Genomic DNA, 72,089 nt, shown 5'->3' with positions numbered 1-72,089 from the left:
TTTTCCCCTGCACATTTTCGGTGTCATTCATTAATCAGCTGAGTATACAGCAGGCTGGTTGGTTTACACAGGTGGTGCTTAATCCCTTGTCTTCTTCTTCTTCTTCTTCTGGGAATGAAATAATTGCCATTGTTTATTATCATCCATCCTCCAGCTGTTGTTTTTATCAACTTTTTGTTTGTGAATCTTGCAAAAGTCTCGTTAGTGAACTGTGTTGTCCTTATTTCTTGTTTGAAAAACAACACGCACAATGCTTACTGTTATACTTATTTGAATTACCGTATTTTCCGCACTATAGGGCGCACCGGGTTATAGGACGCACCCCCAAAAAATAGTTTTTGGTCCTATATCTTCCATAGATAAGGCGCACCGGATTATAAGGCGCTACAATGGGAACGTCGACAAAATAGTCAGATAGTTCAGTCAAACTTATTACCCCCTTAACATTCCCAAAGTTTGCAAAGAAGCAAATACGTGTCGTAGACACGTGCGGATGCGGTGTCTGTACGATGTCACTCAAATGCATTGTTTCAAATATCATTCAGAAGGTTAAAGTCTTGGGATTCAAGAAATGCCAACCATTCCTTAGTTTCTATTTTCTTTTTCGCTCGCAACTTTACTGTGCATATGACAATAAACACTTGGAATTGAGTTTAATTCACTCAACTCATCACAGCAACATCAAGATCGTTCTAAAACAAGATACCGGGAAAATATAAAGCCGCATAGCTCACCTAAGTTCTCACGTTCAATAATGATACGCAACCATGGTCTTCTTACAACCGTGAGTGAAGTAAATCCAGGAGAGTAAAATATTTACAAATACAGACTAATGAAACATGTTTCTTTATGGCGTACTTTAGCACGCTTGCTATTCACAGTAATCTTTTTCGGCCAATTGCAGGGTTTGTTTTGGCCCTCTAGCCTATCCGAGGCTCCGAAAAACTTCAGCCAATAGCGATCGATTTAACTGATGATTGACACATCTTTGTCGGCCAATTGCAGGGTTTGTTTTGGCCCTCTAGCCTATCCGAGGCTCCGAATAACTTCAGCCAATAGCGATCGATTCAAATGATGATTGACACATTGGTTAGCCAATGAAACGCCAGTATATAAATCCCAGCATACACCGCGGACTACTCCACGTTCGGGGGGAAATCAAGTCGGCGGCTGTTGCGTAAGTTGCGAGACCTTGCGACCTAATATTAAGCCATATATAAGGCGCACTGTACTATAAGGCGCATGGTCAGCTTTTGAAAAAAATTAAGACTTTTAGGTGCGCCTTATAGTGCGGAAAATACGGTATAACTTTGAGATTCCAAAACCAGCGACAGATAAGTCATTACTGTGCCAATTTTACATAACCATATTTAATTATGCAAAAGTTGCAGGAAATATGTTTTCCATGGCATTGTATTGTTAGTTAACAACTTTTTGTTACGAAATTCAGTCCCTCTTGGAAATTCCTGTTCGATGTTAGGATGGAATGAGATGAAGTGACGCTGGAGATTTGAAGCTTTGAAATGTGCAGATAGGCTTGCCATTACATTCAATAAAAATGATAAACTCTCCCACTCTGGCAAAAACGTCCTGAGATCTTCTTCATATTTTTGTTTGGCTGTGCTTTTTTTAACCTGCCATTTCAATAGGTTATTTCACGTAAATTGTCTACAATACGTTTTGTCAAGCAAATATTCTCTCGTTTGACATCACTCAAACAGGTTTACATTGTCGGTGTGTCATCCAGCTGTAGGGAAGGCAAATGACAGCGCTGGCTAAACATTTTTTATGCATGTCATGTTACAGCTCCCTAAGAGCCGCATTAAACTAGTTTATTACAGCCTCTAAAGAGCCGCATGAAACTAGTTTAAGAGCCGCATGCAGCTCGCGAGCCACGGGTTGGCCATCCCTGTAATAAATGAAGCGAATGATCAGATATTACTTGTGGCGTGTTTGAGTAAATGACCCGTGCATCCAACGGCAGTGGATGAGGGCGAGCTTAGCTCTCTTTCTTTTTTGTCTGGTCTTTGGCGCTTTCTGGACGAGCCAGGGGAGCGAGAGAAAGTCGATGGCTCACTCGCCCAGCTTAAGGCTACGGGCAAGTTTGAGAGCGAGTAATGGGCGAGCAAGCCTTGGGGCTTCCTTGGGCTCCTAGCCCAGGGAAAAGAGAGCAAGGTGGACGTGGCTGTATGCTTTTAAATGCCCCGTGACGTCATAGACCACCAGAAATGGGTCGTTTGACCCTCTCACGTGAGTTCCTCTTTAAGGACTGAGTCTTTAACAAAATAAAGTTTTCTAGGCGCCAAATATGGCCAAATTCATCAAAACACAACATAAAATACTATGTTATAATGACGCGAGACATAAAGACAAATCAATAACCTTTTGATTACTATGTGACAATTTAATGATTAGAACCTTTATTATTCATCTGTAGAAGCTAGTCATCTCCTGGAACATAAAAACGTGGTTGTCTGTGAGCACATTTGCAGTGTGCACTTATGTGCACTGGTGTGCAGTTTTCGAAGGTGTCCGTCACAGCTGTAGCGACACAGACATCGGGAGACAGGCGTAGATACGGCATTGGTAGGCAGGTGTAAAAATGAGCGTGGAGACTGGCGTGGAGACTGGCATGGAGACAGCGCCGGTAGGCGGGGGTGGTTGTTTACATCTCGGGCGTAGGTCAGTTTTTCAGGCGGCTTGGGTAATCCAATAATCCAAGAGGAAACAAAAGAAAGAAAAGGGAAAAAGAAAAGGTCTTGCGGGGCAAATGGTGAGTCTTTCGAAGTTCCCTCTTTTTGAGTCAAAGGCTGGAAACGGGGTTGGTTTCTATGTAGTAAGGGATTCAGCCCTACAACGCTGGGATGGTCTTCTCAACAGTGACGGCTCCTAAACACAGAAGATGTGATGCAATAAAAACATTTGAAAGACAAAAGCGCGGGATCTCAAGAAATGTACCGTCTGACTAAAATGAGCTGAAACTGGTGGTGAGTGGTCTCAAGTGGTCTATAGTGAAATGTGGACATCCACGTAATTTGAGTAATCTCTCATATGATGGGCAGGATTTCTGCCCAAAGATGTTTCGTATCTTCATTTTTTCATATCTCAACTAGCTCCAAAGTAAAGGGGCCACTGCAAACTGAATTGTATGCACTAGGTTACTTTTACTGAGCATTAGATAATTATTGACAATGATCATTATAGCAAGAAACTGTTAAACTGTTCAAATTCTTGATCCTTCCCAAAGGCCAAAGAAACCTATAAACTGAAACGGGTGACGTTAAGCAAAAAAACCTAAAGTCTTCTTCGTCAGGGGCAAGTCATTTACCAAGAACTTTTTAACTATGGTGTCCGTTGCCATGGAATGAAAGGTAACCACGGGCATCTCTGTCATGTAGCATCATCCAAAAATCCCTCGTTTTAATTGGGGTTTATTTGCGCACATTCCATTGAGAGCTCATCACAGTGGAAGAACTGAAATTTGCCAAAAATAGATCACCAACCTGACCATCATTACCATCGGAAACCTACGATAGCTTTTGTGTGTTAAGTCGTTGTGCACTCGATGTATTTTTTTTCTTCACCCCTAATTTTACAACTAATAATGATGAGATTTGATATACCAATGTCGACTGCAGTTTTAGTGTCCGTTTTACAATGATGATCTACATCTGAAAATAAGTGAAATATTTTTGGGGGATTAAAATACACTTCATAAAAAGAATGTTGTGTATTATTTAAAACGAGATAATTTTATATATAATACATATATAATCGTGAGAAAAAATACCCAAATATCATATAAATGTGCATTTAATAATACCAATAGGTCATTGTGCTGATATGATTTTCCGTCATCTTGCTGCTATGAGAATCACCAAAAAACTAAAACCTTGTGAAAGGCTGGGCAAAAATTGAGAATTTAAAATGGAGTGGTTTTGAGTCTCTAGTGTTTGAATTTTTCCTTGAGTTTTATATAAGCTCGTGTTCTGTTGCACTTAGCAATACAGTGGCATCTAGTGGTTAAGTATTATGTAGTCTCCCTTTAAAAGTAGAGATAATTTTTGGTGGGAAGGAAGGGAACTGCTATCGATATCAGGTATCAAATATTACTAAAAAAGTCGAGTAGCAATTTAAAGAAAATCTTAATTAAGTTTGGTTATCTTTATATACTGTATATGCAGAAGATGATGAGCCACACCCTCATAATGCATCAGCATCATGTACATTGAGAATTCCTGAACCATCTGATCATACAAACAATTTTGCATGGATTATATAATAATAATAATAATTTCCTTGTATTGTCATTCTGTGTAACAATGTACACAGAACGAAATGTCGATTGCACCTGACCCGTTGTAGCGAGCCGATGCAGCCGCAGCCAACAGAGGGCGCCGCCGATCACTTTTTAAGTCTTAGGAATGACTCAGCCGGGGCGCGAACCACCGACCTCCCAGTCTCAAAGCGGGCGCCTTACCATCTAGGCTACTGAGCTGGTAATGTCTTTATACACACGTTTTAGCCTTTTAAACAAAGTATCTACTGAAGAAAACAAGGACATTGTAACTCCAAGGTTGCTGCTAATTCAAGAAATACACAAACCAACTTTCAGTTTCATGAACATAGCATATTTTCCAGGACTGCAAACCAAATGGGACTTGTAAACGTCGAAATGATAAGAAAACCACAAAACACGCAAATACCAATTCCTCTGTTAACAATGACTAAAAAGGTATTGCCATTTGGTCTCTGTCGCTACCAAAGAATAGTCAAACCTTCAATATCTGCAACGATGATAGTGATCCAATGTGCAGCCTTCCAATTCAGAGGCCGATTTACAAACACCTGAGCCAAGCTGCATTCTGATTATCCATTGCGGTTGGAAAAAATACAATGTTCAGTCTTCCGTGCCTGAGCCAAGTTGTGTTTAAACAGAGCAATTATCCTGTGCTAACATTTCCACATTTCTACGTGTAATTAAAATCGCTGTTGCACTGCGAACCTTTTTGGCTTGATGCCACTACGCCTGATGTGCCTCTTCTCTGAGGTCACAGGGAAATGCTCTGACGTCATATACACGTCTTTTAAAAAAGAAAAAACATCACTTTTGCCGACTTTTGAGGGCAGCCATTTTGAGACTTTTTGCAGAGTGAATATGATGTTATGATTGCTCAGGTTTTAGCTAATAATCAATGCTCTGCTACAGAAAGCATCTAAACTATGATTGGCTGTTTACTGAGCCCTGTACAGTTTTACTCACCATCAGTTTCAGTGATAGATTTAAAAAGGTAGATTTTGTTTTTTAAATATTTTGTACAAAATAATATCAATCAGACAACATATTACTGTTGGGAAATGTTTAAATGCAAGTCCAAATTTATTTTTGTAAAGGATATTTTATCATGGGTTGATTAAGAAGAGGGAAGCTTAATTATGTAAAAGATCAAACCGAACGTATTTAAGACAAGTCAAGTCATGCTTATTGGTATAAGCCCTCAAAAGGCTTTACAGACCACAGACTATTACAGACTACAGACTATTCTTACACCATCCCTTGATCTAAAACCTGTATGAGGGCAAGGAAAATCTCAAAACCTAGTGCATGAGGCAAATGAAGAAAAAGCTTTCCTTAGTTTTTTGGGATAATGTGTTTTACAAAGACAAGTAAAGTTTATTTTTGTATTTCATAGTTAATTTTTGTTGCACTGAAATGTGAATATTTTTTATAAATATTTTTTGTGTTTTTTTTAGATATTCTGAGTTGCTGGACATTAAAGATGCTAAATAAATAAAAAGTTCAAAGTTTAAAAGTTCACTGAAAAGTGAATTAAATAAATGCTATTGTAATTTGATAAAATTATATACTTCAACTTTCGGTTTATTACGGCCCCTTAGCTGCCGTTTCCTTATGCCTGAAGGAAGGCCTTAATATCGCCCAAATGACATCCTATTGGTTAAACCAACAGCCTTATCCAATAATGCCTCACAACCTTCAGAAATCACTTTGAAGATCCTGGCAAAAACTTACATCTGAAATGTGATTGGTTAAATGCTTAAATATGAAAGTGCAGAACTAGAAGCAGCACAGCCAGGAGGGAAAGCAATAATAGGAAACTGACAGACAATGTAGAAATGTTTAAGAAGTATTTATTGACAAAATATAATTACATCACATGATCCAGATATTTTTTAGGGCAGGACACAAGGCCTTGCAGGCCCTGGCACCCCATAGAAGAAAATGTCTTTGTTTTTTCGTATTCTTCGGTCAAATGGTCAAATGTCATTAATTGCAATAGAGTAGTTAGGGTGAACAAGCTATCTGAAATGAAATCAGAAGCACTCTACTGACTCTTGCTTGTACCACAGAGAACAGCCAAGTGTGTCGCTCTGTGGGGCAAACCTGGTAAATAATGGATGGCCTGTCCAGGACTGCCTGCTACAAAGAAGTCCCCCTAATGGAAAACTTTTTAAGCAACACTGCCGGTGGATAAAGGAGCAAAGACAAACTGAATGAATCTCAGCAGAGTGAGGTTGCTGTTGAATAAATATTTCAATCATGTCTGTGCACTGCTGCTTTCACACTATTCTGTTCCAGATCATACTTTTCTTTGCTGAGGTGTTTTCTTCCAAGCAATGTTTACGTTATATTATAAGCCACAGAGGCCCCGTTTTGCATGTTATTGTTGTTTACTAGACACTTGACAGCAGATTACATGATGTTAACATTTTCTTATGTTTTCATTTTCTTATAAAACTATCCCCTTCAAAATATCATCCTGCGAGGTCAAATTTACATAAGACATAAGAATTCTACACACCCGCTTAGAAATGTCAATTTTTAGTGAAAAATGAAAGCAAGATGAATCTTTTCAATGATTGTGTTTTACCATTACCAGAGCTTTAATCTGCTCCCAAGGGCCACGCACGTTTTGATTCAGAGAGTCACCTGACTGTCAAAATGTTATGTGTGCCATGGCAGGATAGAATCATAACGGCCATAATGACCGAACACAAAGTCTCCATTTGTCTTTTCGGGTCGATACAGACCTTAGACAGCTTTTGTGCTCAGGGGCAATATTGGGCTTTTGAAAAAAAGGCGTTTCTGGGTTAAGTCATTCAAATTGAATGTATTTGCGATTTATAATCTGCTATGGGTCACACTGTGTAAATAGATATAGGTTTGTAACTGCAGTGGTTACTAAGTAGGGTGTTTTGAAGACACCCTAAGGCAGTAACGGGCAAACTACAGCCCGCAGGCCAGATCCGGCTCACCAATGGATTTAATCTAAAATCTAAAGTTAAGAGAAAGACAAGATAAAAATGAGCTGCAGTCACGTCGATTAATTACCCGAAGTTTTAAATATGTCCACTGGAAGTTGCCAGAGCTTGCTATATATCAACCAGAGAACATTTAAGGAAACACTCGTCCTGGTGTTATCACAGAGGCACACTCTAAAGGTGCGACTTATAAAAATGTGTTGTTATTTTGCTGTCTTTCAAGTTATACCCTTGTTGGGCCTCCATAAAAACAATACTTTTCATTTGCCAACATTCAAAGAGCTGGCCCGAGTTTTTTGTGATTGTTTTCTTAAATTCAATTGTATTTATTAAGATATTAAAGTTATTGGAATAAAGCACTTCTATTGCATTAAGATTTCAATTCAAATGATCATAGTTAGTCCTTAAATAAATTGAGATATTAATTTGCGATTAATTCCAATTACTTGTATATTTCGAGTGTTTCAAAAGCAATGTGATAAAAAAATTTTGAGGGCGGAATGGCACAGTTCTCAGGCCATGGGTTCAAATCCATCTACCAGCCTTCCTGTGCGGAGTTTGCATGTTCTCCCCTTGGGTTTTCTCGAGTTTCCTCCCACATCACAAAAACATGTTAGGTTAATTGGCCGGTCCAAATTGTCCCTAAGTGTGAATGAGCAAGTGAGTGCAAGTGTGCCTTTCAACTGGCTGGCAACCAGTTCAGGGTGTCCCCTGGCCACTGCCCGAAGATAGCTCGGATGGGCACCAGCGCCCCCGCGACCCTACTGAGGATAAGCAGTGAGGATAATGAATGAACAGATGGTCTCTTCTTTTATCAAAGGGTAATCAAGATACACCTTGAGGGTAAATGCATACAAGAAAAAAATTGGCTTATCATATCTTCTATCCTCACGTATTGCCGATGTATATGACTCTCTGAGTCTATCCGCATGTTTTATTTTAATCAGCTACATTTTTTCTCTGGCCTGGCCCCCATGTAATTATTTCAAACCAATGCAGCCTGCGACTCATTAAGTTTGCTTATACCTGCTCTAAATAGAATAACATAGAACCTGGATTTCAAAAGAAGTGTCCAAAAAAACATCTATATGTAACCATTAGGAAGTTTCAAAATTTGTGGATTATTTAAAAAAAAAAAAATCCATGATATCAAGAAGGTTACTCTCTAAAAAATGTGTTTCAGGAGCGGACCATTCCACTCTTTGGGTAGTTATCTTCAAAAATCAGTTCATTAGCTAAAAAGCATTTCCAAAACCTAGATCAATTTGTTTGATATAGACTAGTGATTTTTTTGTTTTGTTTTTGGAATGCTACATTTATTTTATTTTTTCCAACCCAAAGTTCTCCTCAGCTGTACTTGTCCAAAACTATCACTAAAGCAAGGCTGAGAAACATATCTTTACATAAGTATAGTTGGGAAACTTTTGTTCTCTAATTTAAAAGAAAATTAATTCATCACTTTGTTCAATCCCCAAAAAATTGAAATACTGTGCAAATCTTTATTATGAATTTGTGTCAGTTTAATGTCTCCCGTCAACACGTCTTGCACTCTAGTTCAAATAAGTATAGCTGTTTTCGTAAATATTTAATAATTCTGGCCCTCCCCATGAATGTTTTGCCATGTTGGCTGCTATGTATGTAACTATTTAACCAAACTGCTCATACATTAAATTAAATTATTCGAAAAAGTCTTTATTGCTGAATAAAATTGTTAAAAAAAAATTGTGTTCAATATATATGTTTTCTGCCTCCGATTTTTTATAGATGATAAGCTCTCTTTTCACCCCCTTCATCCATCCCTCTCTTTTTTTCAGGTTTAAATGGAGCAGAATTTATTCCTCTGACATTTGACAAAAGCTGCAATGCTCAGCAGTCAGTCAGACCACACGTACTAACAGAAAACCATTCATCGTCACATCCAGAGTCGGTGACCCTATATTGCACCCACTACTCTCTCTAGTAAGTTGATTGCTGTATGATTATTCTTTCTGGGATCGTGCATTTAAATCCAGCATCTCTGGTGAATGTATTTGATGACATGAATAATGAATAAGCGCTCACGGCATTCTTAAAATAGTATGCTGTCGACATGGTGGCTGCGATATTGGCTATCGGATCGCATCTCATATTCCTTAAAATCTATACCTGACAGACATTCATCCGTTACTGCAGGAAGCGCCAAAATTAAATTGCGATCAAATATAAGCTGCAGCGCAGGTAACAATAGCTTCTGGACATTGCAAGAGCAGCAGCTGGTGTATCTTGTACTACTTTTGAAAAGGGCAAGGAAAAAAAGATGCGTTTTTTGAGTTCCAGCCCAGAAATTGGGGTCTTGTTGAACCACATACTGATTATAATATTCCCACTTTGAACACTTTCCCCTGAGGCACCATTCTAAACTTTGTAGAATGGACCGACTTCTAACACACGAAGTGAGGAGACGCCATGGATTTGTTTCATCGTGCAAAATGAACTTTTGAAGTCCAAGCTCCTCTTTTTTATTTTCATTGGAAAGCACTTCTAAAACAAAAAATCCCCCAAGGAGCTCAACATATGTCGCAAACAAGCTGGTATGTTATTTCCAGCGTATCAGTAATGCAATTATGCCACTCTGACCTGGGTCGTGTTCATTTAACAATCACTAATCATGCCAATCAATGTTGGCATCTGTTGCTGGACAATAATAGATAATTCAATCATTTGCATGGTTAAACATAATGTACAATGATGTGAAAATAACTATTCTCATCACATTTGCTGATTTGTTTTGCTATGGTTAATTGTATTGGAACTGTAGGGCGTTTTTAGGATGGTTTTTAGGATGGTTTCAAAACGAATTATCCATATTACACTCATTTGAAAATTCCAAAGGGCAGCACAGCGGCGCAGTGTTTAGCGCGTGTGGGGCACAGTTCTGAGGTCGCGAGATTGAACCTTCCTGTGTGGAGTTTGCATGTTCTCCCCGTGCTTGCGTGGGTTTCCTCCGGGCACTCCGGTTTCCTCCCACATTCCAAAAACATGCATTTCAGGTTAATTGACCAGTCCAAATTCTGCCTAGGTGCGAATAAGCGAGTGAGTTTTTATGTCCCTGTGTGCCCTGCGACTGGCTGGCAACCAGTTCAGGGTGTCCCTTGCCCACTGCCCGAAGAGAGCTGGGATGGGTTCCAGCACCCCCGCAACCCTACTTAGGATAAGCGGTGCAGATAATGGATTGATGGATGAAAAATCCAATTAGTTAACACAATCATTGCATCACACACATATTCTTTATTCAGAAGTATATACTAAAAAACAGTGAGATGAAAATACATGAACTAATTTGGGTCAAGAGTGAACCTTTCCACAACAATATAATATGTAATTTTTCTTCAAACCCTAAGCATTGGTGCATTTATTTAAAATAATCCATCCAAAAAGGCACAGTTCTGAGGTCATGGATCCAATCCAGCTACCAGCCTTCCTGTGAGAAGTTTGCATGTTCTCTCCGTGCTTGCGTGGGTTTCATCCGGGCACTCCGGTTTCCTCCCACATTCCAAAAACATGCATGTTAGGTTAATTGGTCTGATCAAATTGTCCCTAGGTGTGAATGAGCAAGTGAGTTGTCTTTGTGTGCCCTGTGACTGGCAGTGGGTTCCATATATATATATATATATATATATATATATATATATATATATATATATATATATATATATATATATATATATATACAGTAGTTTCCTACCTGCCACTCACTTCTTGATGGACTTTAAAATTTGAACGCCAGCAATTTCCTACTGCAGGCTCACTGTTTCACAATGCTAATTGCTGGAGCACTTTGGGATGATTGAAATTGTGGCCTGCCACATGGAGAGGGAATGAGGCACTATCAACTGGAATCCTCTTGGTCTTTTTCCTACACGCGTTTCAGGGAGCAGCACTGGGGAAATGCATGTGGCTAATTGTCTGAAGAGGACTTAGCGCAGATGACATCCTGGTTGTCTCTCTGCAGGGATTTCGAACTCCACATTCGTAACCGCTGGACTCAAAATGAGCTCTAAGAAGCTGTCAGTGCCACCGGTTTTTAGCTGAGTGCCTCCATAAACTATAAAAGGCTGTAGAAGTTTTGAACTTAATTTTAAGGTTTTTTTTCCACATATAAATGTTCACCCCCCTCTGTAAACTAAGCTTCCGAATAATCCATTTTTAGAATCAAGTTGTCTAAAAATATTGTGAGCCTGGAAAGATCAAAAGGTTCACAAATTTGGGTACTGGGACAGACTCCTCTTCTCAAATTGTTGCTCTCAAATACATTGCTTTTAAGCACTTACTAAGCTGCATAAAAGCAATATTTCATTTCATTTTGTTATCACTGACTAAGTTTACATTTAGGCAATAAAACGATTAGGAAAAATAATTTCGGATTGCTGGAACAATTCGAATGAGTCAGTAACATGCCTAGGGACAAAGGAATAATCCCGTCTACATGCCTACGAGCATAATCCGCTTTTAAGGGGGCGACACAACGCGTAACCTACATCCGGGCAACTCAAGTAAGGCGGCCATACTGGTTGGGTATACGTTTACCTTATTATTATATGAATGATATTCAAAATATGTCTATCAAAGCTTGAGATAGGCTGTTGTTCAATGTTTCAGGCTAAATTGGAACAAATAAAAGTTCACTGGCGTACAAACAAGACCCCTTCGCGCTAGAGAAAAGCGTGTGGTGTTAGGGTTAGGGTTCAAATCAGGAGATCTCTGGGACTTGTTTCAGCTAGCCAATAGCCCACTGTCATCAGCAAGGCGTTATAGAGTGTCCGGGCTATCCGGGGTCGAATTACATTAATTCGGAGACTTCTATATCTCTGCCCTCCACTCACCGGATAAAGCTGCACTTTTTGGCCAGGATTTCAGGGACACTAGGAATTTTCTTTGGAGATCATTTCAGCCAGGAAACTGCACGATATTTCCGACTAGGGTCAATGGCGCACGTATACTATGTCCAAAGGGTGCACTGCAAGTAAGGTGCTTACTCTGGCCTCCACTTTCCAGGTAACAATAAATGGAAATAAACGACAAAGTTACAAATAATGCTTTACCCCTTCCTCTTTCATTTGAACAGCAAACAAAAAAACGTGACAACATCAAACCGCGTCTGGTGGACCATCCAATATGGCTCGCTGTTTACATTCAGGGATGCACATGACATCACGTAAAAAAAAACGCCAGTAGACGTAATTTTTGCATTTCCCTTTTACCATAAAATAAATCATGATATAATTATGTCACTCACCAAATTCAACTAATTACAGTGATTTTTTTTCTTCCGGTCTCCATTGCTGTGTTTCGTCTGTTTACAAAAATAATACATACAGTATGAGACCTGGAGTTTGCATGTATCATTTGTCTCTGTAGTCCAAGTTCCACAGTGCTTTGGGAAATAAAAACATGCTAGATGAGAGAAACTGCATGTGCACAGATGTAATGGGATTACGTGAATGCGTATACAATGCTCGAGTAGTCGAAAAATGAAAAGGCTAACCCAATCATTGCAATCAGAAATCTCGCAGTCGGACTAAGACTTTAATCAGATTGTTGTGTGGGGTTACACAGTCATAATACTGGCAATGTCCCCAGTGTTTATTTTGTATTTCTCTTCTTGCTCCTTCATATCATGATATTTTTCCTTGTGTCTCTGTCTCAAGTTATATCAAGTCCATCTGTGTCTTGGTAATTATCTTCCCATATGGGGGCCAATAAGGTCCCTTTGCTTCATATCTGATGTCTATCGTTGCCCCTTAGAGGAGTGTCACTCAGTTTCCCAATTTGCTTTTTATCTTTGTAATACTATATTTAGTTATACTATTGTATAATAACAATAAATGACATTCAGTCATTCATTCTTGATCATGTGGTTGGCACTATCACTGTTGGTGTGGTTTTGTTTGCTTATTTGTTACATTGTTCCTTGTTTAAGTTGCTTAAACCATTTTTTTACAACACCCCTTCTTGTTTTCCTTCCTTTCCCGTATCTGTGTCCTCATTCCCCACTGGTAGGAAATGAGGCTGATTTTTTTGTCACGTCTTTTCCCGATGTCCCCAGCTGTCTCATTAATTTTGGATTTTAGCTTTCTGTCGTTGTCAGCTTGATTTCCCACTTTTGTCCTTCCTATTACATTACCTAAGTCCTGTTCCCTACTTTAGTAATGGCTGAGTTTGTTTGCCAGTTTTTTTAACTTTTATTCTAAAGTCCTTTGTCTGACTGACAAGTACGGTGTAAGAATTTGATGGTTGAACTATGGATGTAAATTTCAATTTATTGAATAAGCGTATTTACGTTTTTTAAGCTTTTGGAAATAGAAACCAGCCTTCAGCTTAACGTGAGCTACCACCAGAAATGAAATAAAAGGGTATTTTTTGCCCACCCTAGTACGGTGACATCTTGTTCCCGCCACCAATTTCTGCAAACCCATGATGAAGCTGTTCTGGGGGCCAGCACCAATTGTTTGTCCCACTGGATTCGCAGAGGTTATCAGCTGTTAGTTACCAATATGCATACAAGCAAAAAGAATGACACCCTGCCCTTGGTTAATGGCCAGGACGCTCCCGAGGCTCCTTTAAAGCGAATTGATAGAGAACCTTGAACCTTGGATTGCATTATTCATGACTGTTTACAACATGCACTTCACAACAGCCCCAATGTCTTTTAGAACAGGATTAATGGAATTAAGTTCAATAAGGACAAACACCCTGCAGTTTGCAAAATTCAAATGGAGAAATATTTCATCTCGCTGGTGTTTTGAAGCCATTAATCGATTCATTAATAGCTCCTAAATTAGAGCTCAGTTGTCTTGGTAACGTTCTACACACAACTCGATTGAAATCCATCAACGTAATGGGCTTAGACAAATCACGAAAACGGATCTACTTAGTCATTGTATAATGTGTGCGTCCTTTGGGATGAATGACAATCCATCAAATGTAATATTGGATTTAATTCCCCTTTGCAGTGGTGTCACTTTACAATGTTTTCAACGCTCTTTGTTGAACCTACATTTGACCTGAAAAACAGGAAGTAGGACAGTGTCAAAAGTTGATTCAAGTTAAGAATTTTTTTAAAGGGCCATGCTCTAAAATAACATAACCGCAGTGCTGCTTACCTAAGGAGGATCATCCCTGCCATATGTAGAAACAAATATATACGTAAGTAGATACCAACTAATATATGGCGTATAAATAATTCACACATAAATAAACATAAGACATAAATGCTCATTACTTATACACATTTGTTTTCATTTTTTTAATTACAGTATTTATTTTCTAATATGTGGTTTCTTGTATTTTGTTGTGCATTGTGTCATTTATTAAGAAAAGTATTTATATTAGTATTTTTGTCATGCATTTTGTCATATATATTCTCACAATAAAATGTTATTCAAACGAAGGGGCGAGCCAAACTGGCTGAGCTTTTCACCTAAAGGCATTGCAGTTGATTGGTGCATTCGTCGATCAACCAATAGGTGAAAAACTCAGATTGTCATGACAAAATATACGAAAAATAAAGACAAAAATACTCAACAAATATACATGATGAAATCAATGCAAAAAAATAGAATATAAATGACAAAATGCATAAATAAATCACATTTGTGTCATATATTTAGGCATTACTTTGCTTTACTTATGTTTTCATTCATTCATTTATATATATATATATATATATATATATATATATATATATATATATATATATATATATATAGCATATATTTGTAGGTATTCTTTTATTTATAAATAGATTTTTGACATGTGGGATGAACGGTCCATCATACACCCTCGTCCAATAGATGTTAAGAAAAAAGAAAAAGAAAAAGAAGCTCGAGTTTCTTTCTTTGAGCAGCTTTTTCCAAAAATAGTGTTAAATAATTTTATCCTAGCATCCTTTCACAGTAATTTACACATCTCACAACGCACATCAAATAGGTCCCATAGTTGTTCAAGATATGGAGAACACAACGTTTCAAAGGTTATCTTGTCAAAGGTAAGCAAACATGCATTGTTTAACATCAAGATTAAATTGATTAAATAAAGGTGAGGGATCTGAGTTTGTCAATATATCCAGTGCATGCGCCAAATACACAAATTGGATGCTCGTACCAGTGAAACACATATTTACAGTGTAAAAGAAGTGCTTACTACACTGTCCATGCTAGCATTGTCTGCAGCATGAAATAAGAATGTATTTATTGAGATTTAGATGTTTATATTTATTTCTACTATTAGATAGATAGATAGATAGATAGATAGATAGATAGATAGATAGATAGATAGATAGATAGATAGATAGATAGATAGATAGATAGATAGATAGATAGATAGATAGATAGATAGATAGATAGATAGATAGATAGATAGATAGATAGATAGATAGATAGATAGATAGATAGATAGATAGATAGATAGATAGATAGATAGATAGATAGATAGATAGATAGATAGATAGATAGATAGATAGATACTTTGTTCATCCCCGAAGGGAAATTCACATTTCCAGCAGCATCCCTGAGCTGAGAACAATCGAGAACAATCGAAAATAACACGGGAGCTGCTGGAGTGGCTGCCATTCGTGACGGCGCCGGAAGAAAAGATTCAATTTGAATCATGTACAAACAAACAAACAATTGAATCATGTACAAACAAACAAACAAACAAAATATTCATGTTTCAATAAGTGGAGTGTTAATAAAATGGGGGGAAAATAATTTCTGATACTGATATAACCAGGTAAAACTAATTTTAAGTTACCTGTCCAAATGAATGTTGTGCCATCTCACCTTTCCCACTCTCTCATCTCACCTTAGTAATGGGAATTACAATCACTATTGCTATCAATGTGTTCTTGTCATTGTTATTACATTATTTGGATTCGTTTTTATATTCATTTGTAATGTATATATTAGAGCACTTTGGGCCTCCAGGATAGAAAAACAGTTTTTTAAGATGTGCACAATAAAGTAAACAGGGTCGTGATATTATATAATTTGAAAAAAGCCACAGTTTCTTAGCAATTAAGGCCGAGACAGTTGTTTTGGATTTTGGTGAAAAATACTCCAATTTCCACTTGTCATGTAAGCAGAGGCCCTCGCAGTCAACTTTTCTTCTTTTTTTTTTTTTCAATTTTTTTTTTAAAAGTCACCATTTCTTAAATGGGTATGGCCCAAAGGGCTGCTGCCACCCAAAATTGAGATTTTTTTTTTGGGTGGGGACAATTTTATTTTGTACTGTGGTCAATATTACTGGTGGGCCAGGTATTCATTTTATGAGCGAGGCCGCGGGCTAGTAAAAATTTGATCACGGGTCGTAACGGGTCAGACTTTGGACATGCCTGCCCTGGAAATGTACTTGCATGATTGAGAGTGGGAAACATCCGCAATGATGTAGAGGTAAGCTAGTGGGCTTCGAAAAGTATTTTCTATATTTATATTTGTTTTTGAAGTTTGATTTTGACTCTTCGCATCTCTGTTGTGTGTAGGAAAAAATAAATGATTTATTTTTACTGCCTCAAAGGTTTTTTTTTTTTTTTTTGTAAAAATGGCAATTGTTATATTTTGAGATGGTAAATGAGAGTAACACCTTGTTCCCTTCCTGTAACACATTCTTTTTGCTAATTTGTACAGAAATGTAGTTGGATAAAAACTTGAACTTAAAACAGTTTTCTCTTTATTTTAATCATTATTACATTTTAAGCCTTTTCTTTATACTGGTCAGGTTTTTGAAACCCCCTGGAAACCAAGCAAGTCACCCTGAATGTGATTAAAACCCCAACTGGATTTTTTCACTTTGAAAAAAAAGCTCAACTGAAGGATCATCCAAATTTCTTTTATGTATTTTTGGCCCGAATGTTTTGCAAATGTTATTACTACATTGTTTTACAACTGTTTCATTTGGGTATTTGTTTCTCCAAGAATCTATGAACTTAGAGGTGTACGTACCCTGATGTAGGTTACATTCGGTTACAAGTTTGAGTTTGACATTGAACTACCTGGACCAAAGGCTGCCTTGGCATTTTGAGCATGATTTTTTTTTTTGCAACTGTTGTATTCAACAATATTATTCAGCTAACCTGCTTGGTGCACATCTTAATGTTTCATTTATTTTGATGCCCAGCATGCCCTTTGCGGTGTCCTATCCAATTGAATTAACGTTTTCAAGGAAATCACCTTTCCCTGCAAGAATGCCCACCAAAGTTATTACATGTCAATTACAATGCGTGTCAATCGCTAGATTTCCTGGTTAAAGACCCACAATACTTTTCAGTGACACTATCATTCCTATCCTGCCAATTGCAGTTTTTCTGTTAAGATATAAAATTTACTTGCAATGTATTAAATCCAAATATTTGTCTCTAGAATGCTTGCACACAAATCAAGCGTTACATCAATTAACTAAGTCAATGTTTTGTGAGCTGCCAATTTCCATTACTGTGTCCCTAAGCTCCTTCATAACATTGGAAACGATGCTATCAGTTTCCTTTTTCCTAAATGACTGTGACACTAAAAGACTTGAGGTAAAATTCAGCCCAGTGTCTTTCAGATTTGGAACCTGGCGTGACACGTTCTGTGAGTGTGTCTCACTAGGTTGCACGATGTCCTGTGCGACAGCTCTGTTCCGTCCGAGAGAATCGATTCCTTCTCCAGAAAATGCGAACCGAGCCGGGAGATGCCACCGGCCGTTTCTTGTACCATGTCAGCTTTAGGAATGTTGTGCCTGTCAGCGGCATTGACGCTGATTGGCATAAAGGCCAACAGTGGCCTGCCTGGGTGTTTCTGGTGCTTCTATTTCTAGGCGACATAAACTGAATGGGAAATGAGGCATTATAGTTGCTATTGCAACACTAAAGTGGAAAGAAATGCAAATTTTGTCAGGGGAAAAAACTTATTTTCTCATTGGCTGGATTTATGATGATCATCTGAGAGCCACATTAAAATTTAGTGCCTGCGGTAGTATCCCCTATTTTATGCAAAGTTTTTTTTTTGTCACGTGATCGATAGCAGATGTCAATGACTGACATCCCTGTGAGCACAAAATTTCCATGAGCAGCTACAGAATGCAATAGTCGACATTGGGCAGTGGCAACTTGAATTTTTTTCTTTAAATGCTCTTACGTAGCTCAGAAGGTAAAGTGCTCATCTTGGGATCAAGAGTTAACAGGTTCCTGGCTCCTCAGTGTTATATGTCGAGATGTCCATGTGCAAGACACTGAATCCCTAATGCCTTTGATAATCAGGTAGTTGTCTTGCATGGCTGACACTGCTATCGGTGTGTGAGTGTGAGTGTGTGTGAATGGGTAAGTGTGAAGCACATTGTACAGTGCTTTGGGAGGTCTTCAGTGACTGGTTAAAGTGCTATATAAACGAAGTCCATACACCATTTACAAAATTAATAATTAATCAATTTTGAACCATGGACACTGTTTAAGGACTGTATACATTTGCAAACTATCCAACTACTCTGAATACATTTTTTACTAATTGGAAGCTTTTAATTGCCCTAAATTTACAATATGTTGAGGATATGCAGTATCATATACAATAAGACCTCGGTTATCGCGGTTACTGGGGACCAAAACCACCCGCGACATTTTTTTTTTTAATTATTATTTTTTAGACCCGGTTAATGGGGAACAAAACCACCCGCAAAAATGAAAATCTGCGAAGTAGCAACGACCCTTCAAAAAGAAAAAAAAAAAAAAAAAATTTTTTTTTTTAATTATTATTTTTTAGACCCGGTTAATGGGGACTAAAACCACCCGCTAAAAGTGAAAATCTGTGAAGTAGCTACGCCCCTTCCAAAAAAAAAAAATAAAAAAAATCTTAACTCATCTCATTATCTGCACCGCTTGTCCTTATTAGGGTAGCGGGGGGCTGGAGCCCATCCCAGCCATCTCCGGGCAGTGGGCAGGGGACACCCTGAACTGGTTGCCACCAATCGCAGCTGCAAATCACATTAGTTCTCGCAGCTAGCTGCGTTCTTCATCGACGCACGAGCCGAGTGATCCACCGCTAAGAGTCGTACAGCTGGGCGATTTTATGTCCACCCGGGACGATCGGAGACAAATTCACGACAGGGTTTTTTACTTGCGCCGCACCGCGGGTGCCGTTCGGTCGCTCCCACGAACGAGCCCCTAAACCGCGGCGCGGGTACTTTCGGGCGCGATACGCACGACACCGACACAGTTACGGGGGTCCCGCGCACGTCCGCCGCCTTTCGCCCGCCACACGTGGACGGCCGGCTGTCGTCGCGCCGCGCTACTGGGGTCGTCGGACGAGCGGGCTCCCCCCAGTTACAGGGGTAGCCCGATCACGCCCGCCGCGTCCGCCAAACTCATTCCGTCGCGCGGCCCGGGAGTGACCTCTGCCGACTGCCCCACCCCCTCCCCCGTTCCATCCAGCCAGCCGCCTTATCCCGCGTCTGCTGACGTCCCCCCGAAAAAACCTGCAAAAAGTGAAAATCTGTGAAGCAGCGACGGCCCTTCAGAAAAAATATATATATATAGATATATATTATCACAAATCAAACTATCACTTACATTTGTCACTTACGATGCTTAGAATAGAATTGAAGAATATAATAGAATTTATTGTCATTGCAACATGTGAAACGCACGGCAAATTCAACATTCATCTCTGGTACTGTGACTAAAAATAGTGAGATCTAACTGACTGCTTTTTACCATGTCATCTATATCACTAATGATCCAGTGTTCTGGCAACTAAGCTGAACCTGAACTTATTAAGAAACATAATGTTTCTAATTCCATGGACATTTTACCTGCTACTAACCCACTGGGTGATAATTGATTATAATGTATTTTTAGAAATAGTTAAAATGTATTTTCGGCCTTTGTTCTGTAAGAAATCCAGAGAGGGTTATGTAGGTATTATCTATTTCATTAATATTGTTTTTATTTATTGTATGACTTTTGTTCTGTTAAGAATCCAGAAGGGTTATTTACAACATTTTTTACATTAAGGATTTTTTTCAATCAAAACGCTTTTTCTGTTACAAACTGACACCGGCCCCTCATCAGAATAGGGAGAAGTTATTTAGGCCGTACAGTAAAAAGTGTTGAGATCCCTGGCCTAAACAGTCACAAAACACATCAAACTTGACACATTCATCCGCCTTGGAAACGTCTGCAAACTTTCAAAATACATTTTGCGATTCAACTAAAGTGGTCTCACTATCGCCCCCTTACAATTTCAGCGAGAGTTACGGAAATTTGGAAGTAGATAATAGTCACTTTGAGTCAAATCCTTAAATCAAAAAGAAAATAATATATGAATGTTTTTAATTTCTGCCTTTATATGACTTTTGGTTTGGTCCACTTTTGCCATTCCCTCCACTTTATTTAAAAAATGGTTCCTACTCTCTAAAAAGGGACTGTGTGTATTATTTGACTAGATGCCGCTGTATCGTGTCGTTTAACTAAACAGAATTAAAAAGCACAAGAAAGATACAAACAATGGAGACTAAAATGTCAATGGTAACATTCGGGTTAGGGACGGATCTTTTCTCTCGCTGACTTTTTTTTAAAAATCATCCACCAGTCATTTTACTCTGTTTCTTTTTCTTTATGAAGGTCTGAGATGGATTCAATCACCTTCTCTCTTCGGCCCACTCCCGAGTCCTCACAAATAAAGTATGAACAACCAGGCTTGCTTCAGGCTCGGTCACTCAAATAAAGTCAATCTTTCGGGCTGGGCTGGGCTTTAACACCCACGGGCCTGGTTCCGGTCGCACCTTTAACTCATAGGGACCAAACCCAATGCAAGGGTTCTCTACAGGTGCTTGAAGCTCGAGTTTAATTTATTTTCTTATTGTTTTTTACACTTCTTGTCGGGAGAAAAAGGACATTTTTTGCAATAAAATATAAATAGACTACAGTTTTTTTTTCTTGAAATCATACAACATTATTACTTTTACTTATTACAGCACTTATCTAAAAACGATTGGGCAAAAATATTATATCTCAGAAAGTACAAAACTTCTCCCTGGAAATTGTTAGTTTTTTTCTCTAATCTGTAAAAATATGATGTTTGTGAGTAAAAAATAACATTTCTGGAGTACACATGATCTGATTAAAACACTGATGCATGTATTCTATTATGCATATAGTTTTTTAAATTTAAATGTTTGCTTTTTTCCTGAAAAATAAAATACTGTTTAAGACACTCAAATGAAGTGTAAATGCTCTCTTATTCGGTGCGGATTGCTCACAACCAATGAACGTGTTACCACGCATCACTAAACTCACTCACTTATGTTCTGGCAACATGGGAAAAGAAGGGAGCACATTTATTTCCGCATTGATTATTCTGTTGCCAGGGAAACATATATTCCCATGTGGAAGGGTGAGTATAATGAGGTCCAAGTCAAATCCAAGCAAAACATTTCACTTTTTGAAATTAAACTAAAATTTCACTGAGCACTCGAGGAGGCGGTTACTTTATTTTCTATTTTTTAGTATGCTTTAATTCTTCTCTATTTGATTTTTATTTTTCATTTTTTTGTTGATGCAACATCCATTGCAGCCTGGTCGTCCTGTAAAGGGGATTACCTCATGTGCGGTCCCTTCTCAAGGTTTCTTCATTTTCCTCATACTGAGGTTTTTGAGTTTTTCCTTGCCCTCATGTAGGTTTTAGAACAGGGGATGGTGTAATGATAGTCTGTAGTGTGCAATAGTCTGTGGTTTGTCCAGCCCTTTGAGACTTCTTGTGAAGAAGGGCTTAACGAATAGACATGACTTGACACAGCCTGGTCATCCTGGAAGGGGGATTACATCATGAGTGGTCCCTTCTCAAGGTTTCTCCATTTATCTCATGTTGAGGTTTTGAGTTTTTCCATGCACTCGTGTAGGCTTTAAATCAGGGGATGGTGTAATAACAGTCTGTAGTTTGCATTAGTCTTTGGTCTGTGCAGCCCGTTGAGACTCCTTGTGATTAAAGGCGTCACAAATAAACAGGACTTGACAAAAGAAATATGATATTAGATAATAGAAACCTAACCTCACCTTTTATCATGCTCACTAACCTGCACCTAAAATTGTATGTTCACAGTTCTATACACTTTCACATGTTGTCATTCCTACTTTAAATAATAAAGTGTTTGCCCTGATGGGAAATTTTGTGTTTTGAAACTGACATGACAGCGTACGGTTTCCTGTTTTGGAGTTCATTTCAGATGATTTTCTATCTGGGCGCCGACAAGCGACATCAAAGGCGCTCAGGATGGAACGTGGCCCACTTCCGCCGCTTTGACCCACTTTACCTCAATGTCGGCAAAGCTCGGAAGTCTGCTACAAATCTTTTATTTGTATGGATGAAGCCCTTTCTCTTATTAATCAGTCATGTTGTCGATGTCAATCTATTCAGGGCACTTCCTTATTAACACTGTGATTTTGCCTGTTTATCGCTCTAGCTGCCTCATTCATTTTCTGAAATTCTCTTTATATCCTTTGTCCTGTTTTCTTCCCTCCATTTTTTTCTTTTCTTTACTCTCTCTTTCTCTGTTTACTCATTTTGCTCTATCTTGCTTTCTTTCTTTTTATTGCAAGCTGTAGGGTTTTCTTTTCTCCCAGGCATCCAATTTCGTTGTCATTTTATTATATGATCTTTCTCAATCCCCTTGTTCCTTTCTGTGCTACCTCTCACTTACTGGTTTTCTCTGCTGCCTTTCTCTATTTCTCTCTCCCTCTCCCTCGCTCGCTGTCTGTCTTTCTCTGGCTTTCTCAAGGGGATTTTACTTATTTGCCTCAGTGGGTTATCAGTTCTTCCTGCAGTCTGTGTTTTCTTGTGGAGAGAGTGCATCTCTACCTTTTCCATTAAATCACCTTCGTTGAAGCCTGGCATTATATTAGCCAATTCATTAAATGAATTAAGTGACCTTTACAAAGATGCCAGGGGAAAGCAGGTCCTCAATATCGTATTGTACTGTGCTATTGATATTTGCTACAAAACCAGGCCAACACAACAAGATTCGGTACGCAACGTCCTTTCTTTCACTCTCTTTCATGCGTCTCTTTGGATTGTACATAAGAAAAAGCCGTATTCTGCAAGGAAGTAAAGACTGTGGAGTTTTTGGAAACTCTGTTATTTCTTCATTATTCCACACTTGCTTAAAAATAGTTACGAACATGATTATGTAAATATCATCAAAAGCAGTCCTAGCATGTCAATATCCGGCACTTTGGCAAGTTGATGTGTGTCTTATCGAAATACTCAATGGGACACAAAGGGCTTGACGTCTCATGGCCAGTGTAGTGAAAAGCGGGACATAATTGTGTGATAAGAGATTTTGATAAAATTATGTCTTAGTGGAGAAAGCAAGATTTGTAATTGCACCGCTTCAAGCATGGAAACACTGTACTGTACTACCCTCTTAGCTTTTAAACATTCAAAAGCAAAAAACTTCCTCCCTTGAAAGTTCAGCCATTGAGCTACAGTTTGACCTCCAGGAGAGGATAATGGAAAGTTTTCCAGGGCAATCAATAATGTTATACAGTATCTACGAATAAAACCTGGCGACACCCAGCACACCTATTAGCCAAGTTCATTTCCTAAATGCTGCCAAACACAATATTGTATTTGGTTCCCTAAAACCATGTTATTATGCCTATATTTTTTTTTAACAACACATTTTCACAGTTAGCGGCACGGCAGCTGAACGGTTAGCGTGTCTGCGGCACAGTTCTGAGGTCATGGGTTGAATTTCAGGTACCAGCCATCCCGTGCAGAGTTTTCATGTTCTCCCCGTGCTTGCGTGGGTTTCCTCTGGGCACTCCGGTTTCCTCCCACATTCAAAAAAAACCCAAACCATGCATGTCAGGTTTATTGGACAGTCTAATTTGTCCCTAGGTATGAATGAGCGAGTGAGTTGTCTCTGTTCCCTGCGACTGGCTGGCAACCAGTTCATGGTGTCACTTGCCCACCGTCTGAAGATAGCTTGGATGGACTCCAGCACCCCCGCGACCCTACTGAGCATAAGCGGTGCAGATAATGGGTGGATGGATTGACTTGTTTATCTCTACATTTTTCAGGATCAAATGCTTTCGGGCGATTTCTTATGTAATAAACAAATGTAAAGACAGAGTTTCTGGGAATAAAAATCCATGGCGACCAATCAAAAGATTGCTGGCGTGCAGGATGGATCCTTAGTTATTGTTTTCAGTCAAGTTCTTTTCCAAAGAATGCTTCATTGAAAATGTGTTGCTGTGCACAGCAAAATAACAAAAATGAATACAATTAGATAATTTTGCTTATTTTATGTACTTTTTTCTAAAGATACATTTCATAATAATACCTCAAATAGATATTATTGTCAATAATTTTAATATGAATAGGACGGATGGATGGACTAGAACCTCATTTGAGAACTACTGCACAAAAAAAAGGAAGAACTAAAGCTTTAGAGCACCCAATACGACAATTTGATGCCCAGTCACTTTATAAAATATGTCTCATGTATTGCTTGTATTTAGAACAAAGTGTCAATAAAAATTGTTCAAATCTCACATTGTTTATTTGCTGTTAAGTGTCAATAAAAATTGTTCAAACTAAAAAACGTATATAAAAAAATGTCCAAAATTGTAATTTATCAGTCATTCCTGGCTGATTGGTGGTTTTTATTCAAATGTTATGTTTTGGAAATCAGGAATGTCACATTCTAAGCTGCTTGTCTGTGTTGGGGCGGCATTGGCTCAGGAGGTAAAGCGCTCGTCTTGGGATCGAGGTCACAGGTTCTATGTCGAAGTGTCCTTGGGCAAGACACAGAATCCCTGATGCCTCTGATAGCAGGTAGCTGCCTTTGCATGGCAACTATCGATTAGTTAGTTGAAAGGGAAAAATGTGAAGCACATTGTAAAGCGCTTTGGTAGGTCTTCATTGACTTGAAAAGCGCTATATAAATGCAGACCATGCAGACCTTGTTGTTTATGCAAAAGGCTTCCCACTCTTATTAAAATGACTAAATATTATACACTTGCTTCTGTTCCTGGTTTTTGTATCCCGAAACAGATGAACACAAAACCTGGCCGTCTAAAAACCAGGCTTGTCTATAAACTTCATAGCCGCTCTCCGGGGACGTCCGGAGCCAGACGGAAGCGGCGTTTATAAGACAGAGACTTCCTCTCCCTTTAGCAGAAACTGTTTAGTCATCTCAAACAAGACGGGCTGCACTGCCGAGAAGAAGGATTGTGGCGTTATCACCAGGGACACTCTGCAAACAGAAACAACAGCAGATGAATAGCCTCATCGCTCATCGTGCGGCCGATGGAGATGTCTCACTTTGTACGCCACTTGAGCACTTTGCCAAAGCACAGAGTGACTCCACTAATTTCTAGTGAGGACATCTTGTAGAGTTTTGGGTTTGTCTTTGTGATATTTGGCAATGAAATGAATGGGATTTAAAGTATTCCCTGTGGCCCAGTTGGAGGTGAGCAATCGGAAGAAGAAAAACAAGTCAGCGGGGTGACTTAGTGGTTAGAGCATCTGCCTCACGGTCACTTTGTCCGTGGTTTGAATCTTTTTGGCAACTGTGTGAACATAATAAAATGATTAAGCGTTTTGGGGTTTTTCACAGTCATAATGACCCCCTGCGGTGGGCCACAACAGGGGAAAAAAACATAGACTCATCACATTACTGAAACTCAGAGCTGTCACTCGAAACGAGGGAATCCATAAGACGATTTGAATGCTTGGAGAAACTAAGACTGTTTACCTAAAACTGTTATTAGCAAAATAGTTGTCAGGGTTGCCAGATGGCTTCACCACAGCGGCTAGCCAGATCGTGGCTTGGACTGTGAACATACACGCTTGCACACACACACACACACACACACACACACACACACACACACACACACACACACACACACACACACACACACGCGCACACACACACACACACACACACACACACACCCATGGACAGAATTAGCCGAGCAGCACATCCGTCTTCTGGGGAAAATGTGCTCTGAGAGTAGACCCAAAGCACCTCGCACCATCACAACTGCAGCAGCTACTGATAAGGTTTTTATTAAGGACCCTGTGAAGTCACCTCTGAGATTTGTTTCAAAATACAATACTTCTTCAAAGGAGCTGTAAGGAATTTGGAACTTTACTACTCTCTGCCACCATGTCCTGGCTTAAAGTCATGGTTTAAGCCTCATCAGCTCATTCATGATGCGCCTGCAAGTACATGCATTTCTTAGACGTGCTCCATTAAACTCTTATTTTTCGTCATTCTTGGGGCAAATACAAGATTTAAAAACCTGTTAGGACAAGCAGGACGATCCACCTTAGCATTTCCCCACAACGCGGTACTAAAGTTCCCATTTCTCCGTAGATTCCCTCTCTATCCATCTCTCCCTCTAACTCTCTCTCTTTCTGTCTCTCTCTGTCTCTCGCTCTCTCTCTTTCTCTCTGTCTCTCGCTCTCTCTCTTTCTCTCTTTTTCTCTCTCTTTATCTTTCTCTCTCTCTTCTCTCTCTCTCTCTCTCTCTCTCTCTCTCTCTCACTCTCGACTTCATTTCGACCTTACATTATTTGCTGAGTCACTTTCGCATTTAATTTTTCTCCTTACAGCTACCCCACATGAAACAGATACTCGTTTCCATGATTACCACTAACAGAAGCCTCCTGATCTGACTCAGATGTGCCACCTTCATCACCTGGCAGCCGTTGTTTTTTAGTGCAAAGCGCCAAACAACTCTTTAAAGATGAGCCGGACTTTGTAAATGAAGGGCAGTAGCATTTGTGTGACAATACTGATACTGAATTCTAAATCACTGGTGAAAAATTCTTTGTTCCAAGATTTTAAGTATCATATTGTACAGCACACATTGTATCTTTTGTGGCTTTCATATTTTGTTTGAAAAATAAACTTTTTGATGTAGACAATTTGTCCTTTGCTTCTGTGACATATCAAAGACACTGGTATGCAGTTTATCTAAGGTAATTTATTGTAAATAGTTCATCATGTCCAATCTTTGAAGCAAAGGAAAATAAATGAATAATGGCCGCAATCAAAACTGACTAACTTAAACCTTAAATCCTCATCGCAGCATTTGTGCACAGTGATATACTTGATAATCACATAGGTACAATCATTCTCACTGTATGAACAACAAGGCGTGGATGTAATAAGTACAGAGGTAATGAAAATTGTTTAGGTCAGGTCTAAAACAAAGGGTAGACCCAATCGCGTAACATTTCTCACAAGTTTATTGAGATAGAGAGAGGAAGGGCAGCATCCGTTGCTCGCTAGACGCGGGAAGCAAGTCACTCTCACAACCGGATTGTGATCCGAACACGGAAGTGGATCTTCCGTAGCGAGAGACGGCGGTGTCAGTGACGGAAATTAATGGTCGTTAGCCGAGACTGGGAGAGCAAGGCGTGGTCGGGGTCGGAAACGAGTCGTAAGCCGGAACGGGAGTGTAGACGTAGTCGGGGATAAAAAGAGGTTGTAAGACGGGATGGTAGAGCAGACGTGGCCAGGAGACAGAGGGAGACAGACGGGAGGAAAAACAGGACAGGTGGGAGACAGGGTCGAAAAAAGGCTTGCCTAGTATACACAGAGGTTCGCAGACGGACTGACAACAGGGGATTGACAGGGCTGGGTTCAAATAGTGACAGGAAGCCAATCAGAACCCGCGGTAGTTGGTGCCAAATGAGCGGGCACCGGTGAATCAAATCGGTAATCATGACAGCTTACCTACTGCGAAAATGAAAATAAAGAGCATGGTAGTCTCAGCAAAACGCTAAGTGCTTCCAAAGACTTATATAAAAAAATATAAAAAGGCCCAAATGAAAAGAATAACGAAAATGTAAAAATATGAAAGCAACAATATGAGGTTATGAATAAATAAATAGTTATGTATGAATAATAACATTTTAAACATTAAAAAGGCCACTTGACAAAACATTATTCATACAGACTGTAATCTAAGAACATAAATGACTTTCTGAGGCTTTTATCAAACTGCCTTTTTTCTAAATGGACTTGGACTACTTTCCCAAACACGTCGTAACTGTTTACGAAGTCTGAGGTAAGAAGCCCAACCAAAAAGCGTGTCAACATGACATATTGGCAAGTTTTGGGGTGAATTTTTGTTGAAAAGGTGGTTCCCCAAAGAGGCTTCTGGTGTCGTCCTCTATGGAAATGAAAACAAACGCAAACCCCAGTCTTCGTCACGCCGCTGCGTCTTCGTCATCCAACAAAAGAGATGACTTTGCAGAACGTGGCGGGCCTAGGAAATGTTCTGCGGCATTCTGCCCTTCCCACGGACGCATCGGCAAAATTATAATTAAAAATGACAGCAATGTGTGATTTTTATGGTTAACTGTGTACAATTTTACACTGAGGTTTACTTCCCCAGAGATGTGTTGGGCCCGTGTGCTAAAAATGTGGCAGTGAACCCGAGCAAGTTGGCTGGGGGAGGAGTGGGCTATTCTCAGCTACCTCAGTAGAGCACTGTATCTACCATACACTATACATGCAATGTGTATGTGAACCACGCAAGTAGCATACATAATACACTACAAAAGTGCAGCTGAAAAATATTGGAAAAGCACTTAAATAATCAGCTTTCAAAGTAAAGAAACAATTGTGTAACTTTATTTTGCTTTCTTACATGTATATGTTTTCCTATATTTTTTTTTGTGGATTTCAAAATACATCATTTGAGTAAAAGCAAGCTAAAAAATATTGCACACATTTAGAAAAACTGCTATCTGACATATATTTTAACAATTTTGCTAATTTGTCTGCTATATTATATTATTTTTTTACTACGAACTATAAATTGTAAATAATAGTATTTTTAGGAACGGAAAAATGTTGCTTAGCGATACCAACTATGAAACTTCAGAAGAGGAGGAGCACCCCTGGCCTCACATCGAAAGCATGTTCCCCTTAAAAAGGGTGCGAAACACCGGCTACAATATGCAATGTCTCCTGTGTTTGAGTTCATAAGCTAGATTGTTGTTCTGCTTGCAGAGCCTGTTAAAATAAGTATTGGGGCTTTAAATGTGCTACTTGATGCTACATGTGCTTAATATGTCAATTTAATGTAAACTATTTTTATTTTATTGTCTATTAAAGCGCTTGAATTTACGTTAATTATTTTAATATACTTTTAAATTTGCATGATTTTTTTGGGTTGATTGGGTGGACTTAGATAATGTGATGATTTGGTTGATTGTTTTAAAAAAAAAAATCAATAAATACGACGTTGCTCCAGTTACTTGGTACATGAGGTATTTTCTCACCCAGTACTTTTTTACTTTTACTCAAGTAAGTATTTCGACGAATAATTTTACTTCTACTTGAGTAATATAATTCTGAAGTAACAGTACTACTTTATTATTTTTTGTGGCTAATCTACCCAACTCTGAGTGTATTTGTTGTAATTTTTATCTTTGCCTGGAAAATCATCAATGACCTTTTGATTTTTAATGCACATCCCACATTATGTGTAGCACGCGGATTAACCAAATTGTATATGTTCATATGCTCATGCCATAGTAGTTAATGGGTATTTACATACCGCAATTAAATCGATGGCATACAGTCTTCATCTCAGCTATCTGTGTCAACGTTGTTATGTTCTTGTTTTTTGTGTTTTGTGCTTCCCTCTGTTTTCCTGCAGGTAGTGTTTGGGAGAGGGCGTGGCTGGTTGCCGCTCCGACGACGCATACCTGCCTCTAATCGGTCACTGAACAGACTATATAAGCTTGATTCCTGCAGATCTCTAATGGAGCATTGGGTGCACATAGGGTTGAAATGTGTTGAAATGCGTGTGAGCATTAGCAGAGCGGAAGCTAATTGTATAATTGAAAAATGGCAGCGCATGTGGGATTGAGAGTCCAGAGAGCAATACATGTATGGAATTCAATGCGTTGTTCGGACAGCAAGGGTTGATGGTGAATGCAGAAGAGTGGAGACTGTGTTGTCACTGCGAGGGATTGGATAGGCTGCCTTGAACAAAACATTGAAACTGATGGGAAAACATGTCAATGGATTGTGTGAGGAGTGTCGAAAGGAAGAGTCAGTGGAGCATGTCATAATGGACTGCATGAAGTACAACATTCAGAGGGAGGAAATGAAGAAAGGGCTGGTGGAAGAAGGAATAATGGAATTATCAATGAAACGACTGCTACGCGAACAGTGGGCCTCAACAGAGGATTATTTAACATTTTAAATGGGGCGTTTTTAACAGGATTTGAGTAGGGGAATGGTGACGAGGATGTGGTGATAGGGGGTAGTAATACACCAAAGAGATCGATGCCAACCACTGTAAAGCCCCAAGAAGATTCCTTCCTTGGACCACAGCTCTTAACAAGAATTTCTTTCCGTGACTTCCATTCGTTTGTGTTGCTTCTCGTCTCCCAAGATTTGGTTCCTGTCCCATTGATTTCCTGATTCCAGCCAGCCCGCTCCGTGCCTGTGCAACCTGTATTGTACTTGCAATAAACTCTGTAAACTTCTTCAGTCTCACATCTCTGCATTTCGGGGTCCTTTTTGGGAACCACAACGAACGTGTTCAGTTAAATACATTGTAAAACAATCTCTGTTTTGTCCACAAAACAGACCATTACTAATAAACTGTTCCCGAGGTCGTTATGTGTTTTTATTTTAATGCTTATCTCTTGTAGGCTACTGAAGAAAAAAATATTAATGTATGTCATTTACATACAAATACAAGAATCTCTGTTATATTACAAATGTTCAATCACAAAGTAACTTCTGCTTGGGGACTTTAAACTTGAAGATTCACACCTCCCCACGACTGACATCTCTGAAATAGAAGATGAGATACTGATGTAGTTATTCAAGAAAACCTTTTGGGGCTAAAATATGATATAAGATTTGCCTGCCAGTCCCACTGGAAATGCTTGACATCGAATGTGTTAAAACTCATATCTAAAATCAAAAACGCAATGCATGTCGCCACATGCATCCCACTCTCTCTCATACACACAAACTGTTGTCATACGGAAGTAAAAATAACTAGATTATGTTGTTCAAAGTAATGCGTTCATGTAACACAAAGGAATATTAAGATCAAATAAAAAGGGTGCCATTATGGGTAGTGTAAAGCTAACAATTAGCTCACAAATAGTTTAGCTTCGCGAACAACAACAAAAATATACTCCGAGTAAAGTTGTATATAATTTTCTTCCAAATCGCAAACTACTTCTATCAGCCTAGTAAAAGTAAGGCAAGGGTTGCTGTTAGTCCAATTAAACGGGAAGCACGAAGCTAATAACATGGCTAGCTGTAACCGTTGGATAACCATGCTAAAAACATGAGTTGAATAAAACAATGTCACAAAGTGGCATAATCATCTAAACACAAACACTACTCTTACTGGTGTGACCACTCAATGCTTTGAGCATGGACCCAAAATTTTTCTTCGTGGTAGTATTGCCATGTTGCAGATGAATTGGGAGTTTCGCGCATTTTTCAACATTCAATATATATATATATAGTGAATGGTAGCCATGGCAGAAAGACCCAAGACAAACATGGGAACAACTTCTAGACCGGGATTCCAGGAAGTAAAAGAAATACAAATTTCTCGACCTAAGATTTTTTTTTTTTCATAAAAATTAAGATTAGTATGACATTTTAACTCTTTTTGGGGGTTAGGGTTGGCATTTGGACTGTATTTAAAACACTCCTTTTATTACTTTCGCCATTTTAATCCTAAAATAAAAGAACCTCAAGCATGCGCGTGAAATCCCTCTGCTTCCATTCCATCCCCTCGCCCCCTCTCTTCCAGCTTAGTGCGCTCCGTGGCCGGAAGGCTCTTCGATCTCAGTTGGACAATGTTATCACATACCTAATGCAAAAAAATTGATTTTTTTCCTTTTTACGGACACTTTAAACCACGCATCCTGCCTTCGACTTCGGCATATTTGTATTTCTCTCAATACTTATTTTATTTATTTAATTGTTTGCTTATTTATTTGCCTATTCATTTACTTGTGTATTTATTTCTCATTCATTCATTCTTGCAGACTTGATGTCTAATATCGGTTCACATGTTTGGCTGTCTTGAAAGCAAATAATGCGTTTAGGTAATATTTCGACTGCTAATGTCAGGGCAAATGTTAACCAGCAAGTGTGCATGATCACAAAATCACTATTTAGTGTCTTCGGCGAAGCTACCAAGCTTATATTTTGGCTAAATCAACAACACAAGTGCCTTTTCACTCTATGCGTCTTCTGCTTTGAAGTGTTTTGAAGCGGTCCCAGTCGTGTTGTGAAGACCATCTGCTTGCTCCCTTCCTTGACTGGAGCCCAGTGGCTTGACCTCGGAGGTTCATGTTGGTCGCTCACGTGGCCAACGCAGATGGGTGACGTCTTTAGACCGCACGGCAAAAAATACAAGCACAATAGTCAAGGGAGGCAATTTGATGCATGTCACCAGTTTCCTCACACATTCCAAAAACATGGATTGCAGGTTAATTGGCTGTTCCAATTTGTCCCTAGGTGTAAATGAGCTGTCCGTCTGTGTGTGCCCTGCGACTATCTGGCAACCAGTTCAGGGTGTCACCTGCCCACCGTCTGAAGATAGCTTGGATGGACTCCAGCACCCCCGCGACCCTACTGAGCATAAGCGGTGCAGATAATGGGTGGATGGATTGACTTGTTTATCTCTACATTTTTCAGGATCAGCGCAGGGCTGCTTTCGAATGATATAATGAATTTGTGAATATGTTTAATTGCTGTTAAAAGTGTCAATAAAAATTCAAACAAAAACAAACAAAAATCTGAATTGAATTCAATTGTCGTTATTGTCATTGATATCAACGTTGTAAAACAAGATAATAAATGGAACTCCAAGGTAAACCTTATAATAAAGACTTTGAACAGAAAAAAAAGAAAAGACCATAAGGATAATTACACCCCAAAAAAATTAAAAATGACAATGTAGTGCTTAGAAAACTGGTCTGATTTATGACCAAATAAAAATAGTAAATCGTAAAATATATAATATAATTCACAAGGTATTTATTATCACAGTTTCTTTTAGTAACAACAGAAAAAGAAGAGCTCCCAAATAAGTCACAAGATATGTTTTCACAGTTGTAGGGTGGTGATGGCTGTGGAGCAGAAGCTGTCTCTGAGCCTGTTTTGCCCCAGTTTTGAGAGACCCGCAGCACTTAGAAGTCAAAGAGGTGGTGGCCGGAGTGGGAATTGTCGTTTGTATTGGTAATGGATCTGCTACAGTATCGCAAACCGCCAATGTCCTCTAGACTGGACAGAGAGCTAAAATTAATTCCCACACTCAAATGCTGCAGAAACGTTTTAATAACTTGGCACTTTGATGTAGGGGGATTTCTGTTTTAATACTGGGAGTTGTCGTGCGGTTCACTGAACAGATCAAACATTTTCAGTAGGATGCTCCCATTTATTTGCAGTTTGGCACCATCCGAAAAAATGTGCTCTCATCTAACAATGAAAAAAAACCAAATGTAATCCGGGATACTTTTATCATCATTAGTAAAAAAAAAACAACAATTTATTATAAACCTATTACATATCGCCACTGCAATTAAAAAAGGCGGATCGTAATGTTTTTTGATGTTGTTTTTTTGCATTTTTGGATTTATTTCATTTTAATCATTCCCATGATCCAAAAATGGATAAGTCTTATTTGAACAACAGCAATGATAAATACATCTATTTTCTTGTAAAATTACATAAATAATGCTTGAATTGAGCAAAACATTTTCCTCATCAAATCGATTGGCATGCAATATTGAATGCAACTTGAACTGCTACATAATAACATACATTGTACCTTAAAAATATTCACCATATAGATATTATTTTCTAATGTTCATTTTAATAGGAAAATAATTGAATATATAGTAAAATAAGAGAAACAATACTTTGTCACGCCCAGAACAAAGGGTAGATCCAGCCGCGTAACGTTTCTCACATGTTTATTGATAGAAAGGGCAGCGCCCGCAATCCGGTGCTCGCTGGACACAATCACACAATCCGATTGAGATCCAAATACGGAAGTGGATCTTCAGGAGGTGGCGGTGTCAAGGATGGAAAAACTGGTCGATAGCCGGGACAGGAAAGCAAAAACGTGGTCGGGATCAAAAACAGGCCGTAGCCGGAGACAAACGGGGAGATCTGGAACGGACAGGTGGAAAAGCGGGACACATGGGAGTCAGGCTCAAAATGCTTGCCTTGTAACAACAGAGGTTTGCTGACGGACTGACAACAGGCGAGTGAAAGTACAGAGCTTAAAAAAGGACGGGGAACCAATCAGGTAGCTCATAGCGGCCGGCGCCAAACGAGCGAGCACAGGTGATACTAATCAGTCATCATGACATACATTCATCACATCCACTACACAGCATTGTATCCAGACAGAAGAGCAGCTTTAGCGACAGACTGCTGTCACTGTCTTGTAACACGGACAGACTGAAGAGATCTTTTCTTCTTCATACCTTTAGCACTATCTAGATACTCTATATAACACGCTACAGTGGGTTTTAGCACGTCACATTGGGTATTTGTATATTGTGTTCTTTTTGCTTTATTATTGTATTGTTCTCAGCTTTTGTATTGTTGCTTTCTTTCTGTGATGAGCAACTGTACCATTCACCCATATCAGTAGGTGGCTGCAGATCCGTTTTCTTCTTTTTTATACTAATTATCTGCTCATGATGTATTACAGGAAAATATATTTAATCCTTTTTAAATATATTAGTTGAAGAGTACACTGCAAAAATAATAAAATAAATCAAATAAAGTACAAATCTCTCACATAATTTTGCTGATTTTAATTGTATACTTATTTACATTAAAGAAACAAGTTAGGATGTAATAATAATAAATGGCCCTCTGGCAGATACTTTCTCTCCTTTTAAATAATATTTTTGACATTTTTCTGAAAACAAAAAATTACAAAATGACAGCAGAACTATTCAGCAAAATCATTAAGTGGTATCTAATGCTGAGCCAGAGTGACCACAAATGAAAAACTTTATAGTGTCAATTTAGGCAGCATGTTAATTAAACTTAAAAAAAAGAAACGACTTGAGTTTTTTTTTTTATGAAAAACATGTGCCTTGGCTTAAAATAGGTTGAGAAACACTGCAATTGATGACTGAACACTCCTGATTTAATGTGGCGAGCCAAGCAGAGAGGTAACGGGTACCAACTTGGTAAGTATTTGATATGATTCGGGCAGAGAATGTACTCTCAACCTCACAATTTGGGTTTGGCACACTCATGCAAGGCCACCAAATTGGTATAAATGTTCTTTTGGCATTAAATAAAAATGCAATGCTTAATTTTGCCAAAATGAAACCACATATAGCGCTGCTCAAAATAATACCAAAGTGACTGAGAATATCCCTATAGTATATTTTCTATTGTTACCAGACAAGTTGCGAGTAGGTGTAATAAATTCTCAGATAACAAACCAGACCCAGCATTTATAATTGGCACGCTCCAAAGGCTGTGCAATTGGGCAAATAGTTTAAAGGGGTGTGTTCAAAATAATAGCAGTATGGGAGAGTTCATCAATTTTGGGAAAGAAAAAAAACAAAAACAGATGTGAATCAGGTGTGAATCGGGTGGTGCCTTTTTAATGATGCACAGATTGAACATGCATTTGAGGAAAATGGGTTGTTCAAGACACTGCTCTAAAGAACGGCGGCCTTTGTTGATTGGAGAGGGAAGAACCTACAAAGAAGTACAAAATGTGTTGGCTCTTCAGTTAAAATTATCTCCAATGCCTTAAAATGGGTAGAAAAAACAGACATGTGGAGGAAAACGGAAGACAACTATTTAAATGGACCGGAGAATAACCAGAAGGGCAAAGGCTTAGCCAATGATCAGCTCCAGGACGATCAAACACAGTCTGCAGTTACCATTAAATGCTGTGGCAGTTAGAAGAAGTCTGTGTGAAGCAAAGGTATTTTCAAGAATCCCAGGCAAAGTCCCTCTGTTAGAAAAAGGCATGTGCAGAAGACGTCACAATTTGCCAAAGAACACATCAAAAGAAAAAAGAAGTAACATTTTGTGGACGGATGAAAGTAAAACTGTCCTTTTTGAGTCCAGGGGCTACAGACCGTGTGAAAAATGACCCCCAAACTCCGAATTCAAATCTCAATATACATTGAAGACAGTGAAGCATGGTGGTGCAAGTATCATGGTCTGGGAATGTTTCTCATACTCTGGTGTTGGGCCCATTTATCGCATAGGAGGGATCATGTATCAGTTTGTGTATGTCAAGATACTTGAAGTGGCTATCTTGCTTATGCTGAAGAGGACATGCCCTTGAAATGGGTGTTTTGACATGACAATGACCCGAAACACACCAATAGACATGCAAAGTCTATTCCAATAAGATTATTGTTATGGAGTGGCCAGCCCAATCCCAAGATCTAAATCATATCGGGAACCTGTGGGGTGATAAATGCCGTTTGTGAAGCAAAACCTAGAAATGTAAATGAATTGTGGAATGTTTTTGAGCAATCATGGAGTGAAACAACTGCAAAGTGCCACAAGTTGGTTGACTCTATGCCACACAAATGTGAAGCAGTTATACAGTAAAAAACTGTGGTCATGCAACTAAATATTAGGATAGCCAAATCCTATAAAATATACTAAAACCTGATATATTCCTGTCAGTCGCATTGCACTGATATTATTCTGAACAGTACTGTAAATGCTACATGAAACATATATTTATCCTATTCTGTTGTTATTTGCCAAGATTAAATATCTTAGTGGTGACAAAGGTTACTTTTGCTTTCTCTTTTTGTCGGCTGCAAGCAACCCTCTGCACGTCACCGCTGCATTATACATAAGCGGACGCCACCCGGGACCACCTCATACACGCTCAGCAGTCACGCCTGCCTTGAGGAGGTCAATAGCGATTCTGTCGTTGTCGCCACTGGTGTCTTTGAGGTGCAATTGAACTTTGAACCATGTAGGACATTGATGCCTGGCATGCACGTCTGAAACAACAGCAGCCCAAGGTTCACTGTACGTTCTTCAGAATTGACACAATGACCGTGTTGTTGAAAAAACTTTAACACTGGGGGGATACTGGAGAGTATAGTCCTCCGAGTCCCTGCATGATTATTCTGCATGATTATTTTTAATTTGTATTTTTCGATGTAGCATGAAGGTGGTAAAGGAAGAAATGCACGTACTTGTACACACGGCATGACTCAGCTGACTGAGGCTGCGATCATGACTTTAAGCCAGGAGGTGGCAGGAACAGTAATAAAAGTTAAAAATTCCATGCAGCCCTAATGCAAAAATGTATTTGAAAATAATAACAGATACGAAAGTATTACCAAATTCAGTAAGTGTTAATTATTTAAATAATGAATTCTGCAAATCATCTTCAAAATTATATGCCATGCTCTGCCCGCTTCTATCTGTAGTGCCTGCTTCTGATCAGTTAGAACAAAATCTCCTACTTCTTGTTTCACCAAATACACTTTCTCGTTTGGCATAGGTTTGGCCTTGGTATTGGTGTGGACAATATGCATTCTTTTAATTAATCACATAATGAAAAAAAATAATTGCTTGGAATTGGTGGAGACACTCCTCCTCTGCTCATGCCAACCCAACTTGATGCGCAAAATATCTTTTTTTTTTTTTTTACTTGAATAAAGTTTCCAGTCACTGTTTTGACCAAATCTGAATAATTAATGCACTTTTTTCCACATTTATTTAACCCATGGCAAAATCATTTTATTTTGACACAGCCTGTTATGTAAGTGTAGGTCAAGCAGGTGGACCTTTACATGACGCCTTTTTCTTTCTTTTTATTTTCCTCCTATCGCAGCAGTTAGCACAAGTACAAGGTCCAAATGCGTGCACACTTTCCTTCAAATTGGCGCGATCCCAAGACGAACACTGGCAGATCTAGTATAGGTGCCTTAGTCTTACGTCAGGCAAACCATCTGCGTTACGGCTTCAACACATTAGGGGTAAGGAAAAGTTAATAAATCAATTTACATTACATGTGCTACGGGTGTAACTCCTGCCAAGAAGAAAATGAACTCAGTTTATTAAAATCTTAAATCAGTATTACAATAGCACCCTTCCCCCATGACTTAATGGTCACCTGAACGATAGGTTTTAAGATATAAAATGATTAATTTACAATGTTTGTAAACAACAGTTGCAAGCACAGTCATTACTGTTCTTAAATATTTAGATTATCCAAACAGACACAATTGTGGAGTAATTTTGTGTGTTTTTTTTTTATTTTATTTTGTTGTAGGGCTTAACGTAAAGCTAAGCTGTGACTGGTCATTCCATCAGCCATCAGCAAATTTGATTTTACTTTCAGTTGGTAGCATTTAGCAAAAGGTCTGTCCTGTGACATGGATAAAAACAATGTTTTTGTAAAACAGTATTCAGAATAAAATGCCTCGTTTAGACAAGTGGAGCCCTGCTGCTGAAATTATTTGGGTTAAATTCTGCTTGTGAGATTATGGTGTACTTTGAATATCATGTCCTCTGTCTTGAATTGGTTGTTTTAGTCTTGGTGGTCTTTTTCCAGCGGGTGGCACGGCAGCGCAGTGGTCAGCGTGTGTGTGGCACAATTCTGAGGGGTTCAAATCCAGCTACCAGCCTTCCTGTGCGGAGTTTGCATGTTCTGTCCGTGCTTGCCTGGGTTTCCTCCGGGCACTCTGGTTTCTTACAGTTTCCACAGTTCTCAGGTCATGGGATCAAATCCAGCTACCAGCCTTCTCCAGCTAACAGCCTTCCTGTGCGCAGTTTGCATGTTCTCCCCTCGTAATTCCTCCGGACACTCCGGTTTTCTCCCACATTCCAAAAACATGCATGTTAGGTTAATTGGCCGGTCCAAATTGTCCCTGGGTGGGAATGAGCGAGTGAGGTCTCTGTCTTTTTGTGCCCTGCAACTGGCTGGCAACCAGTTCTGAGTGTACCCTGCCCACTGCCCGAAGATGGCTGGGATGGGCTTCAGCACCCCCACACCCTACTGAGGTGTGGTGCAGATAATAGATGGGGTGACTTTTTAGGTGATTGTTTGAACACTACCCAGAAAACTGTGAAGAATATCTATTAGGATCTGACATGCCCCCTTCATCCAGAGGTGCCAACTGGGTGTGGAACTGGACATTCCTATGCCCGATCTCTCCAGACCTGGTTGTTATTTCCCTGGCCCTTTCACAAGCAGTGTTTGGCACAAAAATTGTTGGTTATAGTTACTCACTACTTTTTCCCTCTATTCAAAGTAACCAGTTACCAGGGAAAGTAACTATTCCCTTTACTTTAAAATGTCGTTGTTGTATCTCAAAGAATTTTCTTCTCAGCAGTATTCGACTCAGTAGAGCCTTGTAATATGTATTGCACCTCACCAGCAACAGATTTATCCTACAATTGAAGTGATTAACAAAATCAAAATACCATAATATAACAATCAGCAGTAAACAATATAAAGTGAGATTCGTAAATTAAATCTAACTCAACTGGTCTATTGTAGAGTTGGGAATTCCAGCTCATTTTTGAGAACCAGATTTTTCGGCTTGGCTCAATAAAGAGACGACTTGTTCGGCTCACAATTGGCTCTTAAGGTTTTTGGGGGTTTTTAATTTTTATGTTACCATGTATTATGTATTATTGTGAATGAATTAAAAATGGCAAAAGTAAAACAAAATTAAAACTTAATACTGAAAAACACAGGAATCATAAAATAAAATATTTATAAATCTACAAAAAAAAAATCTTATTTTAGACACATTCAAAGTCAACAACATAGAATAAAAAAAACTGTCCTTTGTAGCAGTCAAAAGAGAAAAATAGTGTCTCGAAAGGAAGTAGCCAGGTCCCACCTCCAAGAGTGGGCAAACAGAGACATTTCATTCACGAACTACACAATCCTGGATGCTCTTTTTTTGCGAATAAGCCCTCATTTGCCTTTCTTTCGGCACATTTGTAACTAAAGACTATATTAACAATTGCTACCTAACTATAAGGTACATGCTTTTTGAAATGGTGACCTGATCCGAAAAGTAACGATAATGGAGTACTTAGATTACACCTTTACTGAAAGAATGCCGCTGTTACATAACAACCTAATTTTTAACGGAATTATTCTAAAAACTGTTTATAAGGACTGCTTGGACAGTAGGCTTGGTCGGGTTATTGCCATTTAAATGCCAATTTTGTCCTATCTTTTGTTACCATGTCAGGTTTGTATTTCGTTTGGACCCTTTGCTAGTTGTTTTAAGATCTGGTTTGCTTTTGTTCATTGTGGCTGCTTTTTACTAACATATGTAATCCTTAGTTGAGCACACTTGCCTCTACTCATTACTGCATTTGGGTCCACCTCCGCAAATGTGACAATGTAATTCTTAAAATGAGCAAAATTATCTGCTGATTGAAAGACACATAACTACGAGACCAGTTTACTATTGTTGTTAACCTGCTTTTATTCTGTGTAATATGTTCATGTAAATCAGTGGTATTAAACTTGCGGCCCGAGGGCCAAGTGAGGCCTGCGGGATTATAGTTTGAGGCCACCACCTCAATATGAATGTTTAATGTAAGTGCTGCCCCTGGAAACTCACGAAAACCATATATTAATTGATTGATTGGTTGCTTTTAATATTATTTCTTAATGTTTACTTTTTGTTTGGATTTTTTTTAAAAAGATATCCAAAACAGTGGAATGTTTTTATCAGAGCTTTTCTTGTGGAAAACTGATTTGGCCCAATCTCACCCAAATTTATGCTCCAAGGCAAGCAAATAGAGTTTGAGACCACTCATGTAGACAAACCTCGATAGGGTTTTTAGTCCGGGTCTAAATTGATATGCATGGAAAGTAAAGAGTAGCTTTGTGGTTAAAACATAACTGAAAACGTATATGTTTATTCCATATTTTGTGTTTTGTTGATGTTATGTTTGTTTTTAACCCTAATCTGGATCGTCTCGGTGACCAGTCTGTGTTTGAGGGATGTCACTAAGAGTTTAAAGCATTCAAACAGGTCAAAGAAATCAAAGCAGTTAGGGTGTCAAAGAGGTCTGGGGAGAATATAACAACATTCACCGCTTTGCTGGATTATTATCATTCACACATGCTCACTGCTAACAACCTGAGCTTTGTTAACTCCTGAAATTCACGGTCTCCTCGCCAGGGCGTTTTTGTCATTGTTCAGTCTACTTGTGAGTACTCATTCTGCTTCACTTCGCATTCTTGTTTTGGGTCGTTTGAGTTAGTCAATGTTTGCTAACCTTGTAGCAGGCGTGATTCGCAGAGCCCGCTTTAATGTAACCTTGTAACTCCTTCCATGTTTTAAAATTCTGAAATGTTGATCTTTGTCTACCTGCATCTCGGTAAATAAATCCTTTTCTAAGAAGACTTATGAGATCCACTTCTCCTGTCACACCGGAACGTAACACAACATTTGTAATTCCTAATCTAAGAAAAATTATCTGCCAACTCAAAAAGGTAATTTTACATTAAAAGAATACAAGTTCTTTTTTTGTGATTAACCTGTTTTTTCTCTGTAATATATTTATGTAAACGAAAAGTATCAAGCCTGCGGCCCGAGGGCCAATCAAGGCCCACATGATGATAGTTTGAGGCCCCCGCCCTGATATATAAGATTAAAAGTAAGTGCTGCCCATGCGGATTTATTGATTGGTTTATTTTCATATCAATCTTTAATGTTTTGGGTTTTTTTTAAATCTTATTTTGTATATATTTTTAAAATATATTTGACAATAGTGGATGTTTTATCATCAGAGCTTTTCTTGTGGAGAATCGATGTGGCCTAACCACACTCAGATCCATGTCCAAGGGCCACTATGTAGACCCGTTGCCATGCAGACATCAGTCTCAAGGGAGGTATATCAAATGCATTAGGGGGAGCAATTTATTATAACCCAAACAGATCAAGCCTCTGGTTGGGGGCACAAACCTTTAATAGGACGGGGCATTGTGATGGGTCTGCACCTACGTAAAATAAGTTTTAGACCGATGATGTGGATAGGTATTCTTAGTTAGGGTCAAATCTGATATGCACGGAAAGAGAACAATTGCTCTTTGGATCAAAGACAAGAAGAGAATGAAGGAATAAAGGGAAACAGCTCCTTTATTGAGTATTATTTTAGCTCAGGACTCAGGATGGATGGTTCCATGCATTTGCACTTTATTGTTGTCAATTGTTGTCTGCCCACGGGAGAATCGGAATTTCCTTTTCTTGTATGTCAAGTGCATTTGAGAAGTTGACAAATAAAATTGACTTTGAGGGACAAAACAAGGAGAGTAGCCTCCGTTTGCAAGACTTTTGTTTCAATGCCTGTGTGCCCGTACAAAAATTGGAAACAATCGCACAAAAAGCCGAGGGGCTTGAATGAAAGGGAGGAGGGCGACATGACGCACGGTTTCTCGTGCATTTTCTCCTCTTTTGTTCGGGCGCGGAGTTCCCGGTACCCAACCCCCACCCCTCTCCTCCTTTGCCCCGCGCGCATGCACGGAGTAAACGATGCTCGTGTCCTCTTTCCTTCTCCTGCAGGAGGTGCATCCGAGTGGAAGCGGTGCGCAACGGCGGCGAGGACGCGAGAACCTGATCCGAACCTTCCCTCGTATACACTGAGAACAAACAACAATAGGCGCGTATGAAACTCAAGGATTTGTGATAGTAGGTGTTTTGGGGCTGTTTTCCTCTGCCCGGACGTGGTCCTCGTTTGTCAAGGATGCCTGGAGATCTGCTGTCCTCCCGCTCCCTCTACATCGGCATGGAAGTGGCGATCGCACTTGCGTCCGTGGTGGGCAACGTGATGGTGGTCTGGGCGGTAAAGATCAACAAATCTTTGCGGGACACAACCTTTTGTTTTATCGTCTCGTTGGCGCTTGCTGACATCGCTGTGGGGGCGCTGGTCATCCCGCTAGCGATCACCATCAGCATCGGGCTGCAGACGCACTTCTACAGCTGCCTGCTGGTCGCCTGCACGGTCCTGGTCCTCACGCAAAGTTCTATCCTGGCGCTGCTGGCCATCGCCATCGATCGATACCTGAGAGTCAAGATACCCACCAAGTAAGGTCACCTGATCCATATCAAATCAGAACAAACTTGTGTGCAGTTTTAGCAATATGCTGAACAAACTTCTGGTAGGTCACTATTGATTTAATGTTTTCCAGAAATATTCAATTGAATCATTTGTGTATTTCAAACAACTTTGACTTAACGCCACTTTTAGCTTAAAGCTAACAGTGGCTCAGGGCTTGCCAACCTTTTTGAAGCTGAAAGTTACTGTAATAGTTATAGTTACTTACTACTTCTTCCAAAGAGTAACTGATTTAGTTACTGAATTACTCTATAGTAAAAGTAACTAACTACTAGGGAATGTAACAATCTATGTTTCTTAAAACATCGCAGTGACGTCTCTGACTGGAGTTTACTTTTGTAGATGGAATTCCGGGCTATTTTTTGGAGAACCGACTTTTCAACTCACTAAAGAGTCGGACCTTTGGGTTATTTTTGTTGCTTTAATCCCTAGATTACCATCCTTTCATGTAAAGTTTTTTTTGCACGTTATGACTTAAAAAGGGGAAAAAGTAAAGATAACAAAATCAAAAATGGCAAATAAAAGACACAAAAGAAAACTTTGATAACAAAAGGGTATAGCAGATAAAATAAAAAAAGCTTTACATTTTTACATAAACACGTTAAACACTGAAACACAGAATCCCTGAAAAAAATGCATATTAATTTAAAAAAAAAGAATAAACGCGTCTCAGAGAGAACCAACTTGTGTTTTGAGGGGAGCCAGCTCCCTTCGTTCACTTTCAAGAGCCGTCTCATAAGAGCCGTTTTATTTGCAAAAGACACAAATCTGTTATCGCACCGATGATAACAGCGCGAATCAGCCCTTATTCGCCTTTTCATACCAAAGTTTCAGGTTACAAAGTACCTGAACGGGAAAATCATTGCTTCTAGTTCCGTAGGTGTTTCAGGATATAAAGTCAAAAACAAAGTACAGGTTTGATGCATTTGAGGCATTTGATGCGCATGCGTGAATCCCGGCATGCTCTTTGTGTCACCTTCCCACTCTGTAAACACCTGGCATTTGATGTGTATGCGTGAATCCCGGCATGCTCACCGTGCACCCTTCATGACATGCTCTTCGTGTCTCCTTCATGATATACTCTTTGTGTCAACCTTCATGACATGCCCCTTGTGTCCCCTTTACGCTCCGTGTCGTACCGCTACGAAGAGCTAGCATTCACAATGGACCCCACAAGAGCGCAGAAAAGAGGAAAAGGAGAGAGGAAGAAGATCGCAGAAAAGAGGAAAAGGAGAGAAGAGAAAAAGACTGGTGGGGGATTATGGGAATTAATTTAGCCAGACATCATTCTAGAATGATTGACCAATCATATGCGCCTTTAAGGTTAAAAAAAACTGGACAACGTAGTACTGTGAGTGAAAATAGTGCTATGGTGAGATCAAATGTAATGCCTTTTGCTATGTCATCAATGACGCTCTCACGGCCACGAGTAAGGTTTAAGTCTCATTGTTGCCAATGTGGAGCAAATATTAACGTTGGAATATTGCTCATGTATTTACTGGTGTAACAACACACAAAATTTGAGGTTTTACTAGATAAATAATTGCATGCACACTCAAATAGATACAAGATACCAAAAGCATTGTCAACTTAATTGTATCTGTTCGGCCCTGTACCAAATGACCCATGACTTGGCATGGGTCCGCGGCCTGGTTGTTGACATCCATGGATGTAGCTGACATGTGAAAAGTCATTAAGTTTTATCTCATTACCAAACTATCTTTAATCACGGTACCAGAGACCAATTTTAATTTCAACGTGCACTCCTTCGCATGTTACAATAACAAATTCAGTGTTGGGCAAGTTATCTTAAAAAAGTAATTAGTTAGATTTACTGACTAATTCTTCCAAAAAGTAACTGAGTTCGTAATAAAAGGAAGTTGTTGTAAATCCAAAAATTAAACATTTTCTGAGCAGTATACGAATCAGTTGAATGGAGAAGAACAGGCGGGTAGTCAAGTCATGTTTATTTGTATAGCCTTTAATCACAAAGAGTCTCAAAGGTAGATGTGTTGTAGAATCTTGTCATATTTATTGCACCTCACCAGCAACACGTTTAGCCTACATTTGAAGTGCAACAAAAATAAACAGTAAACAACATGATAACATAACAATCAACAGTAAGCAATATCTCATATCATCTCATCTCATCAGCTGCACCGCTTATCCTCAGTAGGGTCGCGGGGGTGCTGGAGCCCATCCCAGCAATCATCGGGCAGTGGGCAGGGGACACCCTGAACTGGTTGCCAGCTAATCGCAGGGCACACGGGGACAGACAACTCACTTGCTCAGTCACACCTAGGGACAATTTGGACCGGCCAATTCACCTGAAATGCATGTCTTTGGAATGTGGGAGGAAACCGGAGAGCCCGGAGGAAACCCACGCAAGCACGGGGAGAACATACAAACTCTGCACAGTAAGGCCGGGAGCTGGATTTGAACCCACGAAAGAGGTTCCCACGACCCCAGAACTGTGCCGCACACGCGCTGACAAACTAAATCTAATTCAAATAGTCCGTTGAAAAGATGGGAATTCTGACTCTTTTTAGAGAACCTTCTTTTTCGGCTCAGCTTACTCGGCTCCCCAAATGTCTCTTTAAGTCTTTTGTTTTTTTAGCCATGTATTACGATGAATTATGTATAATTATGAATAGCTTAAAAAGGGGGAAAAATAAGTCAAAACTACACCTAAATGTTAACACTGAAAAGCACAAGAAACATAGATTAAAGTATTTATAAATATACAAAGGAAAAGATACAATAAAAAACAATTTTAACCTTTTTCATACTTTAATTAAAAAAAAAAGCATCTAGACCAATCACAAGAGAAAAATAGCGTTTGAAGGGACCCGCCTCTCTAATCGTAGTTAGCCGACTCCCACTTCCAAGAGTCCGTTTATAGAGCCGTTTCATTGGCCAACAACACAAGTCGTTTGCGACCCAGCCTTCATTTCCCTTTTCTTTCGGCGCTTTAGTAAACACTATTTTGGTGATCGCCATCTAACTTTATGGTAGTGGCTATTCTGAATGGTGACATGATCCGAAAGACATGATCCAAAAAGACAATCAGGAAGAGACAGGAAAACCGCGCCGCTGAACACAGCATCAGGTGTGCGGGGACACGTCGCCATTGGCTTTCTGCTGCTAAAGTATAACAATAACAGACTTGTTACTTCGGAAAAAGTAATGAGTTCGATTACCCCGTTACTGAAAAAAATAACGCAGTTACGTTACGCGTTATTCATAACAGCGTTATTCCCAACACTGACAACATGTTTGTCACTTGGCATGCTTAGAATGGAACAAGCATTTATTTTCATTGAAACATGGAAACGCACCATGACAACAAAGACAGTTAAAACATGTTCCTTTATCTCTTTGTTTCATTATCCTCACTGTAAAATGTGGAACTGGAGTCGTCCAATTTCGTTGTTACAATATATCCCATGTTGTAACAATGACAAAGCATATTCTATTCTATTCTATGAAATTAACATTCGTCTCTGGTATTTTGACCAAAAATAGTGTTATACTAAGATAAAATAGACTGCCTTTTCGCAAGTCTTATTGTTCTGTGTAGGATCCATAGGGTTTTTTGATTGTAGGTTTCTGGAAAACAATACATTTTTACATTTAGGCACTCCTGCATTCTTCACATTTTTTCTCTTACAAAAGGTTTGGGGACCCCAGGGCTACAGGTTTGATATGTGTTTGTAAAATAACAACTTATGTCACCACTACGTACATTGCGTTTATGTTACCATTATTTTATTACTAAGATTTAAGTATTAGATTAGGGTTCAAATAAGCTCAGTCAACCACTAAAACTTGTACAAGGGTGCTGAGTGATTTACATACAAAAAATACAAGCCAATTCAAAAATAATTCATCAAGTATTTCAAAACACTGAACGTGTCAATGGCTTGTCACGCAAGTTAGAAATCAAAGATCCTAGAAAATCAAAATTATACATTACTGGTGAGTTATTTTTAGAACCATTGTCGCCATTCAAATGTTCTTAGGGCTACAGAGCGGTTGTTTAGCTGCACGCTAGCATTGGGGCTCCTGGGATTTAGCCAGGTGTCCACGGTGATAAAAAAAAAAAAACAACCATCCCAAATGTAGCGGTTTCCCACAAGTTGTACCTCCAGGTCATCCGTTTGATGGTTAATGGATCTGGCGTTGGTAACTAGTCAGGTTTGGCAGGGGGGGTTAAGAGAGTTGTTAGCCTCGACGTTAGCCTAGATGTAGCAGTAAACCGGACCTGCAGCCTCGCTATTAATTTCTCTCCCGAGGCAGCCTTAGTCAATTCCCACACGCAATCCACGGAGCACCTGGTAGTGATAGCCATTTGTATGCGCTCTCTGTACTTTCTTCAGAGTCTGATTTAATTGATGAATTTTTCTTCAATGTGACTAGCCGCTAGAAGCTAGTGGTCGACAGTGTGTTTAGGTTTGGAGACGGCTGTTTGACTGACTGCTCACACCAGCCTATGAGAATCCTTTGCATGAAAATGTCTGTTATTTTTAAAAGAATTGTCTTTATATCCCATCATAATATGTTCTATAATATTTCATGCAATTAACGGCAATTTATTATTCCTTTAATGTATGCGTCCTGTTCCTTAGGCTGTGACTTTAGGGCAGGCGATTTGGTCTTGGCCAAAGTCACGAGTACCGAATTGTTTCTCAATTGTTGGTATTGGCGCCGATTCTCACTTATCTTGACTTAGAAGGAAAGAGTTATTCTCCTTAGCATCCTTAGCTCCTTAGCTTGCTACTGCTAATAAGATGAGAATAATGGGAACTTTTAGTGTCAATTACATTATAGTTTTTGTACTCATACAAGTAGAAGCACAGTGACTGATTTGTTTTTTTTTTTAATATTCTTTTTTAATAATTGTAGTAGTATGGGAGGGGGCACATGCTCAGTGCCCTTTTCAGTTAGGTCTGGAGGCAGTATACATTCATGTATATTAAAGTCGGATTTATACAACAAATTTATGTCATATCTCAATGAGGGCACCAAATACAGGATTATAATGTCTCCACCTTTTCATATTTTCATATTCACTATTTTCCCACAACACGTTTTGTGTATGCTCTCACGATAACCCTCCCAGTCTAATAGCAATGTAATAATTGAATTTAGTATGTTTTATTTAGATAAATAAATCAAGATAAGTATAGTTTTATTTTGATAATGAATCAAGCTAAATTGTTTGGTAAACTGATGGAAAAAGGGATTTTATCAGCATATGTTATTGCACTAATCACTAACATTCTATTTTCCTCTCAAAGTGTACAACAGTAAAGATTTTTTTTTGTCTTTTGTTTTTTTGTATAGCCATACTGGTTAATGGAACGGTCATTAACTTACCTAACTATATTGACTTTTTTCCTCGTATATTAGACTGAGAAACATTCTTTTGAGGGGTTAAAAACAAAGAAAAATGTGGGATAAATAAGTCTGTACATTTGGTTTGAACATTACATAGTCTTAGTGAAGTCACTTCTGCTGACTCATGAAAATATGTTTCCTTCTCTTTTTAGGGTAGCAGTGTTGCAGATTAATGCATGAATGAATAAATGAATGACACTTTTATTCTGAACGTGATAAAAACAAGCCAAAAAAAACAAAAGCAATGTTAACGTACACGTCTGAAGAGGAATAGGAATTAGCATATGCGTATTTTATCCTACCCTCACACGTCCTTAATAATCCTGGTTCACAGCTAATAAATACTCTTGTGTATTTACATGTAAAAAACACTTCATGAATATACATATTTACATTGGTTCTGTGGATGCACTGTCCCTTCATTATCATCATCATCCCCATCAGTGCTGTTTCCATACTTTTTCAGCATGATACAATGAGAGTCTCTAATATGTATATACTGGAGCCATATCCTCCTAGTGGGAGATGGTTGATGTCAAGAACACATTTTTGACTCTTTCTGGGAGATTGATACAAAAGAGGTGATTCCCAGCCCCCTCGCTCAACCCAACTGATGTGTTGCAACATCTCGTTTGGAGTCATTGGTGACCAAACCCCCTAATTCCAACTCCTAATGCCGAGCGCCAAGCAGGGAGTCAATGGGAGCCAATGTTGTAAGTCTTGTGTATGACCTGGGCGAGGCTTGAACCACCAATCTCCCAGTCTCGGGCAGGCGCCCTAACCCCACCAACTGGTCTATTATAAGGATAGTTATCATGGGTTTTGTGGTGTTTGTTGTGCATCACACAAGTATCTTTTGTTATGTATGCTAAGGTCAAGTCATGTTTATTTGTATAGCCCTTAATCGCAAGGAGTCTCAAAGGGCTCCACAGACCACAGACTATTGCAAAACTACAGACCATTATTCCGCCGTCCCCTGATCTAAAACTTGCATGAGGGCAATGAAAAACTCCAAAACCTTAGCGTAAGGATGATGAAGAAACCTTGAGAAGGAACCACAAATGAGGTAATCCCCCTTCCAGGACGACCAGGCTGCAATGGATTAATAAGCAATACAAAAATCTTATCTCTCTCTCTCTATATATATAAATATAATAAATCAAGGATGATATAAAGTAAAATATGAAAAATAAAAAGGACACTAACCAGTAAAATTACTGTGAAAGGCTTTACAATTATAGAGAGAGAGACTATATGGAAACAAATCTTTTCTAAAAGTTCATCTTAGGCCATCCAATTTAAAGGTTCCTATCCAAGAATAAGTAACTGAAATACAATTAATATGTAAACAGCCTAATAGTTCATTATAAAACAATAGCATTCTACTCTATTCTGTTATCTGTAGTAATTAAGAGAATGAACAAATCCTTGCTGAAATTAAAAGCGAAGAGTGAGAATAACTAGCCCTCTACTGCACTTAAAGACGTGGTTGTCCCGACACGAACATCAATGATCAATACTAATGCCTCGCATGAAAGCCGAGCCTAATTGCAGCATTTCCTTTCGCTTCGGGCGAGATGTGTAAGTGTCGCAGGGAGGAATTTACAGAGCAAAAGTCCAAGTTTATGACTGCCAATTTAATTCCTCTATCCTAATCTGACTTACCTTATATACATTTACAGTAAAGCAATGCTACTGTGCTTGAATTATTTGAATTGACACGATTAGTGTCAGAGATGAAAAGTTCTTTTGATGACATCATGTAGATTAAATATTGGCTACAAAAAATATTGTGCTATTGCATAATAAAATCATGATGTTTAGTATTAACGACCTTCATTTATCCACACAATGCAGAAACAGTTTTACACACCTACTTAGCAAGCATGTGCTAGGATTCTAAGTGTTAATGTGTGCCTGTTAACCAAGTTTCCGTTCCTCTCTGAATTGTAACGATGCTCCCTCTTTTGTGTTTTCTTCTTTCTAACCAAATGTCATACAAAACAAACCATTTTGGTCAATGTTTTGTTCGTCTTTAAGATCATGTTTGCTCAATTCTTTAGCACAGGGGTCGGGAACCTACGGCTTCTCGTATGTTCATATGGCTCAATAAAAATATGCTATTTGTGAAAATTCCTGTTTGTCGCATGTATGTGTGGTAAACTTGTTCGGTCCAGAATATATAAGGCACAGTTTTACCAACAGTTTGCAGGCAAAGTGTCACCCCAATAGACCCAATTTTGGCTTTACATCGCTAAAGGAATGATTCATATAAAAGCTCATTAAGTAATTCATGTTCATGTTGAGACACTTTGGTAAAAACCCACACCACAAACTATGGATACAAACGCTGGGTAGGCACGTGGAACAATTGGATTAGGTGAGCGGTAACGAAGCTATGTGACACCAGCTCCCTTCTCTCACACACTGCCCTTAAGGAAAATAAATCCATAAACATTTCGCTTGCACGTTTTTGTGACATATTTACAAAAGAACTCTGCTTGCACCTTGTTTTGAAACCGTTATTTATGAAATAAAAGAGTCAAAATGAACCTCAATTATCTTACAGAAGTTACTGTGGGAAGGATAAGTTTAAAGTGGTGGTAAATTTGTTGATATGGGACATGGACTCTGGCATTGTTATTTCATGAATTTTAGCAAAACATTGTTAGGAATTAAATATTATAATGTACCATTTACCAAATTGTTCGAATTAGTTATCTGACCCCAATTACCAAACACAACCTACATTCACCTAACAATGCACGCCTGTTTCTTGATGGAAAAGATCATCAAGAGACCGGCATTTCCACACGGGGGGAGATTTAATTTCTTAAATAATTTAACTAAGTGAACTTATAAAATATGGCCGAATTTAGCCAAATTAGTGTCGCTCGAGTCTCTGTCAAGCCTCCTCTCTCTCGATCTTCTGCCTTCTCTCTGCCCATGTTATTCCCGCAAGCTGGTGTGCCGGCTCCTCTCATGGGCGTGCCAGGAAAGCCCCCACGTGGGGTCCACCCCTTCGCCTCGATGTCTGGAAAAACTCAAAACAGCAGAGCGTTTATAAAAACAATACCTGCCGTCCTTCGTCAGAGTCCTGTTATCAAAATTTCCCAGCCAAAACATTCCGCATTTAGAACAGCGTGACCTGAAGCCCACTCAGTGAAAATCTTCATTGCACTCAATAAATGTAACTTGTATTCAATCGTGTAAAATCTTTTATAGTCAAATGAATAAAATCCTTCACCATCCAACATCACACAGTGAAATAAAATGTGCTTTCATTTGTCTGGTAAGCTGGTTTGGCGGTTTGCTGATTTTTTTTCTTAAAATATATGGTACAGCTCTTTTTAAAAATTTAAATTAAAATATTTGGCTATTATGTTTCTTTAGTCAAAAAGGTTTCTGACCCTCCTGTAGCATCTTGTGGTATTAGAAAACATGCTATTTTCATTTTTAATGTAACTGTTCTTTATCTTTTTAACATAAATAAGAATTGTCCACATTTTCGGGGAATGGGTTGAAAGTTTTTTTTTTGTTTTTTTTCAAAAGATTGGACCAAAAATATAAGCTTACTAAAACATTTTTAATTTTCCCCTAGCATTCTATGAATCTTCCTTATGTGCATTTAGGTGTAAGATCTCTTTTAAAAAAGTGATATTTGCAACACCTTCATTTTTCACATAACTTATGATTATCCAGGGTTTGACTTAAGTTTAGATTCACAAAACCCTTTTACAAGTCAGCATGTTTATTTGTAGGGAACAGTCAGGTTGAGATCGGAAAACTTTTTATTTTAGTTCTTTGTAAGGCTATTTAAATGCATATAATAATCTTAATATGTTTTTATTTGGACTGCCATTAGTCCAACTACGTCCATCAGCAGAATACTCTTTCTTTTTTGCTGATGCACTAGTCATACACTCTGACTCGCTTACTCAGTAAACAAGCCTCAAATTTACCGGTTGATTTCTCTTGGACATATTTCTGTACATTTGTCTTGTTTGTCCATGCCTCCGGTGAGCAACAAACATTACACATAAGCCCTTTTCTTTTGCGTAAGTGCCAGCCAGGTTATTCCCAAACACTATCTATATGGGATTAACTTTTGTCAATAGTCATGTAAAAGGCTTATTCAGATTATTCAAAAAACCTTATAAAGTGAGAAAAGTCTAGATTTTCAGACTCTGTACCCGTCCGTCATGGTAAAGAGGGAGCTGAGCCGAAAGGCAAAGCTCTCAATTTACCGGCCAATCTACGTTCCTACCTTCACCTATTGTCATGGACTTTGGGTTATGACCGAAAGACCACGATCCCAGATACAAGGGGCTGAAATGAGTTTCCTCCGCAGGTTGGCTGGGTTCTCCCTTAGAGATAAGTTTAGAAGCTCAGGTATGCGGGAGAGACTCTTGTGTAGAGGCCCTGCTCCTCCACGTTGAGAGGAGCCACATGAGGTGGCTCGGGCATCTGATAAGGATGCCTCCTGGATGCCTCCCTTGGGAGGTGTTCTGGGCATGTCCAACCGGCAGGTGGGCCCGGAAACAACCCAGGACACGCTGGAGAGATGTCTCTAGGCGGCCTGGGAACGCCTCGGGATCCCGTCGGATGAGCTGGATGAAGTGGTTGGACATAGGGAGGTCTGGGCTTCCCTGTTGAGGCTGCTGCCCCTGCGACCTGACCCTCCGGATAAGCGCAAGATAATGGATGGATGGATGGAATCTTCGATATTCCCGTTTTATAAAACAGTGGAAATCTGCAGAATAATCTGAAGATGCTCTTATCAGTACTGCCAATGGTCCAACTCCATTCATAAGCAGAATCAGGGTCCGTAGATTGCTTAACCGCCAGGTTTGCCGGGGAGTGGTCACTAGCACAGCAACAAACACTTATTTTTTCAGTCGATTCATCCATTTTACAGTAGAAGGATTATCTATCTACCCTGGTCATATACCTCGAGAGGGGTGACTGACAGCAAAACAAACACATACAAAAATAAAGAAAATTTAAAAAAGGGAAAAAGTAGCAAAAGCACACACAAATTTTTGGACCATGGCCAACCCAAATGCCCATACAAGTTAAGCACCTCGGCACCCAGTTGGTCATGCTTTCGTCCCTCCAGATGAAACGGGACACAGGAAAGCGGCCATGTCACTCAGGTCATGGTGAAACAACACACTCTTCTGTTCAACAGCAGGGCCCGACAGCTTTCACTGGTTTACCCCTGCCGCATCATACAGGTGTCCTGCCCATCCCTGAGAACGCATCCAACATCCCACTATCCTTTCACAACACCTCTCCACTCATTCCTATCACCAACAAGAGCTCTAGATTCCATTATATATAGACCTCTTTCCTGCAGTGGACTCATAACACTATCTGTCCACGTCAATCGCGGCCTTCCTCTTGGTCTCCTTCCATTTACTTCTGCTCTGTAATAGAAGGATAAACTGGAGAAAATATAAGTTTCTATTTAATTTTTTGTCAGTGGGTGGTTGGGTGCATCCCTTAACCACTAGGGTTATAGGGGCACTATTTCCTGTGGTGTGTCTTGGGCAAGTACAGCCTGGCAACGCCCATACCTCTCCAGGCTGATGTTTTGGGTAGGGATTTGCTCCCCCACATGTAACTGATATGGGGTTAAGTTTTGTCAATAGTCATGCAAAAGGTTTATGGAGATTGATCCAAAACCCAAATTCTGATCTCAATTCAACAATTTCCTACTTGTCAACACATCTCAATACCCACTTCTTCCTGCGCTTGATGTTTGATGCTGCCTCTCTGTGGCCTTTGCAGGTACAAGCGGGTGGTGACGCCGCGGCGAGCCGGCACGGCCGTTGTTGTGTGCTGGATGGTATCATTTGTGGTAGGACTCACCCCCATGCTAGGCTGGCATAACTTGCGGCACCTGCGTCAAAACAGCTCCATTGGGGACGACCTGGTAATCACTTGTGAGTTCGAAAACGTGATCAGTATGGACTACATGGTCTACTTCAACTTTTTTGGCTGGGTACTCCCTCCTTTGGTTCTAATGCTGATGATCTACGCCGAGATTTTCTACATGATCCACAAGCAGCTCAACAGCAAGAAGCTGACGGGCAGCCACAGCGACCCAAACAAGTACTACGACAAGGAGCTAAATCTGGCCAAATCCTTGGCGCTGGTTCTCTTTCTCTTTGCAGTCAGCTGGCTGCCCCTGCACATCATCAACTGCATAACACTGTTTTGCCCAGATTGCCAGAAACCCATTGTCCTGCTCTACATCGCCATCCTGCTCACCCATGGCAACTCGGCAGTCAACCCCATCGTCTATGCCTTCCGAATCCAGAAGTTCCGCACGGCCTTCCGCAAGATCTGGAAACAGTACTTCTGTTGCAAGGACACGCCAGCTTTGGAGATGCAGCCCAGCGACAGGAAGTGGCACAGCATCAACCCTGAGCCAGATATGGCCCTGACCCCTGAGGGTGGTGGGGCGCTTGCTTTAAACCATCGCACCGAACCTCTGGAAGTGAAACAACCCCCACTCTTATTAGAGCAGAACTCAGTTTAAAACAAGGAATAGAAACCTTTTGGAATGAATTTGAAAAGCACAAGAACCCTGGTTCTAGATGTGATCCAAATAGGGGCATTCCCTCGTCTTGGGTGTCTGAGACAATCCTTCCAAGGAATGGTCTTACCTAAGGAGGTATACCCAAACATTACAGTATATAAACGACATCACCATGCCATCAGCTAGATCTGAGTTGCAAATGATTGACTCTTTATGATGGCACAAAAAAAACAAAAACAAAGACCTGGTTCTGACTAAAACAGGGTAAATAGCTCGAAAGTGTATTCTAACCTTTTTCTCTTCGACGTGTCAAATTTCAGACACAAGTTTAACTGCTTAAAAGGGAGGCCTGACAGCAGAAGAACGTTAAGTCGATTCAAAGATAGATCTTTGGAAAGCATATCCGTAGTAAAAGTAATCAGTGAAGGACAAGCTAATTGACTGTCTTCTGTTGCCCGGATTACTGGCTCAAAATTAAAGCCGCGCTCTGTGAGCTGACTTTGTGCTAAACCGCACAACAAAGACCCAAGGAAACATGTTTTTGTAATAAACAATTGGGGAAAAAAGAAATGATGACAAGGTTTGGGTCCCAGTATGTCTATTCAGACGTGACTGTTGTCTTTTCTGCACAATTTATTACATGTACTTGATTTATCCCCTTCACTGTTTCAACAATATGGGTTTCTTTTTTTCTAAGGGGGAACATTCGTCAGTGTCATTCAATCTTTTGTCATTGCAAACAAAACAACAAAATGCACTATTTGCAGTTCAAACGGACCGTGTTGCTTTTCTGCCTGGTGCCTACGTTTATGAAAAGTTCTATGAACGTGCAGTAATGTTACATTGTTACATTGTCACAGTGATCTGTTGTAAGGCTGCAGTTATTAAACTTTTTGGGCCGCTGATTTTTACAGCTCCATAATTGTCACTTCAAATAACATGTCCATTATATGAGAAAATGGTCCAAGTTAAGAAAGCTGTTGGAGCAAGGGTGTCCAAACTAAGGCCTGGGGGCCATTTGTGTGAGGCCATCTGTTTTCTACCTTCCCCAAAATATATACAGAACCTATTTAAAGACATATGACATGGCCTCAAAGGCTAGTTACTGGGTAAAATGTAGAGGTGGTCAGAGTCTCCCAAAAATTATGTCACTGAAACCGATCAATGGTTCATGCATTGTTTTTCAACATATGATCCACATTAATCATGTGTGACTAAGATCAGGATGATGATAATATGTAGTGACTAAGAATGTATTTTAAAAATTGAAATCTTTATTCGCCTCTTTCACATTCTTAACGGTTCCAAGGTCTGGGTCATAAATAATAAAGATTCAATTGAAAACATTTGGACACTCCTGGTTTAGAAAAATAAGTTTTAATGGTTAGTAGAAAAGTCATATTTTGAATAGAACTCCTTATTCATTTTTTTTCTTAAAGGGCCACAATTTGCAAAACAAAGTCTCATTATCATCAAAGTAAGTCTTACGCCTTTTTCTTTGTTGGATATTACTTTAATGATGTTCCGCAATCAGATAATTGTGGTGGCACAAAGCTCAGGTAATGAAAACAGAAGGTACTTTGTTGTTGTTTTTTTTTAAAAAAGCAGGCAGAACTCAATTTTATTCTTTAAATGATCAAATTGACAGTCATTTTCCAGACTTAACCCTCGTGCCATGCAGGTACAGTACATATTGTGTACATTTTCATGCTTTAGGAGCTCATATTTTCCCAGGTAGTGAGAACATATAGTTCTTAAATGGCATTATGCTGTAATTCATACGTTACTGCATTCTGGAGACAACCACATACGATAAACAAAACACATTATGAACACCCATTATAATTCATAATATTTGACATAGCATAAACCTGGTATATTTCAATGCATTTCCTGTGATATCAACATTTTCTCTTGTATGCTAAATACATGTTTGAGTTAAATATTCACATCTTTTGTCGTCACCACCTTTGACAAATTCAAAGCTTTAATTAGGCCATATAAAATATTCACCTAGAAATTGTATTGTATGTGTATGTTTATACTGTACCTTTAGGACTCATACTGTCCCCTAAGGGGTGCAGAAAGAAATAGAAAAATTAAAAACGGTATACGTATGGGTAGGTCTAATATCAAAGAACATTTGGGTGGTTGCAAGTAAAAATATAAGACTTGAGTTATCTCACCTCAAATTCAATGTACATTGACAAAAATTGAATGAGGTTTAAGAGGACATTGCTATTGCCGAAAAATGGCATGTAGAGACGAAAATAATCAGTTTTCACCACTTTTTGACAAATTCAAATCTCTCATTAGGCCTTATGAAATACTGACTTAGAAATGTTATGTATATGTACGTACATTTCAGTTAGTTTTCTTTAAAGGTACTTTTAGGACTTGTAGTCTTCTTAGAGGCAGGTAAAAAAATAAATAAGGAATTATATATGTATGGATACGTCTGATGCCACAGAACATTTTTAGTAGTTGGAAGTAAAAAAATCATAAATTATCACACTTATAGTTCATGTACAAATAATGTACTCTGACATGAATTGTGTAAGGTTTTTGGGGAATTTTTCTTTTAAATGGCATGTATTGAAAAAAATCAGCATATTTTGACTAATTCAAAGCTCTAACTAGGCCATATAAACCCAGAAATGTTATTCAAATGTATATACAGTTAAGTTAGGTTTTTTTTTTACGGACAGAATAAATAAATGAAAAGCTTGGTGTATGGATAGTTTTGATGCCACCAAACATTTTGAGTTGTTGGAATTCAAAGAAATTTATAAATGCCTTAGTTATCACAGTTTAAAGACAATGTCCAAAAAATGTACACTGACATGTATTGTGTCACAAAAGAAAACGCATGCCACAAGAATTAAGGACCCCAGTTTGAAAAAATACTGTCCTTAGAGATGTAAAATTTGAAGGTGGTGATTTCATTTATCCTGTGAGGTGTATTAATTGTGGAAGTATTCAATCAAGAGGATTTTTTTTCTCTGCCAGGCAATTAAAATATCCTCAGGGTTGAACATACATTACATTTAGTGAACACCATTTTTGGCATTTTGGCGCCATATTTTTGGGTTATAAGCGTTTGAGGGATGTGAGGGCTGTTCTGCGTCTGATTGTATTTAAATTAAGCATTGTCGGAAATGGTAAAATACTGTAAAGTCAATTGGGATTTGTTGATGAAAAAATATGATACGTTCCAAAATAAGTGTAGGAAAGTGCCAAGGTTTTTTTAAACCCTGTAATAGGAATTGGGATTTGTTAATGACAAACTTTCATATATTCCAAAATAATTGCTGGAAAGTTTTCAAAAGTTTAATCTTGACTTCTTAAAGTATATTTTCAACTGCTATTTTGATACTTTTCATTCAATTATCTATTTTGTTATATTTGTTTTAATGCTGCTGAAACTTAACTTAAGCACCTATATCACGGATCAGGAACGTATGGCTCATCAGCCATATATTGCTTTTTTCACAAGGACATTTAGTTAAGAGAGAAATTGAAGGCCAAAATAATATTTACCACGGCTTTCCAATCTTCGTGTATGTGAGGCCGAAACAATACCAAAAGTTGCTTCTTCGGTCCAAATTAAAATGGAAAGTTTGAACACCAGTTTAATGAAATGAAATGATCTGCATTTATATAGCGCTTTTCAAGTCAATGACTTCCCAAAGCGCTTTACAATGTGCTCCACATTTGCCAATAGGGGCCTTGCAGCCATGTAAGGCGCTAACCTGCTTATTGGGGGTATTAGGGATTCAGCGTCTTACCCAAGGACACTTCGACATGTAACACGGTTGAGCCGGGATTCGGGATCCCAAGACGAGCGCTCTACCTCCTGAGCTACTGCCACCCACTCACGATGTCAATCCTTTACATGTGAGCTCATTAAACAATCTTATGATCGGTGTTGAATTTATTGATGAAAACCCAGAGAACAAACTGGAAACACCCCAAAATGCCAGCCACGCACCACGGGACATTTGATTGGGTAAGCGGTAGAGGTGGGTGAATCTCTGCGCATAGCTCACCCGCCTAAATAATAATAATAATAATTTCCTTTGTATTGTCATTCTTTGTAACAATGTACACAGAATGAAATGTCGATACACCTGACCCGTTGTAGCGAGTCAATGCAGCCGCAGCCAACAGAGGGCGCCGCCATTATACCAATTAGGTATGTCTCGGCCGAGGCGCGAACCAGCGAAATGCATTCGTATCCGTCTGGTTTGCATTATTTTGAAATGAAATGAAATGAAATCATCTGCATTTATATAGCGCTTTTCAAGTAAAGACTTCCCAAAGCGCTTTACAGTGTGCTTCACATTTCCCAATATCGGCCGTGCAGCCATGTAAGGCGCTAACCTGCTTATTGGGGTCATTAGGGGTTCAGTGTCTTACCCAAGGACACTTCGCAGTGTAACACAGAGGATCCGGGATTCGAACTGCAATCTCTTGATCCCAAGACAAGCGCTCTACTTCCTGAGCCACATGTGGTTTTGTGACATGTTTACTAAAGAAATCTGAATTTGAAATTAATAATCACGACCAAAATGACGGTCAAAACAATAAAATGATTTTAAGTTACTGCAGGACAGAGACTTAATTTTAAGTATTTGTTCATATGGGACACACGCTCTGGCATAATTATTATTTCATAGATTTTACCAAATCATCAAACACCACAAGGTGAAATAAATGCAATGAAGAATTAACTTTTTGTTTGCAGAGCGGGTTTAGTGGTTTTGGTGAATTATGTTTTAAAATCTATTGTGTTGCTCTCAAAATCCAAATATTTACTTGCGTGGGTCTTTGATTCAAAATGGTTCCCGACCCCTGGCCTGTATCTTCACTCATATACCTCAAATGTTGAGTTTACTTATATTCAAAATCCAATTGCAGAGCTTCTTTAGAGCACATTATTGTCTTCCTCACGTTTTTGCTTATTCAAAAGTTTTTTAAGTCATATTTACCAATCATAATATAGACAAAGAATTCCCAACAATGTGTCTGCTTTGGAGCTCCTAATGGTCTGCTGTGAGTGATTGTAAATCAAGCAGAAAGCAGAGCAAGAATAGAATAATACTTGAAACCATACTAGTTTAAAGTAAGATTAGGTCACTGGATTCTTAGAAGCTTGACTGCTTTAGAACTTATGTGCCACAAGTGCATGCATGTCATGCCGGATAAGGACAAAGATTTTTTTAAGTGCAAGAATTTGTTTTGAATTTTCACCACGGTATCTCCATAGTGCTGCTTTTGACTCTCCCATGTGCACATAAAAACAAATCCTGTTCCTTAAAAGCAAGAATGGGTTTTCAGGAGCTTTTTTATGTTTTCAAATCGCCACAAATTGACTCACACATTTGATGTGGTACTAAATTAAAATATTGTTGTTTGAATTCAGCTTTGTACATTGTGTTTGCTATATGAATGCAATATTAGCTTAAATCTCGTATGAGGGCAGTTCGGCTGGGATCTCGCAACGTCTTCAGGGTGTTCCTTGGACAACAAACGCACGCTCAAGACAATAATGCGCAACAAAGTGCGTATAATCATAGGATGATGCCATCTCTTCCTCACCGTTGTTGACCAAGATTAGATGAAAGAGCATGCACGATAGCTTGTGACAAACGGATGCTGGGTTCAGCTTTACACTAAAGCAGTGGTGGCCAACCCGGTCCTCAAGAGCCGCATGTCCTGCATGTTTTTGGAGTTTATCTGTTCAAATACAGGTGATCCCAATCACCTGGGTAATTATCTAGCTCCCACACAGCTTGCAAACAATTTTAAAATTTGCATCACCTGAGAAACCTCCAAAACATGCAGGACATGCGGCTCTTGAGGACCGGGTTGGCCACGCCTGCACTAAAGGAACATGCCTATTTGAAGGATTCCTATTTTTATGGAAACTTCTGGGTATATGTGTCCTGTGGATATCCCATTGTGTAGCATTTTGTTGTAGACAGCTGGCAGTATCTGTTATTATGACAATCTTCTGGAAGAAATACTCAATCAAACGTTTCACTTTGTGAATGTGTAATTAATTCAACTAGACTGCCTCAACATCCGCTCCCGACCCATGGCCAAATCAGACCGTTCCAATATACGCTTGTGGTGTAAATTAAACCACATAATCAGTGTTGACACCTGGGTGTTCCTTGTGTCTTAAGAGCCTGTACCCACGCGTCGGCCCGCTTCATCCACAGCCATTTTGTTGAGTCTTTGTCTTTCTTCTGTAACAAAAGAAATTCCCCATTGTGGGATGAGAAAATGATTATCTTAATCTTATCTCTTACCTTATCTTATCTCTTATGTCTCTCCGCTAGGGCCTGGTGTTGAACTGGAGCTGGCTGCCCGACAACCTCATCAACTTTTTTAAAAGTTGTTTCTTTGGTATTAAATACCACGATGGGGTCTGGCATGCTATCAAGCTTGTATGGCCCAAGATCTTTCTCTTCTGTGCTCTCATTGTAGGAGGCATAGAGGGAGTTAACCTCACCTTTGGTTCAGGAGAGCTGGCCACTTCTATGAACAAGGATCTACTTGGTGAATCTAAAAGGGTTTCAGATGCTGGCTGCCCGACTCCTAGCTCTCTCTATAGCTTTACTCCTATGCCACTCTTCCCAGCGGAGGGTGGCGAGTTTTATCCTCAGCATACTGCAGAGTTCTGCCAGCCTAGCCTTTTCTGTCTCCCTCTCCACTTTGAACTTCCGCCTAAGCAGTCTAAGATCTTGCCACAGCAGGCTTATTATCATCTGTCGGTTAGGCTCTTCTAGACATCTGTTTAAACCGTTGTTCTTTGATGCCATATATTTTGGCACCTACAGTATGTTGATGATGGTGGATTTCTCGTCTACCTTTTCTCCCGCAGTATTATCCACGATTTGGTCCACGCTGGTTCTTTCAGACTATGCCGCATGGACGGACTGCGCTTATTTTTGTTATTCCGTTCCGTTTTGTCACCTGGTTATCGATCCTGTTGTAGTTCTCAACCTCCCCTCCTCGCAGGCACTCCTGAGGGTATACCAAACAAAATATTATGGATTTTACAATCCCACTTTTAAATTCTGTAATACAGTAATCCCTCTGCGAAAAGTGAAAACCCGCGAATGCTTGGAATTTTCTTTTTTGTTTTTGTCATCTCATCCCATCTCATTAGCTGTACCGCTTATCCTTATTAGGGTCGCGGGGGGGCTGGAGCCCATCCCAGCCATCTCCGGGGAGTGGGCAGGGGACACCCTGAACTGGGTGCCAGCCAATCGCAGGGCACACGCGGACAGACAACTCACTCGCTCAGTCACACCTAGGGACAATTTGGACCGGCCAATTCACCTGAAATGCATGTCTTTGGAATGTGGGAGGAAACCGGAGTACCCGGAAAAAACCCACGCAAGCACGGGGAGAACATACAAACTCCGCACAGTAAGGCCACTAGCTGGATTTGAACCCACGCAGGAGGTTCCCACGACCTCAGAACTGGACCGCACACACGCGATTATTTTAAATGAAATGAAATGAATGAAATGAAATGATTTGCATTTATATAGCGCTTTTCAAGTTAATTACTTCCCAAAGCGCTTTACAATGTGCTTCACATTTACCCATTCACACTCACACACCAAGCAGCCGTGCAGCCATGCAAGGCGCCAACCAGCTTATTGGGGGCATTAGGGGTTCCAGTGTCTTACCCAAGGACACTTCGACATGTAACACAGGGGAGCCGTGACTTGAACTGCGATCTCTTGATCCCAAGACGAGTGCTCTACCTACTGTGCTACTTGAACGACCCATTTTCCTCAAATGCATGTTCAATCTGTGCTGACTTTATCATCCTTAAATCGGCGCCAGCAGATTCACACCTGATCCTCACCTGTTTTTGTTTGATTTCTTCCCCAAAATTTATGAGTTCACATATTGGTTACCAAACTTCCTTTTTTTGACACACCCCTTTGAAAAATTTGCCCAACTGCACAGCCTTTGGAGCATGCCTATCATGAATGCTGGGTCCTGCCTGTCCCCCGAGAATCCACTGCACCCACTGAATAATGTTTAAAATAGGGGTATTAGATTCTTTAGATAGATCGATCGATAGACCAATATATTAGATTATATTTAGATAGATAAATTTAGATAATATAAATGCGTGGGGCCATGATTAAAATCATTCATTGACAACGTTATCTATGAATACAATACCAAAATAAAATTTACAATGCAGATTCACAATTGGATGCACCTAAGAGTTATTTCCTTTGTTGTAATTTGTGCGTTCATTTTATGTTTTTTAGGTCAATTTTCTGTTTTTGCCATTCTCTATCAAATGCTTTATTTTATTATAAGTTTTTAGACCTGCGAAGCTCTGAACCCGTGAACGTGGAACCACAAAGTAGCGACGCCCCTTCGAAAATGCTTGAAAAAAACTAAAACCCCAATTTTTTTTTTTTTTATTTTATTTTATTATTTTTTAGACCGGCGAAGCCCTGAACCCGTGAACGTGGAACCGCGAAGTAACGACGACCCTTCAAAAATCCATCCATCCATCCATCCATTGTCTTCCGCTTATCCGAGGTCGGGTCGCGGGGCAGCAGTGTTAAAAGGGAAGCCCAGACGTCCCTATCCCCAGCCACTTCCTCCAGCTCATCCGACAGGACCCCGAGGCGTTCCCAAGCCAGCCGAGAGACATAGTCTCTCCAACGTGTCCTGGGCCGTCCCCGGGGCCTCCTGCCGGTGGGACATGCCCGGAACACCTCCCGAGGAAGGCGTCCAGGAGGCATCCTTATTAGATGCCCGAGCCACCTCAACTGGCTCCTCTCAACGCGGAGGAGCAGTGGCTCTACTCCGAGTCCCTCCCGGATGACTGAGCTTCTCACCCTATCTCTAAGGGAGAACCCAGCCACCCTGCGGAGGAAACTCATTTCGGCCGCTTGTATCCGGGATCGAGTTCTTTCGGTCATGACCCAAAGTTCATGACCATAGGTGAGGGTAGGAACGTAGATCGACCGGTAGATCGAGAGCTTTGCCTTTCGGCTCAGCTCCCTCTTCACCACGACGGACCGGTACAGGGTCCGAATGACGGCAGACGCTGCACCGAGCCGTCTGTCGATCTTCCGTTCCATCCTACCCTCACTCGTGAACAAGACCCCAAGATACTTGAACTCCTCCACTTGGGGCAAGACCTCCTCCCTGACACGGAGGGAGCATACCACCCTTTTCCGACTGAGAACCATGGCCTCGGACTTGGAGGTGCTGATCCCCATCCCGGCCGCTTCACACTCGGTTGCGAATCGCTCCAGCGAGAGCTGAAGATCACGGGCTGAGGAAGCCAACAACACCACATCATCTGCAAAAAGCAGTGACGCAATGCTGAGGCCCCCAAACCAGACTCCACCCCCGCCAAGGCTGCGCCTAGAAATTCTGTCCATAAAAGTTATGAACAGAATCGGTGACAAAGGGCAGCCCTGGCGGAGCCCAACCTTCACCGGGAACGAATCCGACTTACTGCCGGCAATGCGGACCAGACTCTGGCACCGGGCATACAGGGACCGCACAGCCCGGATAAGACTGTGCGGTACCCCATACTCCCGAAGCACCCCCCACAGGGCCTCCCGAGGAACACGGTCGAATGCCTTCTCCAAGTCCACAAAACACATGTAGACCGGACAGGCAAACTCCCATGCACCTTCAAAAATCCTTAAAAAAAAAATAATAGAAAAAAAAAAAATATATATATATATATATATTATTTATTTTTTAAATAAGTTTATTTTATTATTATTATTTTTTAGACCTGCAAAGCTCTGAACCCGTGAACGTGGAACCGCGAAGTAGCGACGACCCTTCAAAAATGCTTAAAAAAAACAAAAAAGTTTTTTTTGTTTTTTCTTTAAATTTTATTTTATTATTATTATTTTTTAGACCCGCGAAGCTCTGAACCCGTGAACGTGGAACCGCGAAGTAGCGAGGTCCCACTGTTAACAAAAACACGATTCACCATATTGACTTAAGTTGAAATATTTTCATCACCGATAATATTTAGTAGGCTGATATTTCTGATCGTTGACAAGTCTTACTGCCTGATCAAACAAAGCTCCTCTTGTGTATTATTTAGCGCCTCCTAAAATAAATTTGACTAATCAGCAGAAATACATTCAGTATCATAAACGCACATTTTTTATGTATAAGGCTGGGTAAAAATTGGTCACTTTGAGTCTTAGTAGTTTCGATTTTTGGTCACATTTGAGACAGCAAACATCCTTTTTCCAAAAAGCGACAAAATAATACCATCATGCAAATTAAGACAATCATGATTGTGTTTGAGGGTCAGGTGCAATAACCTCTGCCCCCAGCATGTCACCAGATGATTGTATGAGGTTCCTTAGATGTGTAAGGTTAATAATTAGTATCATGGTGCATGTCATTAGATTAAGCACCATGTTCTTCCACTCACAGCACCGATAACATTGTCAGGCAATCATTGACAATAATATCATTGGGTCTTAGAGGTTTTCAGGCGCTAAACACCTAATTAGCCTCCTACTCTGAAGAATGTTTGCCCGTTGTTTAGGAAATTTCAAATCTATGTTGCAGGAAAATTAAATTATCTCCACTAAAAAAGTGATTGAAAAAATGAAACAAAAAACAATGAGCCAGCTCTTGGAAGTGAACAAAGGGAGCCAGCTAATGGAGTAACGGAAATAGTAACTATTAATATAGGGTAATCCAGTTACTAAATTCCTTTTTGAAAGGAGTGGTGAGTAACTACAACAAACTCCTTTTTAAAGTAACGTGCCCAGAACTACTTATGACAAAAACAAAACTTAAGAGATACTAGAAAAATCCCTATTTCACTTTCAGACAGCTGTCTACACTGGTTCTGGCAAATACTGATTAAACTCAAGACCGTTTTCTAACAGTAAACTAAAAACACCATTTGAAAAACACCATTTGAAACAATCTAGGGAATGAATAACAACTGAATGAACGGATTAATCAATAGGTAGAGGAAATATATCGCAAATACATGAGTAGACGTCAAGTGCATTAATTGCGACCAATTAAGTGAGAGTTATAAATTACATATTCACACAATGGCTATATATGCAGCAACACATTACAGTAGTATAACAATAAGAATAGCTGAAGTGTTAGTATATATTACAGGAGTGGCCGAAAAGCCACGTGAACTGCATGTTTTGGGAGTTTCTCTGCTTGAATACAAGTGATTTCAATCACCTTAGCTCGACAGCAAGCTCACGCAAAACTCGCAAACCAGCTTATGGTTTGTATCACCTGAGTTTGGGGAAACACGTAGGACATGTGGCTCTTGGAGACCGGGTAGGCCACTCTTGGCGTATAACGTCCACTAAAAGTAATACTGTACATTAAAACACTGAGTCTTGCGTCGAAGGTTGTGTTTACGGTCAGCAGTGTGCTGTTGGCTTGCTTGGTAACAAAGTAGTGCCTCCACCTGGAAAGATAAAACCTTTATGACCATCGCTTTACGAGCAGCAAGGAGCTACTGTTAGCCGAAGGAGTGGTCACAGCATGGATGTGATATTGTGAGCAGCATCTACTTTTTTAAGATTGCAAAAAAATGTGTATTATGGTTGTTAATAATTGTTTTTTTTAGATCAAAATTGAAAGTTTGTGGAGCAAGGCTAAATATAGCTGCTGTGCTAACTGACAGTGTATAATTGATCACCTTTGGATTGAAGAGATGTCTCCTCAAGGGACCTTAGAATCCATTCATGGGCGGGTCAATTTCTGTATCGAGGCCTGGTGGTCATGGCAACCAAATTACATCTGTATGAGACAAAAAAAGCCTAAGTGAATGTTAAGTGCACAGTAATTTTTTTATGCTTTGTTGAATTTGCCCAATGAAAGTCAGCGAGCCACTCAGGAATCCATAATCTGCTTAATATTTTGGAGTAGATATGAGCAACCAAATCAGAGGGCTTTTTGTTTACCCCTTAAAGTGCATCTAAGTCCTTGCAGTATTTTCCTTTTAAAGGTGGCCTTTTGCTTTTTTGCCTTTTATTTTTACTGCACGACCTTGTTGCAGAGGTGTAATGGGCCCTCAGATTTTCAAAACAGAATTTCCCGCAGTGCTGTAGCACTTATCATTTGGAGCTTTGCATAACAGCTTTGGAAGCAACAATCCACTCCTTATTATGTTATGAAAGCTGAACATTGAAAATGAGGACCTGGTTTCCCCGTCCAACATAATTTTTATTTTGCTCTCAATATGGAGGCTAACATAATGAAAGTTATATAAAAAATGGTAGAAAGAAATTTCAAAAGTGGCGGTTCGATGTAAAATGAAAGGAATTTCAATTGCTCTCACGAAACATCTGGCTTTAGGGGATTTCGGCCAATAAATGCAATCAAAACATTTGTTGAAGGGTAGCATCTTCGATTTATCGCCAATTTCTTATACTCTTTGAAAATATAAAAAGAGCAAGAATCCTCGGCAATCGGAACGAACGAAAGACTTAAGTGAAAGGCCTAACCAAAAAGTAATCTAGCTCATTAACAAAGTGACAGATATACTACCAAAAAAAAACAGAAATAAAACGAAAAAACTCATTCCACTGCTGAAAGTACTTTGAAAATTCACTTTTTGTTACTTTACTATATCTTTAACGTATGCGTCCAGTAAAATAACTAAAAAATAATGAAGTCAAGTCAAGTCATGTTTATTTATATAGCCCTTAATCATAAAGGGCTGCACAGACCACAGATTATTGCAAACCACAGACTATGATTACACCATCCCCTGATCTAAAACCTACATAAGGGCAAGGAAAAACTCAAAAACCTCAACATTAGCCAAATGAAGAAACCTTGAGAAGGGACCGCATATGAAGTAATCCCCCTTGCAGGATGACGAGGCTGCAGCAGATGTTGCAATAACAAATCATTTTTTAAAATCTTATTAGAATTAAAACTTAAAAAAAAAATCAACGTACAAATAATATCTGCACAACTTTCAAGATATCTGATATAGAAGATATTTTTCTAATCAAAATTTAGAAAAAATTGACCTTGAATGGGCAGAACTGTCTCATCAAAAGGGACACACTTTCCCCAAATAAATTTAAAATTGTTATATATAATTCAAAAAAATACACTACCTAAAATGAGCAAAATGGCAGGTATTTTGCATATTTTATGTCTTGTTTTTTATTGTTTTTGAAGATTTGTAGCTTTTTTTATTCTTTTTCCCCAATCCCATTTATCAAATAACAGGGGAAATATTTTTTTAAGAAAACAGATGGATTTTTTAAAAATTATGGATATATTTCCTTTTAAATACTAACTTTGATTTTACAGCCTCTGGTTTATTCAGTTTGTCAGTTAATGTTTCATAAATTTGAATCAAATCTTTAGAGGAAAAAAAAGGAAAATAAGAAAAAAATATGATTATTGGATAGTGCCATTTTCTTTTTCTGTTGGATGATAACTCACCTCTAATATACAGTAAGTGTTTTTCAACATTAGTATGGTATCTTTGGATATATTTTGCTAAATCGCACCTGAATTTATATGCATACAAAACAATGTTTTTTTTGTATTTTTATTGAGGAAATAATAAAATACTGTTTTTCAGTCCTGATGCACAAACATCCCAATTAAGATCTATTACTGCAATCAATAGTATGTTTATTTTCAATCACACTCCAAATCTTAAGTAGGTTTATTCTTGACACGCCCACTCCCGTGTCACATATCAAGTATCCGAAGCAGTACAGTAATCTTTATCCTGAAGGTTTGTGTTTATCTTTTGGGTCAGTCTAGGTGTGGCCTTCATCAAATCTTCATAGAGGTAACACTTTGACGTCAGATTTTATTCGAAATCGACTCTGTGATGGCTTGTAAGTGGACAAACTTTGTCGTGGGGGAATCGTAAAACAGAAGGCGAAGCTTTGTATAGATTCTTCTTTATCCCCTGTGAGTTATGGTAAGGTGTCCTTTGCGTTTGATGAATCTTTCCATTTGTAGTCTATACTGCTTATCATGACTCAGATTGCAAATGTGGGAGGAGTTGTCACTCTCCTGATGTGAACATGAGGGCGGTAATTTGAAGCATTGACTTATTACAATTACTTCTAACCTCGGAATGGACGGGATGAAAATGCTGTCTTATTGCCGTGCTCAGTCCCATGGGTAAGCAGATACAATGAGGTATATTCTGCATGAACTAATTACGGATGTCTCAGCAGAAAAATAGCGACAAGTTATGTCTGAGTGACTCTTTATATAGCCTCAAAATTTACAACATTTTCTCGTTAATTTGCGTGGTTAAATTCCGTGGGTGCTTGAAATGATTATAACATTCCCAGAAATACAGTTTACTTTGTTTCAAGGTGGTGTATGTTGTTCAAGGTGTCCTTGAAAGGTTGAAAGGAGAATAAAGAGTTCAAAGAGTCTTTATCTTCTTTCTTTTTTTTACTACTGCGCCGCGCCTATGTGCTTTTATCTTACTTTTAGGCATGGAAGGATGGGGGCTGGGGTGAGGTATTTTATGCCCATCATTGTAGTTTTTGTTAGTGTAGCTTGAAAACGGTAAAAGAAAGGTCCTGTTTCAAATACAGTCCAAACGCCAACCAAAAAAAATAACCCAAAAGATAAAAAAAGAGAAGTTTGTAAGCGCTTGAGGAATGAGCTACATTTCACAATGGATATTTAGCCCCTGAAAAAGAGACCAATAAGTTACCTAAAGGTAGGGTTACTTTAACTGGATTACTTTCAATTACTTTTGGATTACTCCAATACCAAATATGCTACTAAAAGACAAAATAAACTAAATATGAATAAAATCATGACTCACAACACGTGGTAAGCTTTCTCTCCTGGCTTTGATCTCTTTGATCTCCGTCAAAACTAACATAAAATGCGACAGAAACAAAATGAAATTAAATCCTAACAGCTTGCCAACATAATTTTTGCCGTTCCATGTATTCCGTTACTCCCCAAGCTTGCACAAAATTTAGTAATTTTATTCATATTTAGTTTCTTTTGTCTTTTATTAGCATATTTGTTATTGGAGTAATCCAAAAGTAATTGAAAGTAATCAAGTTAAAGTAACCCTACCCAACCCTGTTTACCTTCAACACTACAATTCCTCTTTCTCTTTCAATTTTCCATTTGCAAGTTGGATAGCGCATGTGCGGCACAGTTCATGTCTTGGGAACCTCCTGCGTGGGTTCAAATCCAGCTCCAGACTTTCTGTGCGGAGTTTGTATGTTCTCCCCGTGCTTGCGTGGGTTTCCCCCGGGCACTCCGGTTTCCTCCCACTTTCCAAAAACATGCATTTCAGGTGAATTGGCCGGTCCAAATTGTCCTTAGGTGTGAATGAGTGAGTGAGTTGTCTGTCCCCGTGTGCCCTGCGATTGGCTGGCAACCAGTTCAGGGTGTCCCCTGCCCACTGCCTGATGATTGCTGGGATGGGCTCCAGCACCCCCGCGACCCTACTGAGGATAAGCGGTGTAGCTGATGAGATGAGATGAAGTTGGAAACAATCAGTTCATGGACCCGATTGCTCACCTGGGTTCACAGGTGTTTTCAATTAGTAATTAGCCACTCACCAGCTATATGTGAATGTATTTTCTTATTCCCATAAATAAATAAAAATAAATATTTTGTCTATGCCTGGAAATAGGACAGTTGAAAGAATCTGAAAAATAATATCAGTAGTGATGAAAAAAACAAATATTCAAAATTCATTTAAAGTTTTATTGATGCATCTTTTGTTTGTGTTTTTAATGCCCATGGGGGGAAAATGGTGTTTTCACAAGTAAGCTTCCTTTGTTGAATTTGTTTTTCTGGCTTGGGTAAAAGATTGTGAATTGTTGGTTGCCGGATGCAGTGAACTTAGCGGCCTGACTGATTGTTAATTACTATTCATTGTGAAAATATTGCTAATACAGACAGACACTGCAATTTGCGAAAAATCTATCTTAACACAATGGCTGCACAATTTGTTTCATGCGTTTGAAATTTTTATTCCAAAAACCCTCAAAAGTGAAATTGTTAGAGTGGCCCAGTGTCTGCATATGTATGTCAGCGTTGAGGCAGTTAATCCCGGACTGGCATAGTTTTTGTGTGGCTTGTCATCTCACTGAGAAGCGATCAAATAAAAAATAAATTGAAAAAGCCCATCAATGCTGACATCCAGCTTGTCACGTCTTATCTTTCGCGGAAGGTGAAAATGTTGATGGCGCTGACACTAATGATGGCATCCGATTATCATAAAAACAAGCTAAGGTTACATTTGCATCTGATGGAAAACCTCAACACGATTCATCATGATTGCAGTTAATGAGTGCTTGAACTCTTTGGAGCTGTTTTTGTATGGGAGTGGATTGTTGATGCCCATGCAAAATGTTTGTAAATTAGGTGGAGAATAAGCTGATTAAAAATCACCTTGGAAATAATTTGTAACCAGAATGATCAACTAAAACAATCTAATGTATGAAGGCGTAAAAAACACAAGAGTGTAAAATGATGCTTAAAATGTCAGGAAACGTCCTGGTGAAGGATGGGCACCCCCAGGCTGTACTTGCCCAATACACACCACAGGAAGTCAAGTCATGTCATGCTTATTTGTATAGCTCTTAATCACAAGGATTCTAAAAGGGCTGCACAGATTATTACAAACTACAGACTATTTGTACACCATCCCCTGATCTAAA

General features: G+C 39.3%; 1 protein-coding gene and 1 pseudogene across 2 annotated transcripts; one reads left to right on the top strand and one right to left on the bottom strand.

Moving 5' to 3' along the window:
* Positions 1–19,192: 19,192 nt before the first annotated feature.
* Positions 19,193–19,337, bottom strand: LOC148369174 (5.8S ribosomal RNA; annotated as a pseudogene).
* A 22,032-nt stretch (positions 19,338–41,369) lies between these two features.
* adora1b (adenosine A1 receptor b) lies at positions 41,370–56,279 on the top strand. Of its 2 annotated transcripts, none has more exons than XM_088331101.1 (3): positions 41,370–41,519; positions 42,875–43,396; positions 54,621–56,279. In XM_088331101.1, the coding sequence occupies exons 2-3, from the start codon at positions 43,056–43,058 to the stop codon at positions 55,372–55,374; spliced, it is 1,095 nt and encodes a 364-aa protein (XP_088187227.1). In that variant the 5' UTR covers positions 41,370–41,519; positions 42,875–43,055; the 3' UTR covers positions 55,375–56,279. The 2 variants fall into 2 exon arrangements, with proteins under 2 accessions (XP_088187227.1, XP_088187228.1); XM_088331102.1 differs by lacking the exon at positions 41,370–41,519 and adding an exon at positions 41,890–41,969.
* The last annotated feature ends 15,810 nt before the right edge of the window (positions 56,280–72,089 follow it).

This window comes from Urocampus carinirostris, chromosome 3 (genome assembly GCF_059441175.1).
Source record: "Urocampus carinirostris isolate Australia breed hairy pipefish chromosome 3, RoL_Ucar_1.0, whole genome shotgun sequence".
Classification (NCBI taxonomy): Eukaryota; Metazoa; Chordata; class Actinopteri; order Syngnathiformes; family Syngnathidae; genus Urocampus; species Urocampus carinirostris.
Note: the sequence above shows the minus strand (reverse complement) of the source record. Positions and strands in the feature narration are given on the sequence as shown.

Coding starts and splice junctions, on each gene's coding strand:
- adora1b (XM_088331101.1), top strand. CDS start 43,056: ATGCCTGGAGATCTGCTGTCCTCCCGCTCCCTCTACATCGGCATGGAA. Junction 43,397..54,620: donor AGAGTCAAGATACCCACCAA/GTAAGGTCACCT, acceptor TGGCCTTTGCAG/GTACAAGCGGGTGGTGACGC.